At 38.8% G+C, this 72,089-nt stretch overlaps 1 protein-coding gene across 1 annotated transcript; it reads right to left on the reverse strand.

Annotated features, from left to right (window-relative positions):
• Positions 1-11,110: 11,110 nt before the first annotated feature.
• Positions 11,111-13,713, reverse strand: LOC308681480 (cytochrome c oxidase subunit 7A2-like, mitochondrial). Its single transcript, XM_081350416.1, has 3 exons — positions 13,482-13,713; positions 12,540-12,674; positions 11,111-11,810 (listed from the first exon to the last, which is right to left on the reverse strand). The coding sequence occupies exons 1-3, from the start codon at positions 13,551-13,553 to the stop codon at positions 11,667-11,669; spliced, it is 351 nt and encodes a 116-aa protein (XP_081206542.1). The 5' UTR covers positions 13,554-13,713; the 3' UTR covers positions 11,111-11,666.
• Between the last annotated feature and the right edge of the window lie 58,376 nt (positions 13,714-72,089).

The raw sequence follows: 72,089 nt of genomic DNA on the forward strand, positions 1-72,089 counted from the left end.
ATGAACCATCTCCGACCAACAGGAAGAGAGATATTTTGGTTTGAATGTGGATTTTCTGAAGAATTTTCTCTCCCTCTCTCTGTGTCTCTGTGTGTGTGAGGGGAGGGGGGGATTTGACTATTGCTTTTATATTGTTAATCAAGGTTTCAGGGGCTTTTGGGGTCCTTAACGTGCTCAAAAACTCTTGAAACTTTGCACACAGGTCAGAACCCACGGCCATCAGGGCCGGGCTGAAGCTGGTACCCGGGCGTGGCTGGGGGGCTCAACAGCGCCCCCTTGAACGGGGTTCTAAAACTTGATCCATATATCAAACACGCTCGCATGAATTAATATGAAACTCGGTACACATATAGATCTCATCGGGCCGAACAACTTTACCCCGGTCAAGTTTTACGCCAGCCCAACAGGAAGTCGGCTCTTATGGGTTGTTTGGAAAACGCTTGCTGTGGAATGTGAAATACTCCTCCTAGAAAATTCACCGTGTCCCCTTCAAACTCGGTGTGCATGTAGTCAAGACTTTGAGGATGCTAAATTGCGGACGGATTTTTGATATCTCGAACGGTTTGGCTGTGGCGAGGAATCGAATTTATGGCGAGAAAAGAGAAACACGGAAGTGGAATAACTTCTGCATACATTAACTGATCTTGATGAAACTTCAGCAGTGTGTTCGTGGTAAGAGGCCGATCAGATGGATGTAGCTATTGTGAGTCAAAGTTATAGCGCCACCAACTGGCAGCAGGAAGTGTGTCACTTTCTACATGCTTTTGACAAAAGTGGGGGGGTTAGTTTTAACTACAGTAAAGAAAAAAATAGTTTGTATATTGTTCTCATCAAGCCGGACAACTTTCTAATTTACATTCAATAGCTCTGGCCATCAGGAAGTCAGATATTTTGGTCTAAATGTGATTTTTTTTGCAAAATCAGCCTCTGAATTTTTAGCCACTCCTCTTAAACTATTTATTTTATTCGTACCAAACTTTTTCAACATGATGAAACTACATTAAATATGCTAAATTGTGAATGGATAATAAATATCTCAAACGGTTTTGCTATGGCGAGGGATTAAATAATGTCCAAAAAGGAAACACTAAAAATCTTCTAAAAATGTAATTATATACCATTTATTTCTATATAAAAGTATACAAATATCACAACTAAACCCATTTTATTCTGTTTTTGCAATTCAAGAAGAATGAAAAAGTTAAAACAGGCTATTTAGTGCTATTTGGTTCAACAAAAAAGCAAACATAGGGCTATACTGCCCTCTTGTGTCCAAAAGGACATCAAAATAGTATATAAAACTTTTTACCAGGTAGGCCAATATTGTATTTAAATATACATTTATTAGGTATGTGTCTGAGGATATTTTCCCACCGGTTAATCGACGTGTGACACGAGTGGGTGCTTTTAAATCGCTAATATAATAGTGAAAGAAAAATAATGATAATGTTGCACACACAAATCACACACATGTGGGAAAGAATGATGCTTTTAAACAACACTAAACCGCCATTAGGTGTCGCAAGGCATCCATCTTAATAAGCGAGTCATTGATTCATTCGTTCAAACGATTTGTTCGAATGAGTCGATCATGATTAAGACAGATGTTTATGGATTGATCATTCAATCTTTGAGTCAACCGATTCGTTAAAAATGCTGAATCGTTCAGTTATGAGAAAACACGTGATGCGTGATGGTTCTGCCGTGATCTTTAACTATTTTCGCTGCTGAAACAGAACAAAAACAGTCAACATTGCATCTAAAATGTAAGTGACTTAATTGTAACTGTTTATTAACCTGTTGTATGAAATCTAGGGGTGGGAGAAAAAATGTATTCTTAGATGCATCGCGATGCGGACGTGGACGATTCTGAATCGATTCACAAATGTCAAAAAATCGATTCTCTAAAAAAATATTTTTCTAATAACGTAATATTGACGGAAGGCAAAAGGCGGAACTCTAAGCGGACGTGCGTGCAGTCTGTGGCGCGCACATAACAGAGAATTTTCTTCTGCTCACCAAGGCTGCATTTATTTGATTAAAAATACAAACAAAAACGGTAATATTGTAAAATATTATTCCAATTTAAAACAGCTGCTTTCTATTTTAATATATTTTAAACTGTTATTTATTCCTGTGATCAAAGCTGAGTTTTCAGCATCATTACTCCAGTCGTCACTGTCGCATGATCCTTCAGAAATTATTCTAATATGATGATTGATACTCAAGAAACATTCATTATTATTTTAAATGTCGAAAACAGTTGTGTACAGTCTTTGATGAATAGAAAGTTCAAAAGAAAAGCATTTATCTGAAATCTAAAGCTTTTGTAACGTTAAACACTACCGCTCAAAAGTTTTGGGTTAGTAATAATTAAAATTTTATTTTTTGGGGAAATAAATAAAATAAATCAGTACTTTTATTTATGAAGGATAAGGTTAAACTGATCAACAGTTACAGTAAAGACATTTATAATGTTAAAAATATATATATTTGAAATATATGCTGTTCTTTTGAACTTTACATTCATCAAAGCATTTTGAAAAAAAAAATCTGTACACAACTGTTTTCAACATTGAAAATAATAATGAATATTTATTGAGCATCAATCATATTAGTATGATTTCTGAATGATCATGTGACACTGAAGACTGGAGTAATGATGCTGAAAACTCAGCTTTGATCACAGAAATGAATTACTATGTAAAACATTTAAAAATTGAAAACAGCTGTTTTAAATTGGAATAATATTTCACAATATTACTGTTTTTGTTTGTATTTTTAATCAATAAATGCAGCCTTGGTGAGCAGAAGAGACTTCTCCTAAAAACATTAAAAATCTTACTGACCCCAAACTTTTGAACAATAATATATATATATATATATATATATATATATATATATATATATATATATATATATATATATATATATATATATATGTATGCGTGTGTATGTATGTATGTATGTATGTATGTATATATATATATATATATATATATATATATATATAAATATAGCTGCGAGCAGCGATGAAGGGCCAAAGCCGGCGATACCGCCACCCCGGTGCCTTTAGGTAACTAAAGGCACCGGGGTTGCGGTGCCACCGGCTTGGGCCCGTAATCGCTGCTCGCAGCTATATTTATTCTTTTTTTCTATTTCTCAGGCACTTTTGGGGCCCTTAACATGCTCGAAAACTCTTCAAACTTTGCACACAGGTCAGAACCCACGGCCATCAGGGCCGCACTGAAGCTGGTACCCGGGCGTGGCAGGGGGGCTCGACAGCGCCCCCTAGAACACAATCTGAAATCTTGGACACATACAAGAACGTATTAGTATGAAACTCGGTACACATATAGATCTCATCAGGCCGAACAGCTTCCGCACTCTATGTTATTAGCTCCGCCCAACAGGAAGTCGGCTATTATGGGTTGTTTGAAAAACGTATGCTCTGGAATTTGAAATACTCCTCCTACAGAATTTATCCGATCGCCACCAAACTCGGTCAGCATGAAGTCAAGACATTGAGGATGAAAAATTGCCAGGGGATTTTTGATATCTCGAACGGTTTGCCCGTGGCGAGGAAACAAATTTATGGCGAATAATGGAAACAGGAAGTGTGTTATAACTTCTGCATACATTAACTGATCTTGATTAAACTTCCGCAGTGTGTTTGTTGTAAGAGGCCGATCACATGGATGTGACTATTGTGAGTCAAAGTTATAGCGCCACCAACTGGCAGCAGGAAGTGTGTCACTTTAAAAATGCTTTGAAATCACCCTCTTATTTTTACCCGATTTGCTTCAAACTTTATGTATATAATGTAGACACATGGCAGATGTAGACCTGTGAAAGGATTATTGATATCTTAGATACTGTTGCCGTGGCAACGCATCAAACTTTAATATTCTTTTCGGATGCTTTTGAGACTCTTAGCATGCATGAAATTGGATGAAACTCGACAGACACATCACATTTATTAGCCAGTAGACATGTGAAAAGTTTCAGAAACGGGCGTGGCAGGGGGGCTCGACAGCGCCCCCTGGAACGGGGTCTGAAATCTTGGTCCATATATTAAACACGCTTGCATGAATTAATATGAAACTCGGTACACATATAGATCTCATCAGGCCGAACAACTTCCGCACTCTAAGTTATTAGCTCCGCCCAACAGGAAGTCGGCTATTATGTGTTGTTTGAAAAACGCATGCTGTGGAATTTGATGTACTCCTCCTAGAGAATTCATCCAATCACCTCCAAACTCGGTCAGCGTGAAGTCAAGACATTGAGGATGCTAAATTGCGGACGGATTTTTGATATCTCGAACGGTTTGGCCGTGGCGAGGACACGAATTTATGGCGAAAAAAGAGAAACACGAAGTGGAATAACTTCTGCATACATTAACTGATCTTGATGAAACTTCAGCAGTGTGTTCGTGGTAAGAGGTCGATCAGATGGATGTAACTATTGTGAGTCAAAGTTATAGTGCCACCAACTGCCAGCAGGAAGTGTGTCACTTTCAACATGCTTTTGACAAAAGTGGGGGGGGTTAGTTTTAAATACAGTAAAAAAAAATAGTTTTTATATTGTTCTCATCAAGCCGGACAACTTTCTAATTTACATTCATTAGCTCCGGCCATCAGGAAGTCAGATATTTTGGTCTGAATGTGGATTTTTTTGCAAAATCATCCTCTGAATTTTTAGCCACTCCTCTTAAACTATTTATTTTATTCCCACCAAACTTTTTCAACATGATGAAAATACATTAAATATGCTAAATTGTGAACGGATAATAAATATCTCAAATGGTTTTGCTATGGCGAGGGATTAAAGTAATGTCCAAAAAGGAAACACTAAAAGCCTCAAATTTTCTAAAAATGTAATTATATACCATTTATTTCTATATAAAAGTATACAAATATCACAACTAAACCCATTTTATTCTGTTTTTGCAATTCAAGAAGAATGAAAAAGTTAAAAACAGGCTATTTAGTGCTATTTGGTTAAACAAAAAAACAAATATAGGGCTATACTGCCCTCTTGTGTCCAAAAGGACATCAAAATAGTATATAAAACTTTTTACCAGGTAGGCCAATATTGTATTTAAATATACATTTATTAGGTATGTGTCTGAGGATATTTTCCCACCGGTTAATCGACGTGTGACACGAGCGGGTGCTTTTAAATCGCTAATATAAAAGTGAAAGAAAAATACAGACGTCCACACTGACATTGATAATGTTGCACACACATGTTGGAAAGAATGATGCTTTTAAACAACACTAAACCGCCATTAGGTGTCGCCAGGCATCCATCTTAATAAGCGAGTCAGTGATTCATTCGTTCAAACGATTTGTTCGAATGAGTCGATCATGATTAAGACATGTTTATTGATCATTCAATCTTTGAGTCAACCGATTCGTTAAAAATGCTGAATCGTTCAGTTATGAGAAAACACGTGATGCGTGATGGTTCTGCTGTGATCTTTGTTTAACTATTTTCGCTGCTGAAACAGAACAAAAACAGTCAATATTGCATCTAAAATGTAAGTGACTTAACTGGAACTGTTTATTAACCTGTTGTATGAAATCAATGTCACAGTTTCAACTGTGATTTGTATTCAGGAAATGACACTCGTCAAGTGAGGTTGCTTCACTGTATCATATGTATTTTTTTTTTTTTTTTAAGAATTATGTTTGAGTTTAAAAACAACCAGAATGTTTCAGTCCAAAAACTAGATAAATCATGTCATGTCATGGATTGCTTAAATGTATTTTTATTTTTATTTTTTTCGTTTTGGCTTGTTTGTAGTTATTTTTTTATTCTTGTTCCGTTCTGAATATCGTTACATTTAAAGGATTTGTTGTGGAATATTTTGAGTGTATCATAAAATCAAAATAATTCTCTCGATTTAGTGATTCCCTAGTTATCTTTTTATCTTTTTGATGAAACTTCAGCAGTGTATTCGTTGTAAGAGGCCGAACACAAGGATGTGACTATTGTGAGTCAAAGTTATAGCGCCACCAACTGGCAACAGGAAGTGTGTCACTTTCAAAATGCTTTGAAATCACCCTCTTATTTTTACCCGATTTAATTAAAACTTTATGTGTATAATGTAGACACTCGGCAAATGTAGACCTGTGAAAGGATTATTGATATCTTAGATACTGTTGCAGTGGCAATGCATCAAACTTTAATATTCTTTTCGGATGCTTTTGAGAATCTTCAAATGCTTGAAAATGCATGAAACTCGACAGACACATCACATTTATTATCCAGTAGACATGTGCAAAGTTTCAGAAACGGGCATGGTGGAATGGCTCAGTAGCGCCACCTTTAGTCAAAAATGGGGGCTTAGTTTTTCCTAGAATCACAAAACTTGGTACGTATATTGTTCTCATCAAGCCGGACAACTTTCTAATTTACAGTTATTAGCTCAGACCAACAGGAAGTCAGATATTTTGGTTTGAATGTGGATTTTTTGGAGAATTTTCTCTCTCTCTCTGTATCTGTGTGTGTGTGTGTGGGGGGGGTTGTCTATTCCATTTTATCTTTGTTTTTCAAGGTTTCAGGGGCTTTTGGGGCCCTTAACATGCTCAAAAACTCTTGAAACTTTTCACACAGGTCAGAACCCAAAGTCATCAGGGCCGGCTGAAGCTTGTACCCGGGCGTGGCAGGGGGGCTCAACAGCGCCCCCTTGAACACGGTCTGAAAACTTGGTCCATATATCAAACACGCTTGCATGAATTAATATGAAACTCAGTACACATATAGATCTCATTTGGCCGAACAACTTCCGCACTCTAAGTTATTAGCTCCGCCCAACAGGAAGTCGGCTATTATGGGTTGTTTGAAAAACGCATGCTGTGGAATTTGATGTACTCATCCTAGAGAATTCATCCAATCGCCTCCAAACTCGGTCAGCATGAAGTCAAGACATTGAGGATGCTAAATTGTGGACGGATTTTTGATATCTCGAACGGTTCGGCCGTGACGAGGACACGAATTTATGGCGAGAAAAGAGAAACACAAAGTGTTATAACTTCTGCACACATTAACTGATCTTGATGAAACTTCAGCAGTGTGTTCGTGGTAAGAGGCCGATCAGATGGATGTAACTATTGTGAGTCAAAGTTATAGCGCCACCAACTTGCAGCAGGAAGTGTGTCACTTTCAAAATGCTTTTGACAAAAGTGGGGGGGTTAGTTTTACCTACAGTTTAAAAAATCAATACGTATATTGGTCTCATCGAGCCGGACAACTTTCTAATTTACAGTCATTAGCTCCGAGGTCAAGATCGAGGGAACGAGGGTCTGTCCATATAAACTTCCCTCGTCCACTTCACGAAGTGGAACGCACTTCAAAATGGCGGCAGGGATTCCCCCGAGGGGAAGTGCTTAGGGAAGTTCGCAAGTGCGTGTCTAAAAGTGGACTGGAACGCAGCATTGGAAGTCCGTATTCGAAGGACGGCTGCGTCATCGCGCCGCGACGAAGGCTACCCTGATTCAAAAGCGACGCCAAATGCGCCCTTCGTTTCCCCGTGAAAGCAAAGAGTATAGAGGCTTCTATACTCTTTGGTGAAAGGAACGAAAGGAAGGATACATAAATGGACACTTAGCGGCCTATCCTACCCTATTCTACCCCACAAGTCATTGCGCGCCGTTGACGACAGCATTTATTTATTTATTTTTAAAGGCGGCCGAGACTACAGATCGGTGGTGGACAGCAAATTCACATTTAAATGTAAGTATTATGTTTTCATTTACTCAAATAGCTATCGAAACCAGAGTTAAAGTTGAACTCCTTCGTCACCATTGCGTGGCTTCATTTGTCAGGTAGTTTTAGGCAAAACTTGTGGTAATAACGTTATTAGTTTAACGACCTATTTGTAATATTTGCACTAGTCTATCTCACTTGTGTATTATAAGAAATATCACTCACCCTATAAAGCCTAAAACAATAAGAAAAGCAGTAGATAAGGCAATGGGGTTTCACTTTTATGTGTTTTTGTAGTGCTGTCATGCAAGCTATGTGTTTTTAACCAAATTTGAGTATACAGAAATATTAAGTATATTTTGCATGTCTTGATGTGTCATATTTTGCAGTGATGCACTTAAGATTGCACCCCTGTGTTAAGTACCCTTTACTGCTTTTTTAGAACAATTCAGGAAAAAATGGGTCTGGGGAACGTAACTCCCATACAGGCACAAAATAATATATATATATATATATATATATATATATATATATATATATATATATATATATATATATATATATATATATATATATATATATATATATGTGTGTGTGTATGTATATGTGTATATATATATATATATATATATATATATATATATAAAGAAAATTAATACACACATCTTTGCTGAAATGTATTGTGCTATTGTTGTTAACAAGCCATAGTTAATTTGCTCTGCATTAGGATTGCACGTGTCCTGGGACAGGAGAGGGAGTGAGTGGGAAACCCACTGCTGAAACTTGCCCGGCCCTGGTTTGTCCTCATGGATGAGGTGTTGGGACAGAGGCATTGCACCACCCCCCTGTCCTCATTGCCTCAATCCCTGAGGACAGACCAGGGCCGAGTTCAGCAGTGTGTGACCATGAAGAGGAGGAGCCAGGGGCAGCACCAGCACCCGCAGCAGCACCACAAAGATGTGTGTGAGACAGAGAGGACGAGTTTTTGGACTTGATTAGAGAAGACATGAGACTGCAGAGGCCAGGAGAGCACAGGAGAGGATGGACAGCCTGTTTTCTCTTCTTGAAAGAATGATTGAGAAATATATATATATATATTCTTGTTTAACTTTTTTTCACTTATATTTTTTGAAAAAAAAAAAAAAAAATCTGTACTTTTATTTATTTTTAATGCAACTTTAAATGTGTAAATTAAAGAGAATTCATTGCTCTGGACATTGTTTATTTTTGTAATGACAGTCATAATTTCTCCATGAAACAAATTCTTCTATACCTTTTTTCCCCCAACTATTTACAACATACATTAAACATATCAAAATCAACATAAACATTTAAATTTACAGTACATAAAATAAGAAAAAATTATGTAGACTTTTATTCAGCTGAGTGGGAGACCCTGGTGTGCTGCTGGACCGGGATGGGCTCCACATTAGAGACCCTGGTAAGGCCTCCTGCTGGTGGGACATCATCTGGGATGGTCTCCAGCGTGTTTGACTGCATATTTTCACTGTCCACTAAGTTGTCTACCAACAGGTTTGCAGGGCTGACTCATGGAATAAATATTGAGATACTTTATTACACTAATGTACTTTTAATAACCACTAATACCGCATTGGGGAAAAACTAGTCATATATTTCAAACCTTAGTTAAGCAAAATTATCTTGCATACTCTAATGTACTTAAGGTATCAAGAGTAAAAGTAAAGGAATTCTGCAGGAAAAAACCCTTGTCAGGGTTTTTATGATGTTTTGCATTTATATTACTGCATATGTTGCATTTTACTTCTGAATATTTTCAAGGTTGATACATTTAAACTATATACTTTTGTGTAGTTTAATGTTAAACAATGCATCATGTTGTAAAATAACAATTTTGTAGTGTTGCTGTCCTGTGTGGGAAAATTACTTCGAGTATTAACAAAGTATGTAGTTCCTTACATACCACCACTGGTTATTTTGAAAATTAAAGTAACAAAATGTAGGCCTATTGTCACAATATTAACAAATTGTTGCTAACTACGGCTCCGTCCCATTTCAAAGGGCGCATCTGAAGCGCTCGGACCTGTCTAGCCTACGGAGGATTGTTCTTGTCGCCTAGCAACAGTGACTGACAGCTGCCGATGACGAGCGGGAGTAACATTCGCACTGGACTTTTTATATTCAACTGGGTTTTATATTCATTTAGGGTTGAAAACCTGTGTAAATATATTTACCATGGTCCATTTATGTGCATAATAAAAAGAATACACTAGCCTACAAAATCGCATCAAGGTAAGATATTTATGAACATTTGAATCTTCGGCTAAGCCGAAAGTACATGACCTGAAACATCCTTAATGGGTTTGCACTGTACTTTTGAGTTGCTTTAGGATTAACAAGAATAACAATGTGCTTTTTGTGATTCAAAAATTGTTAATGTTACATTAAAAAACAATGTTTAGAATTTAAGGGTGTCTGAAAGACATTGTTTAGTAAACTGTAGTGCATAAAGACAATTGCTGAATAATAAATAATGTTTAACCTGAATTCAATTGTTGCTTTTTGTCTTAACTTGATTTTTTAGTTCAGCTTACTTGAATTTTTTAAGGTAATCAGTTTCCTGATATTTTCCTAGTAATGTGAACTCTAATGAGAAGTTAACACAACTAATGATTTTGAGTCAACAGTACTTGAGTAGGCTATACTTGATTAACAAGTTGTTTATAAAAATGTTAAGTTGTGCCAACTAAAAATAAGGTAAGCTAGACCGATATTAGAATATTAATAAAAGCTGGATGACTCTGTTTGCTAAATGGCATGCAATTCATTTTAAAATGCGTATGGTGGAGAAAACGCTGTATTACTATTACTACAAATAAAACGCTTTCTGATGTTATCCACTTGACAAAATAGTGTCTCTGAAGCATGGTTCAAGCACATTACTCATGTTAAAACAAGAAAACATGAGACTCAAAAAATAAGTCTAACCATGTTTGAGCTATATAACAATGATTCGTTTTCTGTTGATAAAAGTATCCAAACAGTTGCTCATCTGTCTAATAAAACACATAATATATTAAAGCATCTTTGGTGTTTCTACGGAAGTAAATCTACAAAAACATAAATCAATAGGGAACATTATGTAGCACTGTTACTGTATATATGGCAATCAAGGTCAAGAATCAATAGAAACATTAATTCTCTAGTTGCCTGATCCAAAATCATCTAACATTATACCCCAAGGAACTATTCTAATAGGCCTATCAGTTAATTATAGGATTTGAAACACTTTCATGTATTTATTAAAACTAATAACACTTTCAATCCCATCAGACTTGTATCCTGTATGGTGAGACATATCTGAAGACCACAGGATGTTGTTGCCAATAATTGAATACCATAAACAAGTAAAATACAGACAACAGAGTTCCATTGTTTGTTTTTCCTTTTTACAAAATATATTTATTCTGCTAGGTACAAATTGCAAGGACTTCATTTTACAAGATTTTTTGACAAGCTGTAATAGTTCATTGTCATTAACTCAAAAGATATGAGGAGATGCAAATAGGTCAGTACATCAGTACATTATTTCAATTTACCCTGGTTAAAACAGATCATCAAGGTAAACTACTGTCTTGGAGGGACCAATCAGATGGCCATGAGAAGAAAATGATTGGCCGGATACATTACACAATAAATGTATATATCCAATGAAGTACAATCTCAAACTCAATGAATTCTTCAGACAGTTGGTTCAATTAGTTAGGAGGCTGCTTCTCAAAATGATCAAGATGTACTTGCAAAATCAGCGAAATAAAAACGCTGGAGTAAATAAGAGCAGTTTTACGGAAGTGAAATAGCATCATAAATAATTATGTGACTCTTTGAGAGCAAAATGACAAAAGTCCATGTCATCAGTCCAACCATAATAATTCTAATATTGAACTATGGGGGGGGGGGGGGGGGGGTTGTCACTGTGGTTTTCGGGGTTGGGCAGCAATATAGAGGGCCATTAAACAGTAGAGGGCACCACCAATTGTCAAGCCCATTGTGGTCCTATACAGCATTTTGTCCATGACTCCACGTTTCAGGTGAACCGGTGCTCCGTCAGTTTTCTGTAACAAGTCATATAGTTTAATACACACACACAAGTATTTTTGCTCGTTCAATTTAGAAATGCAATACTAAATACAATCAGTTTAAATTTGCACAATGGAAGTTAACTATTTGCAGTTAATTCAATTCTACAATAATAATTTTTGTTGGCAGAACAAGAACAAGTACAGAAACCCAAATCCAGACCCAGGTGTTGGAAAATGATTCACACTAGGGCTGGGTTGACAATAAGAAGGTATGTTGAAAGAAACATTAAAACTGAACTCAAACAGTGTTTCATCCAGATAAAGATGTCTATAACAGGACAATCGTGCTTGGACACAAGGCAACCGTTCCTAGTGATAGTACGCCCTAAATCACTGGGTAATGAAAAAAAATTAAATTAAAAAAATATTTGCACATGGACTCAACAAAAAGACCTATATTGGTATAAATACACTGTTACCACTATATACAATTACTGACAACATAATATATTTGTCATACTACCCATTACTTTATAACATTTCAAATATTTTAAAATATTTATTTTCACATTTTTAGATAATCAAGACTGATATTATTGTTAATTTAATATACAAAACATTACACAGATGATCAAAAGTGTAACAAAGTGAAAGTATTTCAGTAACAGATGCTGCACACATGGTTTTTGTAATGATCACTCCAAACAGTTTAACTCTAAACAGTTACAGACAGCAGAATGAAAATGTGAGTCAGTGTCATACCTGGAAAATCTTCTGGAGCTCAGGGACATTGTTTACTCCCATGTAGTGTGACAATGACCCAGTCTCTGAAACAACCTTGGTTGGTGAAGCAAAGACCATCTGAGGAGCTTGAGCAGGCACTGTGGGCTTAAGCCCCTTACAGAACAAAAACAATGACATGAGGTTTGTTTGTTTTTTAGGTCTGCAGCACATAAAACAATCTTTTGAACCTAGATAGACTAATTAACATCAAACATCCAACACAGAATCAATTAGTGCACCATCATGGCTACTCAATACTAATGGTGTTTTGTAACTTTACAGATGCTGTCACTATAAATTGTTGCAGCAAGTAAAGGAGATTCAGGATGGAAGATTCTTCAAAAGGTCTCCTTTTCTGTTACATGGAAAAATAACGAAAGACAGTATTTTATTTCGAAAGTATTTTCATTTTAGCAAACTATTTTTTGATGCAAGTAACAAGTTAAATAGACAAAGTGCATATCTAACCTTAGTTTAAAAAAAGAAAGCTTGCAAGTAGAAAGAAATGGATCTTTGAATTCTACAGCTGTCTTATGACATCAAGCAAATAGACCTTAACGACTACTGCTTAACTATTTCTAATTATTTAGTACAAGTACACTTAAGATCTGTTTATACTAAAACAGGTATGCACCCTCTCAACAGCTGGCTTTCAGAAACTCAAAGGAATCGTGTGACAAGGGACTACAACATTCTGCGAAGGCTACACTGCAGCTCCAGTGTCTGTCTTTAATTACTCGGATCCATTGACGTTAATGATAAACGTAGACAGCGTTACTTAAGAAGGCAACTTTGACAGAGGATCGAGAGAAGATGACTGAATCAGTACAATGAAGAGAGACTTGCGCAATGTGCAAGTCCTGTGAAGGTCACACCAGACTTCTCGCTTCTCATAAAACAACAGCGGAATGTTTGACTTACCTGTGGACTGTAAGCAGAATCGGCTGTGGCTCGCGTTAATTTCCCAGTGACTCCGCTGACTCTATAGTACATTTTTGTTGATAATAATGTGAGTCACCGCAGACAGGATCGTGTCCTACCACCTGCTCGCTATGCCCGACAGTGAATGGACCCAGGCGGAAATGACGACTTCTTCTTCTTTCTTGTTTTACAGCAGTTGGCATCAAGCTAGTTGGTGCATTACCGCCACCTTCTGTTCCGGAGTGAGGTTTAGATAACAGGTTTACAATCTATTATCCTTAACCTTTCTTCCCCGCTAAAACACGCATATTTACTCACTTACTCACTCTCTCACAGACACACACACACTCACTCACTCTCTCTCTCTCTCTCTCTCTCTCTCTCTCTCTCTCTCTCTCTCTCTCTCTCTCTCTCTCTCTCACACACACACACACACAAACACCAAAAAAATAACTAGCTGCTATATACTAGGTTACTACTAATATTATAATAAATCCCTCACCTTCAAATGCTATTGAAAACCCTGATTCTCTTAGAAAAGTCATTAGTACTCTGATGTGTGCCCCAGGGGCGATTCTAGGATTTTAATTTTAGGGGGGCTCAGCCCCCAATGAGGGTGTGATGTAAAAAAAAAAAAAAAGTTAGTTTATGGTCTAATGCTCATTATTAAGTAGTTTCATTCATTCATCCAGTAACATGCATATGGCACGGTTTTATAATCACTGAGGTACCGAATGTGAGGTAGTTAGGGGGGTTCGGGGGCATGCTCCCCCGAGAAAATTTTGATTTCTCTGATCTACATATGTGCATTTTAAGATGTTTTGAAGGCCAAAAAAATTGGATGACAATAGCTTTAAAACCATGTGCGGGCAGCTGTTTTTTTTCTCACCTCATCAGCATCACACTCTTTTTCTCTTTGTTTTTATCTTGCTCTGTCTTTTCCCCTCCTAAAGCTGAGCTTTGACTGATACAGGCTTTTCATTTTTGTCTGTCAGTGAAGAAAGTAAACATAGGGTCAACTGATAGGTTGATTTATGAATCATTTTCTCAGACAAAGCTACCAGGAAAGCTAGGTAACTAAGTCCATCTACAATGAAATATAAATTATTTATTTTATTTTTTAAGCTTTGTAATCAACAATACGGTTGGTTATTCATCAAGTCACCCCGTGAAAATCTATTTAATTTCAAATCATTTAACTAACCAGCTAAACGTGTATTAATGTAACTGTCTATTGGCAATATGATTAATCTGTTCTATATTTATTTCTATTTATTAAAAATAACAACATGAATTATCAATTTGCCACTTCTATAAATCAAGTGCTTAAAAGAAAACCACAAATCCCTTTACTCTACTCTTACTCTAATATATGTATACACTTCTACTGATTCATTATTATATTTATATTTTATTATATTATTATATATTATATTAATTATTATACATTATTATATTATATATATATATATATATATATATATATACATTATTATATTGTATATATATACAAAACTATATTTATTAATACAAAACAAAATAACTCCACATGATGTTTCTCTCTCAAGGCCATCTAGTGCTTTCAGACAATGATGTGTGTCTTTAATCATTTCTGTGCATGGCAGCATAATGTAATAACGAAATACAAAATAATATGTTTTAAAGTTTAAAAAGTAAATTAAAATAAATCATGATCGTTTTCTAAAGTATGTTTTCATGGGTGTTAATCGCTTCATTTTTGTTTTGTAGAAAAAAACAACTATCACACTGATAAGGGCTGAAGGTGAACGCAGCGAAACGTATTGGTATTGGATGAGAAACCGAACCGTCCCGTGTTGCTCCCAATGCTCCAGTAACATTACATTATGTAAACTGCAATGCATAAATGACAAAGAACTGCACCGATGCAGATGTAATATCATAGCAATCTATCAATAAATGCACTCACGACACACCTCGCTCTGCTCGGCGCACCTGCAGATTGAAAAATGCGCTAAATCCAAGCAGACTCAGATAAGGGGAGGAGCCAAAACTTGACGCAGCTTGCCGCCGTTTCAAATGAGTTTTTTTAAAGGGGACTGAAGCGATAAAAAATATATTAATCAAATATTTTTTAGGGGGGCTGGGCAGAAGTTTAGGGGGGCTGAAGCCCCCCTAAAAAGGGCCTAGTGACGCCCCTGGTGTGCCCTATCTTTCATGTTCAGTAACCTTTTAACGTGAACTTCTGCACCCTTCCTCAGTTTATTCCTCATTATATCTCCTACAAGTCATGATTCCTCTTCCTCCTTTCATGTTTACCATGAATTTTTCAACATCTCTCTGCCAATTACTTTCAAGTTTGTACAGAAATGTACATAGCAGCTCACGAAAGAAGAGCTTTAGGTTTTGAATAACAGAGTGATATATCCAAAAATATAATATTATGGCAAAGGTGTTTGCAATGCAAGACAAATGTTTGCATTTGAGATGTGTTTGTGATATTTTGAATACAGTGCTTCATTTTGCAAGAGATGGAAAGCATTTTGCATTGTGTGTGCAATTCTTCTTATCTGCCATCTCATTTCCCCTAATCCCTACATGCGCTGGAACACATACATTTTACCTGACTATCTTTATAAGGGGTGGTATAATGCCCTTTTCACATGTCCCCAGAGTGTGTATGTGAAGTTTTAGCTCAAAATACCCCACAGATATTTTTATATAGCATGATAAAGTTGTCACTTTCTGAGGGTGAGCAAAAATGCACCGTTTTTGTGTCAATCCCTTTAAATGCAAATGAGCTGCTGCTCCCGGCACAGGGGGCGGAGCTACAACAGCTTGCACTCACACAGACACTGACAATTTCAAAAACATTAAACAAGTTCAGGTAGTTAAAAAACTGTTTGCAAATCTCATGCACTCTTTTTGCACAACTCTAAACACATTCTTACACACTAAAACACATTTCACACTGTGATACACTTAAGTTTCAAAATGCTAAACAGAGGCAGGGAAAAGTTAAACACAACTACAACACAGTTGTCATCGTTTACACATAACGACTCAAAATTGTTCACACTTATTTCTAATGATGTGACCAAACCAATAATACAAGTCAGTTCAGAGTGCCAAAATTGACTCAAAATGTTGCACTGAATGTTGATACCAACAACGGATGGAAACAATATAAGAGTGATAAAAGGTGGTGAACAAGGAGGAAGAGGAGGACGGAAAAGAGCAAGATGTATAGAATGTTGTCAAGGCTGGATCTGGCTTTAGGGTTTTTCCCTTTGCCTGTAGAGACGACATTGTCTGTGATGTGGACAAAGTCCTCCGGCCGGACCAACATGAAGACATGATGCAGAAGCAGGATCAGTCTCTCTCACTGACCGTGATTTTGCAGTTGCACAACTCTTCTGATTGACTGTAACATGCTTCTCATTTAGAGTTTTTTTACAGTAACCTTTTTGGCTTTTACAGTTGGGTCACTGTATTTTCACAGAATGCAAGTGCTGAATATACAGACATTCAATCCTATACAATATTCAGTACAATACTATACTTGCAGTGCATTCGGTATACAATTTATTCACCTTACTACTGTAAGTTATCATTAATTTTACAATTACGTGAAAAAGTATAGTAGTTTACTTTGCTACAATATACTTTTTTCTGTAACTGCATGCTTTGGATTTTGTGTGGTTTTGAGAAAGTGGGTGATGGTTTTGAGAAATGTGTTTTAGCAATTCAGAAAAACTGTAATATGAACTTGCTATGCAACACAATACAGTACACTATCAAATCAGTACAGTAAAAAAAAAGTAAAAAATAATTCAGCATCTTTGGCCAAATTTCATTACAGTACAGCACTGTAGCAGTTTCTTGGTCTTCTGACAAAATACTTTCTCTACCTCCCTTAAGCAGTCCATGTAAAAATGTGGTACATGTAAAAATGGCTACAAATCACAAGTTTAAGGGTGTACAACATGTGCTATAGTTTATTGTACATAGAGTAGTGAAATGTCCCCTCATCTAAAGTACTGTTATTGTAATTAAACCTGTGCTCCTATTTATATTATCCTGAGATTCTGACTGGTGTGTCATCAGTTTTTCTACTTTATGTTTACTCAAGAATAAATGTGTGCTATTTGAGTTTACATTGTGACACAAGTTAATTATATTATATTATGTGTTTTATGAATGAGAACATGGTTAAACCTGTGTAAAATGAGGGGTTTCTGTGTATAGAGTTTTACAGAAAACATTAGGAAAATGAGAATGTGTGTGAAAACAGGTGAAAAGTGTTGTCAGAAATAAGCCAGTTTTCAGAACTGAATGAATGGTTTGGTAAATTGTGCCAAATGAATCAGTTATAGTGTGTTAGCAATCAAGGTCCTGATGGAGTTAGTCTAGGGTCCTGAAAGTACCTGTGGAACAGTTAAGTGAAGTTGTGACGTGGATGTTTAATGTGAGCTTGAATCTGGGGGAGGTGCCTGTTCTCTGGAATACGTCTTGTTTGGTGCCAGTGCCCAAAATTGGGTTCTGTAAGGAACTGAATGATTTCCAGACCAGTGGCACTGACCAGTGGCATCTGATGAAGGCATTAGAGAGGATAGTTCTTCCTTACCTTAGATCTGTGGCTGGAAGTGATGGAACCTTTGCAGTTTGCGTATCAGTCTCATGTGGGAGTGGAGGACACCATAATCTCCTACATAAGGCTTATTCACATCTGGAGAATTGATTTTGAGTACAGATGAAATGAAAGCTTTAGCGTAAGTTCTGCCAGGAAGACTCAATTGTAGCGTCACTTATTACCTTCTCATCTATCCAATCATGTTCTAATACTAGAAGTATAAAGGACCCGTACTCACATAACCAAAGTCAAAGGGGTATGGTAAAAATACAACATCCAAAAACACAGGACAGAATGTTTTAGTTCATTGTGTTTCAAAGTGTTATCATGTTAGGCCTGAAGTAAGAAGTAAGGTTAGATGTTAGAGACATGGTTAGTTTAAAGGTCCCATTCCATGGATTATTTTTATTATTTTATCATGTTTCCAGGGGTGCCCTTATAATGTTAGTATGTTTTTTAGATCAATAAAAAAAAAAAATAATAAAAGGCATATTTCCTAGCCTGATTTCATTCCCTGGTTTGAACACTCTGTTTGAAGGGGCGTGTCTGCTGTGAGACTTCAGTGTAAACGCCCTCTGCTGTGATTGGCTGAAATGCTTGCATATGAAATATCTGGCATTACATGTGGAACTATCTGTAAAACTTTTACTATTACAGCTATTATACGTTTTTACTATTACAGCTATCGGGATTAACGAATCGTGAGAAGTTTTTTAAGTATTAAGATCTATTTCAATCACATAAAAAATTGCAGTGATGATGAGCATTGAGCAGATGACAGCCTGTTGATCGCGTGAAAAAAGATCTTATCATTGCAACGCAGTTTCTGCACTCACTAATGATTTCACCAATGCAAACATGAGGCATATAAATAAAGTAAGAGCTTCATTGTGCAGTGTAACAGCGTCATTGATTTCATAACGAGTTTTGGCAAGTGTCCATATAAACTCGCGCTGTGTGATTGACAGCTTGGGCGATTGGAAAGGGATTGTTCTGTGATCGCTTTCTGTATATTAATCACAGTTTAAGTAAGATTATTTTCATCCTACTAAGAGAAACGATGTGAAGTTGATCGCTACTTCCATATTAAATCACTACTTGTACTTACCGCATGCTGGAATATAGTTGAAATTGTCCCCTTCGTCAGTATGAAACGCTGAGAGAAGCCTGCTTGATATTATCCCAGGTTAGAAAAACAGTCCGTGGCAGTCCGTGACAGAGCAAACTAACAACTTCAAATTAAACTTTTGCGGTATCGGATTATAGATAAACATCAACCGTCTGTTGACATTTCGCCATCAATACGCCTGTGTTCCTGTGGGCGGAGGTTAGTCTAAACACGGTTCTGGTGATGTCATTAATGAAGGAAGTAGAGGGGTGTAGTCCAATCCAGCCGAATTTTGTAGTCAACTTCTGTTAAATAAAATATCTCGCTTGGCATTGAACTTTGAGCTTTATAATTTTACAGATATTATTTATACTCTAACAACAACATTACACACTAACTAAAGTTTGAAACATGGGATCACGAAGAACGGGACCTTTAATATACAGTTTACTATTTTATCTATTAAAAATCTACCACAGTTTCCCCTCTCTGGTCGTAATCCACGACAAATTCCGGGATTTTTAATTCTTCTAATGAATTTTTCATACCTGCATGATTTACCTGCTCTTTACCAAATCATCCCATAGTACATTGCCTTTTAACTTTAGTAGACCTTGAGTCAAGTTTCATCATCTTTTGCTCAATTTCGAATCGCATTGATCTATTAGGCCTTTAACAGGCTGATAACTGCTGATAACTAACCATTTTTATTAACCTTATTTAGTTAGCTTTTAAAAGCAGGCGATTGTTTTACTTAGTCAGATCTATTTAAGGATCTGTGTAATAAAATCTAACCAAAAAAGTTATTCTAGTATTTTTCATTTTTATCCTTAACACAAATATCAATCGTTTTATTATTTTGTTTCAAACAATGTCATTATTTTAAAATTAACTCTGTTTCACCCAGCTCTTATAGCTGCTGACATGCCATTTAATCTTTAACTACCTAATCTTCCTTCTATTTTTCCAGAATTAACTGATGGATATAACATGTCATGTCCTGCCTCTATTTTTTGGCAATGCGGAATAGTTCATAATGGATCCATTGATCCAGATCATTAAATCTGTAACTTCATTGTGAATTAAGGATGCTTTTCAGAATTTTTCTTTACAGTTTAAATTTAACATGTTTGGGTCACATTGTTCTTGGTCTAGATTTTATCGTTGTGCCCCCTGCATAATTTGTTTTAATTCATGCTCTGGGCTTCATTACAGTTTTTCTGAATTGCTAAACCACTAAATCCCATTCTCTGAACCAAATTCCCAATAGCCTAAACCAAGTTGTCAATTAAATCACTCTTTCTGTAAAACATTAAACAAGTTCAGGCAGTTAAAACACTGTTTGCAAATCTCATGCACCCTTTTTGCAAAACTCTAAACACATTCTCGCTCACTAAAACACATTTCACACTGTGATGCACGTGTGTTTCAAAACTCTAAACACAGACAGGCAAAAGTTAAACACAACTACAACACTCTTGTCATCATTTACACACAACGACTCAAAATTGTTCACACTTTTTTTTACAGTTTTTTACGATTGTTTACACACTAAAATAAAAAATTCTACACAATTTGCAAAATTCTACTCCAATGAGCAAAACACCTCCACATATTTGCACAACATTACACACAATGTCTGCTTCACCCTTTTTGCAAAACATTACACACAGTGGTTTGTAAAACTCCACACACATTTTCACACCTTAGACACAGTTAAGGATTGTGAGGTTACTTCCTTGTCATTACAAAGCCCCGGATTGCCAATGACAACACTAATGAACGAATTGGATAAACACAACCACCAGGTGTGGAAGCACACATGTGCTAATTTGAAAACGCAGCACTCAGGTGTGCTATAAAAGGCAGCAGGTGAGTTCACCTGCCTTCAACAAAGATGGAAGGAGCTAGAAGAAAAAGAAGAAGAGTGAGAATGAGAGGGGGAGCTCAAAGAGGAGATGAAGGAGGTAGAGGAAGAGGCCCAGGTAGAGGAAGAGGAGAAGAAGGAGATAGAGGAAGAGGAGAAGAAGGAGATAGAGGAAGAGGCCTAGGTAGAGGAAGAGGAGAAGAAAGAGATAGAGGAAGAGGCCTAGGTAGAGGAAGAGAAGAAGAAGGAGATAGAGGAAGAGGAGAAGAAGGAGATAGAGGAAGGGGCCTAGGTAGAGGAAGAGGAGAAGGAGGTAGAGGAAGAGGAGAAGAAGGAGATAGAGGAAGAGGCCTAGGTAGAGGAAGAGGTAGGGAAGGACTTATGCCATTGAAGACATAGCCTGTGATGTGGATGAAATCTTATGGCCTGATCCAGCCAGACGGAGAGATGATGAATAGTTACAGTATTCTTGTTGCTTTTACAGTAGTTTTTCTTCAGAGTCAAAGTGTATGTACTTCATGCAGTAATTTTTATTTGTCTACAGATTTTATTTGTTTCATTGATTTCATTGTTGGTTGATTACTGTAACTGATTATGGTAAAAAATACTGTGTAAGTATTGAAATAAATACTTGAAATATTCAATCTGCAGCATCAGTGTTGTGCAGTGCTTGGTAAGTTTATAGTAGGCCTATTTGTGTACATTCTCCCTATATCTCAAACTAATCATGAAGAATGTTGTGGGTATGTGACTATTTTTTATTTTTTTTTGTCATCTAAATGATCCCTTACATAACAATGTCTGGCCAAAAATCTAGCACATGCTATTTCCTAAAATTATTTTTTTTACAAATGTGTTTTATATTTATCACAGCTGTGTGTAACTGGCTGCAATAGTGTCTGATCATTGAGGACTGTGTTGGTTAAATGAAAACTAATAGCATTTTCACAAATATGTGTATATGTTTTGACTGAAGTGTGTATGTTTTGACTGAAGTGTGTCATTTTGCAAACAATCTAGGAATTATGCAAATTGAGTGTGGTTTTTGGATAATTGTGATTCTGTTTTGAAAAAAAGAACCCGGTTTTCAAAATTGCGTGTAAACAATTGAAAAAAACTGTAATGATGTGACCAAACCAACTGTACATAATACAAGTCCGTTTAGAGTGCCAAAATTGACTCAAAATGTTGCACTGAATGTTGATACCTATATGGATTGAAAAGATATAAGAGAGGGAGGAGGAAGAGTGCGTGTAAGATGTGGTGAACAAGGAGGAAGAGGATGAGGATGAGGATGATGAAGAGCATGTGTGGAAAACACTGTCAAGGCTGGATCTGGCTTTAGGGTTTTTCTCTTTGCCTCCAGAGATGACAGTGTGTCTGTGATGTGGACAAACTCCTCCACCAGAACATGAAGACGCGATGCTGAAGCAGAATACATGTAAAATCTCTCACTGACCTTGATTTTGCAGTTGCACAACTCTTTTGAGTGACTGTAACATGCTTTTCATTTAGAGTTTTTACTGTAACCTTTTTGGCTTTTGCAGTTGGGTCACTGTATTTTTACAGCATGCAAGTGCTGAATATCCAGACATTCAATACTATACAATATTCAATACAATACTATACTTGCAGTGCATACAGTAATTTATTCACCTTACTAATGTTAGTAGTCATTACTATACTTTTTACGTAATTGCAAATTTTGTTTACTTTGTTACAATATACTTTTTGTCTGTAACTGCATGCTTTGGATTCTGTGTTCTCCATTTTTTGATGTAGTGTCTAATGAATGATCTAGTGTTTATAATATTGACTCTTGTGTGTATGATCTGAAAGCATTGTTTGATTTTGAGCACAGATAAAATGGTTTTGAGGCAATTGTTTCCCAGCTAGCACCGGACGTCAGTTCAACATCATTTTGACGTTGGACTCCAACGTTGGACAGACGTTTGATTTTAGTTGGATATGAAAATCGGGTTGACGTCAAAACCCAACGTCAGTCTGAAGTCAATATCCAACATCTGTCCAACGTTGGAAGTTGAGGTCAGTCTGACGTTCAACTAAAATGCAACGTCTTTCCTACGTTGGATATTGACGTCATTCTGACGTTTGGTTATGACGTCAACCCGATTTTCATATCCAACTGAAATGCAACGTCTTTCCTACGTTGGATATTGACGTCATTCTGACTTTTGGTTATGACGTCAACCCGATTTTCATATCCAACTAAAATGCAACGTCTTTCCTACGTTGGATATTGACGTCATTCTGACGTTTGGTTATGACGTCAACCCAATTTTCATTTTCAACCAAAATGCAACGCCTTTCCTACGTTGGATATTGACGTCAGACTGACGTTGGGTTATGACGTCAACCCGATTTTCATTTTCAACCAAAATGCAACGTCTGTCCAACGTTTGATTTAGACGTCAATCTAACGTTGGGTTATGATGTCAAGCCGACTATCATTTTCAACCAAAATGCAATGTCTGTCCAACATTGAAAGTAAACGTCAGTCTGACGTTGGATTATAACGTCAACTCAATGTTGGGTAAACCTCCCATGTTGGATGTTGCATTTTGGTTGAAAATGGAAATCAGTTTGACGTCAGAACCCAATGTTAAGCTAGACATCCAAACTCACATGTTGGGCCAGATATCATTCAAAACACAACGTCAGCTGTCAAATTCTAACTTAAATAAATATATGGTTATTTTGTTGGCATGACATTGAACTTTTAGCAAAGCCAGGTTTTCGTTGTAAAATAAAAATCAACATACAAAGAAACTTCATGTAACAACAAGATCGAACAGAGGTCAAGATTTCAAGGTCAAGACAACCCAAAAGTATTTATCTTAAGACAAGAGCAAACAGAAAAGTAACTTAAAAATCTTAGTGAAACTGGAATCCACAAATGTTGTTTATTAGATAAATGACAAAGAAATTAAATGGATTATAAAATAACCTTTTATTTTATTTTATTTTATTTTATTTACATTATTTTAACAGAAGGATTTCAACAATAACCATTTATATTTAACATTATCCTTATTCTAAAATCGTACAATTCTTTTTCCTGCCTCCTCCGCCCACCCTGTCTGGGGCATATTTTAAACATAAGGCAACAACCGCTCCAATGTTTGCCTCCGTCTCCTTTGAAGTCCTCTGGACACTCTCTGTAAGAAATATTAGAAAATTAAAATGTATGGGGAATATAGGATATGACGCACTACAGTAAGCATTAAAACAATAAATATTGCAAACAGTCTTAAAGCTAGGGTGGGAAATTTCACAGAGGCTAGCAATAGCAAGCTAGCTTTGAAAGCATACGATCCCACCCTCCCTTCAGAGTGTCTCCAAAGCCATGCCTCCTCTGCAAAGAGCCAGGAGGAGAGACAGAGTTGGTGGAGGAAAGTGCAACGCTTTTAGATTACCTCATGTCTTATTCACTGGTGAGACATAACAATAATAATGAATGTGAATAATGAAAAAAAGTAAAAAAAAAAAAAAAAAAAAAATTTTGCAATAATATAATGTCATAAGTTTTTTTTTTTAAATAAAACCTTTTTCACTTGTTGGTTCAAGAGGAACTGCTAATGTTTGGCATCTATTCTCACTTTCTCTGCACAATGAACATGCTGATGACGTTTGTTTTTGCAAACAAGTTGTGTAGAGGTATGCAAATGTATATATTGACAAACGGTAGGACATCCTATATATATATATATATCTACCAAGATAGGAACACACTTTCAACCAGTTTCTGGAAAAAAATTCTACCCTAGCTTTAAGGGCCTTACACATGTAACATTCTTGCATTCATGCTGTAACTCATCAAAAGAGAGAAATTTTAACTTTTGATGCTGTTCACAAATAGCGATCATACATTCTAAACAGAAAAATGTGAATGCACAGGCGCAAAGCCTAAGTGTTTTTGCAGAGTGTCTTAAGCTAAATGAACATCAGAAGGAAAGTAAAAACAGCAGTTAGAGTAGGGGTGGGGGATCTTACAAAAATTTCATATCACGATCTTATAAGAAACAATCACGATCCATGATCATAATAATGATAATCAATGATCATAATTCTTGATTCTGTAATTATAGGCTATTACCGAATTTTTCACATATAAAAGAAATTGCTTTAAAAAATGTGAATAAAGAGTGTAATTAAAGGACAAGTTCTGTTTTCAGATCGTTTCTGATGAAATAGAACGGTTAAGATTGAAATTTGGACACATGCTGCTGGCCCAAGAATTTTCGGTTTCTGTGGTAGCACACCCCCACCTCCACAATGGCTGCATAGGTGCACAGAACAATCCTTTCTAAAACGCATTAAACTTTAATTTACAAAGACGTGAAACTCACCGAGTTGTCAGGGGTGTTCAGTGATATGCTCACACAAAAATCGCTACAAAAGATGCTTTCCAACAGGTGTTTTACCATTTGTTGTAAAACTGTGGACCTATTTTTCCAAACGCCTCATACCCGTACATTCTTCCATTGAGAGCTTGACTAATAGACACTCCAGCGCAGTGGAGTAATACCGTACCTCACAGCACATCCAAAACAAGTCAATGGAGTTGGACAAAAACTACTATAAAACCTGTTGGAAAGCATCTTTTGCAGCGATTTTTGTGTGAGCATATCAGTGAACACCCCTGACCACTCGGTGAGTTTCACGTCTTTGTAAACGAAGGTTTAATGCGTATTAGGAAGGATTGTTCCAGTGCACCTATGCAGCCATTGTGGAGGTGGGGGTGTGCTACCACAGAAACCGAAAATTCTCGGGCCAGCAGTATGTGTCCAAATTTCAATCCTAACCATTCTATTTCATCAGAAACGATCTGAAAACAGGGCTTTAAGTGTAAAATACCGAACTTGTCCTTTAACTGGGCACTCAAGTAAGTTTGTGCGCACTAGGAATCATATTTTTTCAAATAAAGACATGGTGACACTCATTTTACATTTAGCACACAGTGTAAATGACATGAATATGACAGAGGGAAACTGAATATAGCCCCAGCATAGTTTGAAATCAAGGGTTTAAAGTTTGTCGATCATGTGTCCCCAGTGAAGCTGAACTAATTCACATGGACTGACCGTCTATGCACACTTCAGAATATCTGACAGCTGGATTCGACTAAGTCTGCAAGGATTGTGAAATTAAATGTTTTTTAAATATTCAAAGATTTGTTTAAATGATATAAATGTGTATATTTGCTGAATGCTCATGGTAAATGAGAAAGTATTAATAGTGTTTGCCTTTCTGTTACAAATAATATAAAAGCAAACACTATAATACTTTTTCGTATACAGTTTACTTTTTGTTTTATCCAACAACAGGTTCTATCCAGTAACGTTTATTTGTTTATTTAAAAGGATCCCCATTAGCTGACGCCGAGACGACAGCTTGTCTTCCTGGGGTCCAAGTATTAGACAAAACTGTTAAACAGAGACCATAAACTAATGAAGACGAAGAATAGGAGCGTTGTGTGCTCAGGGTTGCCCGTAAACATAAAAGTCAGCTTCACTGGGGACACATTATCGTCAAAATAAAAGTCCTGCTGTTATGAGGACAAGTTTGCGATCTCTAAGACTCGCTTGAAAAGTCGAACGTGGACGACTTCAAGATCGATCACGATATAAAATTGTCAGATTCCCCACCCCTACATTAGAGTTCTGAAAAATTAAACATATCAAACGGAAAGGTACTATGAGGTTACTGTTTTTTTTTTTTTTACCTGTGACAACATTGTAAAGATGGAGCTTGGTGAAGGCAAGCTTCCCCTTCCCACACTTCATATTGAAACTGGCCATTACGTCATTTGTCATCATCCTGTGGATACAAAAGAAAGAGCCTGGTAAAGTATTTAGGCAATCGAGAAAAACTGTAATATGCATTCTAGCTACAAATAGATTGTTTCACAGCAGCTTCACAATAGTAACAAATTTAAAACAAATTACTCTGCTCTAACAAGTCAATCTCAATTGTTGATTCTGTTCAGTTCAATAACTGTAATATTCATCAATTGTGCATACATACTGTATAAAGGTGCAGTTTGCATTGCTATAACGTTATTATATTATACAATGACTTTTTAGTTCAGATTTATTTCTGTCAAATAAGTGTTGTATATATAATCTGTCAAATATATTGTTTGTTAAGGTTTCATTTCTCTCCGTCATGTCTATGTGCAATATGTTTTTGTCATCCATCCATTAAAGAAAATCCAGATAAAACTTCTTAGTATTATTTATTTTGTTCGTTTACATCTCAACGCGCTGGTATAACATCAGCGCCCGAGGGAGCAGCAACACGTACTAAGTACTCAGTACTAAGTTTCACATTCAACAACTTGAGTCAAAATAAAAGTCCCGTTTGTTCACACATGCGCACAATGAACTCTTGCACATTTTTGGCATATGATACAATACAACAGTTGGTATAATCTAAAAAATAAATAAAATAACAGCAAGCTACATAACAAAATATAAATTATATGTTTAATGAGAACATATAACTCAACACCCCCACTTGTTCTCATCACCTTAAGCCATGCACAATGTCATCACAAATATTTAGTTCCCAAACAGAAAACCTTTGAACTTTAGAATTTTAATTTTTGAAACAGATTTTGTCAAAATGTCTGCTACCATGTCTTCTGTTGGGCAGTACACAATATGTATTCTTCCCTTACTGACAGCATCACGGATAAAGTTATATTTCACATCAATGTGTTTAGTTCTAGATCTATTCACTGGATTTTTACTCAGTGCAATGGCCCCCTGATTATCACCATACATCGTGGTGCAAGTGTAAACACTACTGTCCATGCCATTTAGCAGTTGAGTTAGGTACATGCTTTCCTGAGTAGTGTTTGCTAGACCAATGTATTCAGCTTCGCAGGTCGACAGTGCCACTGTCGGCTGTTTCTTAGACTTCCATGAGATAGCAGGGCCTTGTTCTGTTAGGCTGAAACAGTATCCTGAAATGCTACGCCTATCTTCTACAGAAGATGCCCAATCAGAATCACTGAATGCTATTAGACTTAAAGTCTTGTCTGTTTTCTTGAAACACAGCTCGTAGTCAGCTGTACCTTTTAGGTATCTCAGGACATGTTTAGCAGCTACTAAGTCATGTGTTTTAGGCTTTGCAAGGGTTTGTGACAGTTTACTGACTATCCAGCTAATGTCTGGTCTGGTGCAGGTCATTGCATAGATCAAGCTTCCAACAAGTTCACGGTATTCTTTGGGGTTCTCAATCTCATTGTTGTTTCCTTCCTCATTCCTATTACACTCCACTTTTAACTCACTTGGGGTAGCTTTTGGTTTACAGTTTGACATTCCAAACCTTTCAAGCATTTTGAGGATGTACCTTTTCTGATTCATTTTAATTTCTCCCTCTTTTTGCTCAAACTGAATCCCCAAAAAATAAGATATTTTCCCTAGATCCTTCATGTTAAATTTGGACTCCATTATTTCTTTAAAACTGTTGAGCTGATCCTCACTGCTTGCTGCAATTATCAAATCATCTACCCAGATGATCACTATGATCGTCTCATTTTCAATCTGCTTTCTATACACACAGTGATCAGACTGATTTCTCTCAAAGTTGTTTTGTTCCAAATGATCATTTAAAAGTTCGTACCAGTTTCTTCCAGACTGTTTTAGACCATACAGAGATTTTTTCAACTTGCATACTAACTTGTCTCCTATGTCAGATGTCTCTTCAAAACCCTCTGGTTGATCTAAGTATATGTCTTCCTCTATTGGAGCATGCAAGTATGCTGTTTTGACGTCCATCTGATGAACTAAGAAATTGTTCTGAGCAGCTATCTGCATTAATGCCCGTACTGAGGTGAGATTTGCTGTAGGAGCAAATGTCTCATGGTAGTCTATGCCTTCAGTTTGGTTGTATCCCTTTGCAACATACCTAGCCTTGAAGATTTTTCCTGTTTCTGCATTTTCTTTAAGGGCATATACCCATCTTCCCCCCACTGTCTTTCTGCCCTCTGGTAGAGTTGTCAATTCAAATGTGTCATTTTCTTTAAGTGAGTCCATCTCTTCCTTCATAGCATGTTCCCATCCGGGAGCCTCAGGTGACATAAGGGCCTCTCTATAGGTTTGGGGGACCCCACACACTGCCCTGTAACAATAATCAACACTCACATTGGTTACGTCATCTTTGGAGTATGTCAGATAATCTTGTAAATACTTTGGGGCTCTCTTTTCTCTTTTTGAGTGGTAATGTTTTTGACTAGCCGTGGCTGTTGGACCTGTACTGTTTTTGTTGTCTTCTATGTCTACTTTTTCTATAGTTCCATCATGTTCTGACACCTCTGTATTGTCTGTATCAATACTCTCCATGTTTCCATTTAGGACCCTGTTCTCTGTGCTTTCCTCACTTTGTGGGGCATCACCACTGTTCTTACTATCCTGTGTCCTGTCTCTGTATTGTATTTCTAAGAAATCTTCATCGGTTTGTGTCTGCTGTTCAGCACTGCTCTTCCTAATGAATTTCACCAATCTATGTTTTGACACCTTTTCTGTCTGTGGATTGTATATCAGATAAGCTGGGCTATTTTTACTATACCCCACAAATATTCCCTTCTCACATCTAGGATCCAGTTTCTTATGATTGTGTTTGTTTGCATAGCATTCTGATCCAAAAATCCACATTTTAGAAAGGTCTGGCTTTCTTCCTGTCAACATGAAGTATGGAGTATTCTTAATTCTGTCATTATAGCATCTGTTTCGGATGTGAGTTGCAGTTTGGACAGCATAAGGCCACAGAACCTTTGGTAATCCCTTCTCTATTAGCAGACACCTTCCCATTTCAAAGATGGTTCGCCATTGTCTCTCAGCTGTACCATTTTGATGAGGGGAGTACGGGGATGATGTATCATGTCTTATACCATTTTCTCGTAAAAGTGACTGAAATGCATTGCTTGTGTATTCTGTGCCATTGTCTGATCTTATGCATTTGACTCTACCGTATGGTGCACTGTCTGCAAGGAACTTCTCTGTCGCTAGAGTAGTGTCACTCTTGTTCTTAAGGAAGTAAACAGATACTGCCCCTGAAAAATCATCTGTGAATGAAATTGCATACTTATATCCATCTTGAGAAGTTGGTTCAATGGGACCTGCTAAGTCAGTATGTACCAACTCTAGGGCCTCACCAGCTTTTGTGTCAGTTTTCCTATTTCTGCTGTTGATGAACTTTCCCTCAGTACAAACATTACAGTCTAATTTGGTATTACCCGTGATTTTCATACCCTCAACCACTTCAGGTAATTTCAACACATCACTAACATTACAATGTCCCATGATCTCATGCCATGTTTTAACATCACAAGTTAGACTCATTTTGTCCCTGGACATCATATCTGTAACTGATGCATCAACACATTGTTTGTTGTTTTACCGTTTTCAGATAGTACAGCCTTTCATGCTCTTATATGCGGAACACAGCTCCATCCTTGCTTATCAGTTCATTCTGTCCTTCCTGGAAGATCACCTTGGCCCCGTCTGTTGTAGCAGCTTGAACGGAGATGATGCTCTGTGGGTATGATGGTATGAACAAGGCCTTCTTTAGAGTGATCCTGACGCATTTCCCTTCCACGTCCAGCAGTAACACCTCTGCGTCGCCCCGCTTTAATGCCACGTTGTTCATCCTGGCTCCATCCGCCAGCTCCATGTAGTGTGACTTTGGGTCGAAACTCTCGTCAAATTTTGTGAAATTGTTCTTGTCTGTTAAGATGTGGGATGTTGCTCCACAGTCTACCATTAGTCCGTTTTTCGTAATATTATCTGGAAGAAATGTCTGGCTTACTTTGAACACAAATGTTTGTTCTTTCTCACGCTCCTCTTGTTTTTCCGCAGCCTGTTTTGCTTCATCTTTGTGTCCGTCCTTTCTCCGGCGGCATGTCTCATCACTGTGTGTTGAACTTCTATGGTAGCTGCACCACTTAGGTACGCCTTTTTGGCGGCAATCGCGCGCAATATGACCGCGGTTTCCACATCCGTAGCAGGTCACGGATGCTATGTGCACTTTCATCACATTGTCAGATTTGGGTTTATCATCAAATTTTTCTGTCTCTTCGTAGCTTCTTAGTTTGCTTTTGAACTGGGAAAAAGTCAATTCTTCACTACTCTGTGTAGTATGGATAGCAAAAGGTTTGTAGGAATCTGGCAGGCCCTTTAGGATCATAGCTATTATCAGTCCGTCACTTATTACTTCTTTTGCGTTTCTTAGGGAAGTCACCGCTTTCTCAGCTCGGATAATGTAGTCTGTTATCGTCTCGTCAGATTCCTTCTTTAACGAAGTTAGTTCAGTGTATAGGGCGATAATTCGAGGCTTACCCTGACTGGCGTAGTGATTTCGAAGTATTTGCAGAGCTTTCCTGCCGTCATCAGTCGCCTCCCGCATCACCAGTGACAGGCTTTTATCATCGAGAAACTGGATTAAAGGAGAACTCGGCAACTCTAGCAAACTCTAGTCACTTCTTCGCTGATTTTCCCTTTTGTTGTCGCATGTTTTCCCCACGAGCTCCCCCTACAGCTGTGGGGGGGCGTATATTTCACAACACGGTCGTAAAAAACTCACTTGCGGCGGCCTCCTCCCCCTCTCTACCGCTGCTCATGTGCGTTTGTTTTGATCGGAGCAAGCCAACTGTATCGTGTGGAGCTATGTCTACCGAGGTGGGTAATCTGGTAATACATCATACATGCGTGTGTGTTTATGTTGAATTGCCATAAAGCGATTCGTGTTTCGCGCTCGTTCTCGTTCTCGCTTATCACGAGACTTCCAATTTCTATTTTGCCGGGACGGTAGTCCCCAAGTTGCAAGGTTGGTTTTCCGCCTGGGAACGCTGGGGGGAGTGGGGAAAGTCACCAATATCACCAGAACAGGTTGTTTAACCATCCAAATGATTTCTAGACAGTTTTATTAAGTTAAAAAAGTTACCAAGTTCTCCTTTAATTCAGCGTAGCACTCCTCATTTGTTTCCTTGTCTATATCCCCGGTAGACAGTATTGTTTCTTTTAAACCCATTATTCTCAGATGGCCAAGAAATTTTACTTCCCATAGTTCGTAGTTGTTTTCGTCTCCGTCGAAAACTAACCTCTGCCATCTTCCTCCTGTAGCATTGGCGCGCCTGGGCCCATAACCTGTTAAGGTTTCATTTCTCTCCGTCATGTCTATGTGCAATATGTTTTTGTCATCCATCCATTAAAGAAAATCCAGATAAAACTTCTTAGTATTATTTATTTTGTTCGTTTACATCTCAACGCACTGGTATAACATCAGCGCCCGAGGGAGCAGCAACACGTACTAAGTACTCAGTACTAAGTTTCACATTCAACAACTTGAGTCAAAATAAAAGTCCCGTTTGTTCACACATGCGCACAATGAACTCTTGCACATTTTTGGCATATGATACAATACAACAGTTGGTATAATCTAAAAAATAAATAAAATAACAGCAAGCTACATAACAAAATATAAATTATATGTTTAATGAGAACATATAACTCAACATTGTTATTACAGTTTTTCTGAATTATTAAAACACTAAACTCCATTCTCTGAACCAAATTTTAAATTGTCTAAACCAATTGGTCGAATAAATCACTCTTTCTGTTAAACATTAAACAAGTTCAGGCAGTTAAAACCAACCCAGTCTCACGACAGTTTGTGATATGGTCAAAACTGCGGAGGACCAAACCTGCAGAAATTAAAAATGAATAAATACTGTACATAAATAAATATGCAAAGAAATGTAAAAAAAAGAATAATAATAAATGACTATTTATACTTGTATTTCCCTATTTATGTATAATTATATATTTTTCCACATTTATTTATTTTTTCATTTATTTATTTATGCATTTATTTATTTCCACTTTCATTTATTTTCACATTTATGAATGTAAATATGTATTTATGTATTTATAAATAAATAAATGTAGACATAAATACATATATACATAAATAAATGTGAAAATAAATTTATAAAAAAAATATTTATTTACAAATTTATCTATTTATTAATTTATTTCTACATTTATTTATTTTCACATTTATTTATGTATATGTGTATTTATGTCTACATTTATTTATTTATAAATGTATTTATTTATACATTTATTTATTTATACATTTATTTATTTATTCATTTATTGCTCTGTATGCTCATAGACATAATATACATAGACGCCCTATTGGCCACTTTGGAACGTTGCTGCGATACGTCAACGCGTCCGCCATTTTGTGGAGGGCAAGACTGCGCTGTAATCAAATGCAAGTAAACTGGTGAGCTGCGGTTTTTCTGTATAAAAACCAAAAAAAATTACATTTATCAACCGATTTCGGTGGTTTGTATGTGGTGTACAAAAAAGTTCCATCTGTAGTTAGTTAAACTCTCGATAGTTAGACTTATATTTTATTTTATTTTTTTAATAAGGAATGGCCAAAGCTCTGGCTTGTCATGTATTTAGCTTTTCATTCTTGGATAAGAATTGTGAACACCCCCATGAACACCCCCATACTGAGATATAATTTAATTTTCACATTAAATTAAATAAAGTTTTCTTATTGTGGGAAAAGCATATTCTGTCATTGACCCGATTTTAGCAATAACAAAGATAACTGATGGATCCTTTATGGTAATATGATATGGTACAACTACAGTGCAATGCAAATAGTAAATATAAGATAAAGTGAGAGGTAGGCTAATAGTAAATAGTTTAGTCAATAAAATAAACAAACAGTATACAGTAAATAAAATAGTAATGAAAAGTATAATTATATAATATCATAAGTACTAATATAATAATAATAATAATATATTGATAATAGCATATAGTTTATGTATACTATAATAATAGCAGTAGGCTAGAATATGAAATATCAATTACAGAATATAGACAATAAAAAATAATAGGTTAAATAGTTACTATGAATAGTAAAATAATTTAACAGCATAACTATAATAGATTGATAATTGCAAGTGGTATATTATTATAATAACAATAATAAATAATGTAAATTTATACATTTTAAAATATTATTACATAGGCTATATAAAATAAAATGACGCAACCCTGTCTCTTTTTGTTAAATTTCAGTTTTTAAAAGGTATAAGAAGCTATACAAATCAAGAAATAAAGTAAACGATCCAGTCAAACATACAGCAAGCTACACTGTTATAATAGCCTAAATATATTAAGTTATGAAACTTCACTTTGCCCTCAGCCAAAACAATCTGCCAAGGAACAAATTATAGATTAATGAAACCAAAGATCGCCCGTTAGATAAACACAAGACGAATTATTCTCACTAGACTGACAGCGACGAACGTCAGAACTCAGAAGCGGTGTACGACAGGCACTATAGCCGAGGCAAGGCTGTTCTCGGCGAGGTACATGAGCGCTGAGCGCCCGCGGGGATCGCTGGATCTCACAACTCCGAAACCGTCAGATAACATTTTTAAAAAGGCGCTATCTTTATAAATAAACCACAGATTTGAGCTTTAAACAACTATTGTCGACTGAAAAACTCTTAACACTACATTTCGTGACACAATAACAGTAGTATTTTTAAATTTCGTGGCCTTTCTCCTCTGAAAATAAAAATAGTAAATGAAATGCAACCAGAAACAAATTTTCAGTTTTGCTTGAGAAAGGTAATTCCCTGAGACCTGTTTTCAATTGTGTGGCGATTTGTAAAGCCCCAAGCAGCACAAGAAATAGGCATTTTTTTCAATTCTCGTTATTAGAGGTATGGGAAAGTTGCCCTCCGCAGTATGGCGGCGCCGTTGACGTACGATCCAGCGGCCAATAGGGCGTCTATGTATATTATGTCTATGTGTATGCTAATGAGGGGGACGTGTTTTACCTCAGACATAGCAATCGAGCTCAGAGTTGTAGTGCTGAAGCTTTGAGGCCACTACTCCTTGTGGTGTGACCAAACTATACGCAAGAGGTTTGTGGACGTGACTTTACAGGTCACGCGGGAAATAAATGACTTAGAGATGGGCAATATGGTCAAAATCATATTTCACGGTGTATGCCCTTTAATGTCACCCTAACTGTATGTATAGGTTTACCAGGCCTACTCTTTATTCCGGACATGGTCGTAAAATAAATAACGGATTTTTATGTTTTTTTGATGTTCAGCAATCGATTTAAATAGTACATTGGGTTTAATTTGTCGTTTAATTAGGTCTGATATATGTTGCTGTTGGTGGTGAGAATTCTCACGTGAATAAATAGATAGATCCGATTATAGTTAGCGTGCTTTTAAATGGTCTAGTGGCAGAACTTCTGCCAAGCGTGTCAGAGGTTCTGGGTTCTAAAACACACTCGTATATGTTTTTTTTTTTCTCTCATCAAAACCGATTATGTTTATCGTTTTTTAGTTTATGTCAAAAAACGAAAAATTAGATTTTGGCTCGATTTTTCATTTTTCGTTTGTGGTTTACAAATCGGTTTATGGGTTCGATATTTCATTTGCACACGTGGGCGGCGCTGAAACGCCCCTTTCGTCTGATTGGTCAAACCGCTCCGCCTTCAGTAAGCTACAAGCTTTTCTTTCTGTCAAGCAGAATAAGAGTCAGTAAGAGTGCGGCACTGACAAATGCACTTTAATAAAATTATGCCTGAAACCAACACTCACTCATTTCAATATTTTAAGCAGAAATATGTTGCTGGTCACATAATTCGTGCTGCTGCTACTTGCAAGCGACCCCATTAATGTGAGCCATAGTATATGACAGATTATTTTAGCATGATGTATTTCCCATTGATAAATACAGTGCAAATAGTTCCGTTTCTTTGGATAAAAGGGAAGTGGAAATAAAAATCAATAATAGGCTGAACAGTATACCATGATAATATGTCCGTAACAGTTAGGCTACCACTCTCGTCTTTTATTTACATTAAAAGGCAGGTAGGCGTGTGTGACATATTATGTAGGATATAAATAATTTTGAAAATTTAATACATTTTAATACATTTTGTAAAAGAAATAGACAGAAAAGAGAGAAGCTAGAATCAGTGAACGTACATTAATACTGACAAAATTACCAGGTTTGGGATGAATTAAAATCATGTCGGTTGAAGAGCACGGTATACCTTTAAAATGTTATTAGTTTTATTATAAAACGAATACAATTTTATTACATACTGAATTGGTCGATGTTTCTCTGAGTTTCTTTATTATGTTGGCTTAAGAAAGCCAGCATATATTTAAACATTATTATTATTATTTATTATTATTATTATTATGAGAAATTGACTCCGCCTAGAACTTTAATGCTTCACCAAATTCAGCTCAGACCTTCAGACTGGTCTGACTCGCTTATCTTTTCTAACTGGTCAGACTTACTTTCCCATAAAATCCATTGACTTGCGTTATCTGAGCAATGAAGGCCGTACTATTTAATGCTGTCCACTAGAGGGGGCGACAGGATAATAAGTGTTTTCTACGCTTTCCCTTTTTGCATCAGTTTAAATGACAAATAAATAAATTTCATTCATAAATAGGCCATATCTGTGTATTTACTCTTCTAGTTTATTTTAAATATTGTTTTTTGACACTGGTTTTTGCAGTTAATGTTTGTCCATCTGGAACTTTTATTTGTCATGAGCTCTATATTTTAAGATGTAGCCTACTAGAAAAAATATATGATTCAACAACACAAACTGTTTTTACTCGGCAAATTTGTTTTCCTTTCACTTCTTGCATTGCATTGCACACCAGAACTAATTAATTACCATGCTCATTAAAGAAATAACATATGTGTTGTTGCAGTGCATTGTATAAACGATTTAACGTTGTGAAATGAAGAATAACATATAGGCTATGCACTTCTTGCATTGCATTGCACACACCAGAACTAACTCAATCCCATGTTCATTAAAGAGATAACATGTTTGTTGTTGCATTGCATTGCACAAACTATCTAACGTTGTGCATTGAATATCATAAGCTATGCACTTTTTGCATTGCATTGCATTGCATTGCACACCAGAACTAACTTCTTCCCATGTTCAGTAAAGAGATAACGAATGTTATTGCATTGCACTGCACAAACGATCTAAGCTTGTGCATTGAAGAATAACACAGGCTATGCATTTCTTGCATTGCATTGCATTGCACAAACGATCTAACGTTGTGCATTGAAGAATAACAAATAGGCAATGAAATTCTTGCATTGCATTGCATTTGCACACCTGAACTAACTCAATCCCTTGTTCATTAAAAGATATAACAGGTGTGTCGTTGCATTGCATTGCACAAACGATCTAACGTTGTGCATTGAAGAATAACATTGGCTATGAACTTCTTGCATTGCAATGCATTGCACATACATACATTCTATACATACTCATAGACTCCTTCTGATGCTTCATAAGCCATTTAGAAGTCCATATGTGACCAGTTAAACTTATTTCTGGTCAATTTAAAAGGTTTTAAATATATATAATCTTATATAATATATAATATTTAAGCTATATTATTTTATAGACTAAATCTGATGTTAAAGTAGCCACACAGAGGTCCCGTTTTTTTACCTTCTAAACATATTTCGGGCCAAAGAGTACTCAAACTTGAACTTTCTATAAGTATTTGTTGACTCCTTCTGATGTTACGTCAGCCATAGAGTTAGTAAGTAAGTAAGTAAGTAAAATTTATTTATACAGCACCTTTCACAGACACAATGGGCTCTATTTTAACAATCTGAAACGCAAGTGTCAAAGCGCAAAGCGCAAGTAACTTTGTGGGCGGGTCTTGGCGCTGTTGTTATTTTCCCGGCGGGATAAATGACTCTTGCGCCAGGCGCAAATCTAAAATGGGTTGGTCTGAAGTAGCTTCGTTATTCATAGGTGTGGTTTGGGCGTAACGTGAAATAAACCAATCAGAGCGTCATCTCACATTCCCTTTAAGAGCAGACGCGCTTTTTCTAAAGCGGATTCCTATTGTAACGGCGGATTTGCCAGGCGCGCGCCAGGAGCGGTTCACAGCCGAGCAACGCTCTCGTCAGGGACGTTGGGGATGGAGAAACCCACCCAAATTAACTTCGGTTAAAAAGGCGTATGATAATTTGGGTAAATGTGTAAGCTAGATGTATGCTTTTATAATAAATTGTCTATCTATCTATCTATCGTAATAATGTATGATTTGCAAAAATGAAAACTGCTGCTTCTGTGTAGATGAGAGAATCAAATTGTATGCGCGTTGTGCACATGCTACATTGATTATGGCCAAGCATGCACCCTTAAAATAGCATATGAATAACATGCGCAACGCGCCACTGACTTTAAACTATTTTTTCCTGGTTATAGTGGCGCAATTGTTTTCTAAACCTGCAAAATAGCATGAAGGAACGTTTGCGCCGGAACACGCCTCCTTTTTTGCGCTGAACCGCCCAGGGAGCGCAAGTTCATTCCCTAGTTTAGCGACGTGCTTCTGTGGAGGGAAAAGCGCGCTTTGCGCGCGTGTAAAATAGGAATGATATATGCGTCGGTGTACAAAGTCAATTGCGCTGGGTGCAAGATAGGGCCCAATGGGTCACAAGGCGCTGTACAATAGACAATAAAACATAATAAAACACTTTGAAATCAATTGAAACAGATAAAATTAACAACATCTACAACATAGATCACCCAAAAGCTAACTTAAACAAGTGAGTCTTCACTTGTCTCGTGGGGTTCGTGGCGTAGCTAGCAGATTTTGATTATTAGATCTGAGGGACCGGAGAGGTGTATGAAAATGAATTAAATCCGCAAGATAAGAAGGGGCCTGGCCATATAAGGCTCGATATGTTATGGTGAGAATTTTGAATTGGATCCTGTAAGTTACAGGAAGCCAATGAAGGGAACAGAGTATTGGGGTGATGTGGGTGCGCCTATTTGATCGGGTAAGTAACCTAGCAGCTGAATTTTGAATGGATTGTAGTCGATGAAGAACAGATTTATTGAGTGAAGAAAAAAGTGAGTTACAGTAATCAATACGGGATGAAATAAAAGCATGAATGAGCATCTCCAGTTCCGACTGAGAGACCACAGACCTCAATTTACTAATATTACGTAAATGAAAAAAACATGATTTGGTCAAGGATTTAATGTGGGTTTCAAAAGATAAGGATTTATCAAATATAATCCCAAGGTTCCTTAAACTAGGCCGCACAGCAGATGCCAAAGGTCCAATGTCCTGTATAATCAGAGGTATAGCATTGTCTGGTGCTACAATTAAAACCTCAGTATTATCTGGATTCAGCTGCAAAAAACTTTCGGCCATCCAGCTGTTTATGACATCTATACAATCTAAAAGCCTCGAAAGTTTGGATGACTCATTTCGCCGGAAGGTAAAGTGAAGCTGAATGTCATCTGCGTAAAAATGATAGGAAATATTAAAATCTTGTATGATCTGACCCAGAGGAAACAAGTATAAAATAAACAATATTGGGCCCAACACAGAACCCTGTGGAACACCACAAAGCAGGGGTGACGAGGCAGATTTAAAATCACCAATAGATACGTCAAAACTTCTATCTGTAAGATATGAGCTAAACCAATCTAGGGCCACTCCTGACACGCCGACCCACTCGCGCAATATCATAATCATAATATTGTGATCCACAGTATCAAAGGCAGAACTCAGATCCAAAAGTACCAACACTGAACATAGGCCTGCATCCGATGCCACTTGAAGGTCGTTATTAACTCTCACTAAAGCGGTCTCAGTCGAGTGTCTCTTCCTAAATCCTGACTGAAATTTATCATACAATTCCAAGTTCTCTAATACAGCAGTAAGTTGATTAGCAACAACTTTCTCTAGAATTTTAGACAGCAATGGCAACTTTGAAATTGGCCGATAGTTCTTCAAAACTGCTGGATCTAAATTAGGCTTTTTTTATTATAGGATGAATAGTGGCATGTTTAAAATAAGACGGAACACAGCCTGAGGCCAGTGAACAATTGATAATATCTACTATACTAGTACCAATTGCAGGGAGTGCTTTTAAGAATAATGAAGATGGTATAGCCTAATATCTTGTGGACAGGAGGATATATTCATTTTATTAATCAAATTTAGCAAATCTGGAAGAGTGATTGGTTTAAAAGACTCAATGGTAATCGGCCTAGCTGAACGAATATCATCGACAATAAAGTGTGGTCCATGCAGAATATTTGATCTAATAGACTGCACCTTATCAATAAAAAAGGACATCAGTCTATCACAATCATTTTGAGGATCAATTGTTGTCACAGCTGCTGGGGGTGATACAATATTATGTATGGTATCAAATAATATCTTAGGGTTACGCTTAGAGGAGGAGATTAGATTAGAAAAATAGGCAGCCCTGCATTTCGCAACTAAATCGTTAAAATCCTGCATAAGTTCCTTAAGATACAGGCGGTGCACTTCAAGCCCGGTTGATTTCCACAGGCGTTCGATGGTACGGCACCTCCTCCTGAAACAACGCACATCTTCCGTCATCCAAGGCGTGGTGTTACAGATGGGTTTAATTTTTATCTTTAAAGGGGCCACTTCGTCCAAGACGGAAGAGCGGACATTATTAAAAGATTGCATTAAGAGCTCAACATATTTTTTACAACCCATCAAATTAAAATCACAGTCAAATCGAGAGCTAAATTGCTCAACAGTTGTTTGCGTAATAATGCGTGATTTTATCAGACGATTCTGACAAGGCGGGTCTGCAATAGTAGAAAGATTAAAAAAGATGCACTTATGGTCACTAATCGACATATCTTCACAACATAATGCATCGACATCCAAACCTAAAGTAAAAACCAGGTCTAATGTATGACCACCAGTATGTGTGGGTCCATGAACATGCTGCTTTAGATTATGTGAATCCGTAATACTAAGAAACTCTTTTGCAGCATGATTATCAGCAACTTCAGTGTGAAAATTAAAATCCCCAACCATTAATAATTTTTCAAAATTAATAACGGATGACATGAAGTCCGTAAACTCTGTTAAGAACTGCCCAGCAGGACAAGGCGGACGATAAATGAGGATGCAGTAGAACGGCTTTATCCGACCAACTCTCGTGATTTGAAGTTCAAAAGAGGAAAAAGTTTCCACGCTCACCAGTTGACAGTGGTAGCTATCTCTCCATACCATGGCGAGACCTCCACCGCGGCCAGAAAGACGAGGGGATCCAATATACGAGCAGCCAACAGGACACAGCTCATTTTTGAATAAATTCCGCGTTGCGTTGCCAAGTTTCTGTAAGTAATAGAAAGTCCAGATTTTGCCTTACAATCAGATCATTCAAAATATGCGCCTTATTCGTGACAGAACGGGCATTTAACAAGCACACATTCACAGAAGAAATGACTGAGTCTTCAGAAATGGCAGATGATGTGCACTCGATAGTCCTAAGCGCAGACAGTCCACGACGGGCCTGGCCAAGGTGGGGGGGGGGGTGTCTCTTCAGCAATCCACCGGACGCATCTGGAAACACTGGCCACAAATAGGATGCTCTTTCGGGGATCCAAGGCCAGGCAAAGCCCGGTTGGTAGAAAAGTAAAGGATTATAATCCACAAGCAGGCAGTCCGTCCGGTTGACAGCAAGGGAGTATTTCCATAAGCAGCGATTCTTAACCTGAAAACCTGCTCTGGTCCCTCGCCTCCTCCGTTTCCCACGCTTCTTGGGCAGGTACGCTGACTTTCTTCTCCCGTCGCAGTGCAGCGTGAGATTGTGACCAGGTATGTACAAACGAACACAGGGTGGTAATGGAGGTGGATCATCGATACCCATAAAACCGGTCATTTCAACTCTAATTCGCATTAGCAATTGCCGATCGTAAACCAAGGTTGCTGATACTTTTGTGGACAGGAATAGTGGCATTAAAAGGCATATTAAAATAAGTATCTGGGACGCGGCAAAGCCAAACACAGGCGCCATCGTCACTTCCCAAGAAGTTAGTCCATATTTGACCCAAGGAACATATTTCTGGAAACGAGTTTCAGTCTTGAACTTTGCATTCTCACTCCTAGTCCCCTTCTGATGGCTCATAAGCCACATAGAATTACATATTTGATCTATTGAACTTATTTTTGGTCAAATGGTCCTCAAAGGGTTTCTTAATTCAGCCATATCTCTTTATGGAGGTTCCTATTTGAACTTTTGAACACATATTTAAGAGTCTTTGAACATTAACTTTCTCTGCTTATTGACTTCTCTTAATAATACATTAGCCATACAAAAGTCCATATTTGATCTACTGAACATATTTATGGTCAACGAGTCCCTGATCTTGACCTTTCTATACATGCTCATTGACTGCTTCCGATGTTTCATCAGTTTCATCATATGTCCATACTTGACCCACTGAATATATTTCTGACCATAGAGTCCTCGATCTTGAACTTTAAACATACTCATAGACTGCTTCCGATGTATCTTCTATCCGATCTGCTGTCCGATGAATTTGAACAGTAGCTCAAATTTTATATTTTGAACATATTTCTAGACATGAGACCTTAAACTTTAAATTTCTAGACTTAATTTCTCTTACAATCCTTCTGATGTTTCATCAGCCATACAATACTTCAAATTTGACCTATTGAACATTTCTATACCCATAGTGTCCTCGATCTTGATCGTTCTATCTCATAGGCTCATCAGACCTCTGACTCATAGGCTTGTTCTGATGATTCATCATTGAGACAGAAGTCCATTATTGACCTACTGAACATATTTCTGGCAAAAGAATCATCAAAGTTTAACTTACTGTTCCTTCTAAACTATTTTTGATTTTACATCCACCATATAGTAGTCCATATTTGACCAAGAGAACATATTTCTAGCCAAAGAGTCATCAAAGGGTATGTTTATATGCGTTCTCATAGACTACTTTTGATGTTTCATCAACCATATTGTTAGTCCAAATTTGACCCAATGAACATATATCTGGTCAAAGAGACCTGGAACTTTAATTATCTATACATAATTACTATCTCCTTCTGATTTTTCATCAGGCAGGCTGGAACATATTTCAACATATTTCTGGCTTGAAAAGTCCTTGATCTTTCTATACATACTCATAGATGCTTTCAGATAGTACTTCAGCCAAAAAAATATCCATAATTGACTACTAAACTCATTTCTGGGCAATGGGTTTATGAACTTGATTTCTCTCTACATATAAATTGACTCCTTCTGATGTTACAAGAGCAATACAGTATTGTATTGTATCAATATGACCTATTTCTGACCAAAGAGTCTATGAAAATTTTTCTATACATACTCATTTACTCCTGATTTTACAAGAACAATATAGTATTTCAAAATTGGACCAATTGAACATTTTTCTGCCCGAAGAGTCCATAAACTTGAACTTTCTATACATAATCATTTACTTCTTCTGATGTTTCTTCAGCCATACAGAAGTCCAGATTTGACGTTGAACATATTTCTGACCGAAGAGTCCTTGATCTTGAACTTTCTATTCATAATTATAGACTCTTTCAGACAGTACATCGGATAGACAATTGTCCATATTAATTATTGAACATATTTCTGGCCAACAAGTCCATGAACTTGAACATACTGTACATGCTCACTGACTCCTTTTAGTGTTTCATCAGCCAGAGAGTAGTCCATAATTGACCTGCTGAAAATATTTCTGGTAAGAGTCCTCGATTTTGAACTTTCTATACATGTTCATTGACTACTTATGATGATTCATCAGACAGACAATTGTCCATAATTGACCCACTGAACATATTCCTACCCGAAGAGTCTTTGAACTTGAACTTTCTATTCACAATCGTTGACTTCTGATGTTTCATCAGCCAGACAGCAGTCCATATTTGACCTACTGAACATATTTCTAGCAAAAAAGTCCCAATCTTGAACTTTTTTAACATAATCCTAGACTCTTTCTGGTGTTTCATCAGCCATGCAGTAGTTCTGATTTGATGACATGAACATATTTCTGACCGAAGAGTCCTCGATCTTGAACTTTCTATTCATACTTATAGACTCTTTCAGATAGTACATCGGTCAGACAATTGTAGATATTGACTATTGAACACATTTCTGGCCAACGAGTCTGTGAACTTTCTATACATGCTCATTGACTCCTTCCGATGTTTCATCAAGCAGACAATAGTCAATAATTGACCTCCTGAACATATTTCTAGTAAAAGAGTCCTCGATCTTGAACTTTCTATACATTCTCAGTGACGCCTTATTTAGTTTCTTCAGCCATACATTAGTTTAGATTTGACATATTGAACATATTTTCTGACAGAAGAGTCCTTGATCTTGAACTTTCTATTCATACTTATAGACTATTTATAGACGCTTTCAGATAGTAAATCGGCCAGACAATTGTGCATATTGACTCCTAGTTTTTCATCAGCCAGACAGCAGTCCATATTTGACCTGCTGAAAATATTTCTGGTAAAAGAGTCCTCGATCTTGAACACTCCATACATGCTCATTGATTCTACAGCCATACAGTAGTTCAGATTTGACATATTGAGCATATTTCTGACTGAAGAGTCCTTGATCTTGAACTTTCTATTCATACTTACAGACTCTTTCAGATAATACATCGGCCAAACAATTGTCCATACTGTCTGATGAACACATTTCTGGCCAACGAGTCTATGAACTTGAACTTTCTATACATGCTCATTGACTTTTTCAAGAGTTTCATCATCCAGACAGTAGTCCATAATTGACACGCTGAAAATATTTCTGTTAAAAGAGTCCTCGGTCTTGAGCTTTCTATACATGCTAATTTACTTATGATGATTCATCAGCCAGACATTGTCCATAATTGACCTACTGAACATATTTCTGCCCAAAGACTCTATAAACTTGATCTTTTTAAATAAAAATGTTTAATCAGCTTACCATAAATGACCTACTGAACATTTTTTTTGGCAAAAGAGTCCTTGATCGTGAACTTTCTAAACACACTCAGACTCTTTCTTGATGTTTCTTCAGCCATACAGTATTTCAGATTTGAAATATTGAGCATATTTCTGACCGAAGAGTAATTGATCTTGAACTTTCTATTCATGCTTATTGACTCCTGATGTTTCATCAGCCAGAGAGACAGAATTGACCTACTGAACATATTATTGGCCAAAGAGTCCTCAATCTTGATCTTTCTATACATATTTATAGATTCCTTCTGATGCTTCATATAAAAGTCCAAATCTGACTTATTGAACATTTCATGGGTCCTCAAAAGGTTTTAAACTATATAAACTTATAGACTCCTTCTGATGTTAAATCAGCCAGGCATCAGCCTGTTAAAGAGATGTATTATCAGAAGAAGTCTATGAGTATTTAGTAAGTTAACTTGAGAGGAACTTTTTGCCAAAAATATTTACAATTCGCCAGATATGGACATCTATATAGCTTATGAAGAATCAGAAAGAGTATGTATAGAAAGCCCAAGATCGAGGACTCTTTGGCCGGAAATATGTTCTTTGGGTCAATAATGGACTTCTGTATAGCTTGACGTGACAATAAAGAGTCAACGAGTATATATAGAGAGGTCAAGTAGACTCTCTGAAAAAAAAAACAATTCAGTATGTCATCAATCTGAATGTATAGTGATAATTAAGGACTCTTTAAGGAATTTAAGGACTCTTTTCGGTAGGTCAAGTATGGACTTCTGTATGGCTGATTTAGCATCAGAAGGAGTCTCTGAGTTTATGATAGACAAAATCCTTTTGAGAACTCTTTAGTCCATTACTTTTTTCAATCGGTCAAATATGGACTACTGTCTGCCTGATTTAACATTACGAGAAGTCAGTCTATATGTATAGTGAGTTAATGGTCACGGACTCTGGCCAGAAATATGTTCAATGGGTGAAAATTGACTACTGGCTGATTAATATAACATCACAAGAAGTCAGTCTGTAGTTTAGCAAGATAATGTTCAAGAACTCTTTGGCCAGAAATATGTTCAGTAGGTCAAAACTTGAGACCTTGAGTAGCTGAGTAGACCTCTGAATAGCTGATTTATCATCAGAAAGAGTCTATAACTTTATATAGTTTAAAAACTTTTGAGCATAAATAAGTTCAAAAGGTCAGAAATGGACATCTATATGTCTTATGTAGCATTAGATGGAGTCTATGAGTATGTATAGAAAGTCCAAGATCGAGGACTGTTTAGTAGCTACTCTTTAGTAGCTGATATAACATCACGAGAAGTCTGTATAGTATGAGAAATTTGTATAGTATGGTTAAAGTTCAAGGTCTCTGTCCAGAAATAGGTTCAAAAGGTCAAATTTGGACTTCTGTATGGCTTATTTAACATCAGAAGGTATCTATATTTTTATAATAGTCAAAATCCTTTAGAGAACTCTTTGGTCATTTTTTTTTTCAAACGGTCAAATATGGACTACGGTCTGCCTGATTTAACATTACGAGAAGTCAGTCTATATGTATAGTGAGTTAATGTTCATGGACTCTTGGCCAGAAATATTTTCAGCGGGTGAAAATTGACTGCTGGCTGGGTAATATAACATCACATGAAGCCAATCTGTAGTATAGCAAGATAATGTTCAAGAACTCTTTGGCCAGAAATATGTTCAGTAGGTCAAAAGGGGACCTCTGTATAGCTGATTTATCATCAGAAGGAGTATATAACTTTATATAGTTTGAAAAATGTTGTAGACCAGAAATAAGTTTAAAAGGTCAGAAATGGACATCTATATGGCTTATGTAGCATTAGAAGGAGTCTATGAGTATGTATAGAAAGTCCAAGATCGAGGACTCTTTAGTAGCTACTCTTTAGTATCTGATATAGCATCACGAGAAGTCTGTATAGTATGAGAAATTTGTATAGTATGGTTAAAGTTCAAGGTCTCTGTCCAGAAATAGGTTCAAAAGGTCAAATTTGGACTTCTGTATGGCTTATTTAACATCAGAAGGAATCTATATTTTTATAACAGTCAAAATCCTTTTGAGAACTTTTTGGTCATTTTTTTTTTCAAACGGTCAAATTGTCACAGTGTCTGGTTTATGTTCTTTGGGTCACCACTAGATGTCCTCCTTCCTCACGGTGTCCAGCACACTCTTGAACTACATTCCCCATGATCCTTGTCTTTTCATTGCACTTAGCTGTCCCTTATCACTGATCATTGCACTCAGCCTGTTTCCCATTATCATTGTCATTTCCCTGTGTATAAATACCCTGCCTGTTTAGTGTTTGTTATGGAGTCCTTGTTGTATGTATCACGCCACTTCAGAGGTCTGTTCTTGTCTGTTTGTATTGTTCTTGTTGGATTGCTACTTTGGTTTTGACCCCTGCCTGGACTGTTATGAGATTGGATTACCCTAATAAATAATACTTACTGCATTTGGATCCTATCCTTGTTTTCTACTTGTGGATCGTGACAGAAGGACTCCGTCACACCAAGGATCCAGCGGTATGTTTGCCCGTGTTTCTTCCCCAGCCATCGAGCGGGAGAGAGGAATTGGTTTTGAGGGATCCCGCCTAGTCATTTTCCGTGGGACCCGGGGAGGTCGCAGAGCAGTGAGTGGTCGAGAGGAAAGCCAACATCACTCTCCGCCATGGCCCCCTTTTGACCCTGGACTCGTGAGGGATGGATCGGAGCCGCCGTCTCGCCATCGCGGACGGAGAAGGGGGAGAAGGCGCACATCTGACGATCCAGAAACTGTTCACGTCACGTCTGTCGATCCAGAGACTGTTCACGTCACGTCTGCCGAGCCTGTGTCTTCGGACAAGATGGCCGCCGCTGAGCCTGTGTCTTCGGAGAGGATTTTCACCGCCGAGCTGGTGGTGTCTGTTCCTGGGCTGGTAGTGTCTGTTCCTGAGCCGGAGCCAGTGTCTGTTCCTGAGCCGGAGCCAGTGTCTGTTCCTGAGCCGGAGCCAGTGTCTGTTCCTGAGCCGGAGCCAGTGTCTGTTCCTGAGCCGGAGCCAGTGTCTGTTCCTGAGCCGGTGGTGTCTGTTCCTGTTCCTGTGTCTGTTCCTGAGCCTGAGCCGGCTGTTCCTGAGCCCTCAGTGACCGCGACACTGGCCATTATGGCCACAGCCATGTGGTGTGAGTGGGCTACGCACACACTTGGGCCGGTGGTGCCAGTTCCAGTGCCTGAGCCGGTGGTGCCAGTTCCAGTGCCTGAGCCGGTGGTGCCAGTTCCAGTGCCTGAGCCGGTGGTGCCAGTTCCAGTGCCTGAGCCGGTGGTGCCAGTTCCAGTGCCTGAGCCGGTGGTGCCAGTTCCAGTGCCTGAGCCGGTGGTGCCAGTTCCAGTGCCTGAGTCGGTGGTGCCAGTTCCAGTGCCTGAGCCGTTGGTGTCAGTTACGCCGCCCGAGGGGTCGTCTCCGCCCTGGCCGCCCGAGGGGTCGTCTCCGCCCTGGCCGCCCGAGGGGTCGTCTCCGCCCTGGCCGCCCGAGGGGTCGTCTCCGCCCTGGCCGCCCGAGGGGTCGTCTCCTCTGTCCAGGCCCCTCGATGAACTGTCGTCTCCGCCCTGGTCGGCCGTTGGACTGTCTGTGTCACCCTGGCCCCCTTTGAGTCTGTTACCCCCTGTTTCTGTTTCCCTTCATGGACCTGGCCCCCCGTCCCTCCCCCTGATCCTCCACCGTGCCACCTCCCTCCTGAACTCTTGTTTTGTTCCGTGTCCTGTCTTGGAGTGTCTGGGAGCCACTCCGTAGAGGGGGGGTTATGTCACAGTGTCTGGTTTATGTTCTTTGGGTCACCACTAGATGTCCTCCTTCCTCACGGTGTCCAGCACACTCTTGAACTACATTCCCCATGATCCTTGTCTTTTCATTGCACTCAGCTGTCCCTTATCACTGATCATTGCACTCAGCCTGTTTCCCATTATCATTGTAATTTCCCTGTGTATAAATACCCTGCCTGTTTAGTGTTTGTTATGGAGTCCTTGTTGTATGTATCACGCCACTTCAGAGTTCTGTTCTTGTCTGTTTGTATTGTTCTTGTTGGATTGCTACTTTGGTTTTGACCCCTGCCTGGACTGTTATGAGATTGGATTACCCTAATAAATAATACTTACTGCATTTGGATCCTATCCTTGTTTTCTACTTGTGGATTGTGACACAAATATGGACTACGGTCTGCCTGATTTAACATTACGAGAAGTCAGTCTATATGTATAGTGAGTTAATGTTCACAGACTCTTGGCCAGAAATATTTTCAGTGGGTGAAAATTGACTGCTGGCTGGGTAATATAACATCACATGAAGCCAATCTGTTGTATAGCAAGAAAATGTTCAAGAACTCTTTGGCCAGAAATATGTTCAGTAGGTCAAAAGGGGACCTCTGGTATAGCTGATTTATCATCAGAAGGTGTATATAACTTTATATAGTTTGAGAAATTTTGTAGGCACTTTGACCAGAAATAAGTTCAAAAGGTCAGAAATGGACATCTATATGGCTTATGATGCATCAGAAGGAGTCTATGAGTATGTATAGAAAGTCCAAGATCGAGGACTCTTTAGTAGCTACTCTTTAGTAGCTGATATAACATCACAAGAAGTCTGTATAGTATGAGAAATTTGTATAGTATGGTTAAAGTTCAAGGTCTCTGTCCAGAAATAGGTTCAAAAGGTCAAATATGGACTTCTGTATGGCTTATTTAACATCAGAAGGAATCTATATTTTTATAATAGTCAAAATCCTTTTGAGAACTTTTTGGTCATTTTTTTTTTTCAAACGGTCAAATATGGACTACGGTCTGCCTGATTTAACATTACGAGAAGTCAGTCTATATGTATAGTGAGTTAATGTTCACGGACTCTTGGCCAGAAATATTTTCAGTGGGTGAAAATTGACTGCTGGCTGGGTAATATAACATCACATGAAGCCAATCTGTAGTATAGCAAGATAATGTTCAAGAACTCTTTGGCCAGAAATATGTTCAGTAGGTCAAAAGGGGACCTCTGTATAGCTGATTTATCATCAGAAGGAGTATATAACTTTATATAGTTTGAAAAATGTTGTAGACACTTTGACCAGAAATAAGTTCAAAAGGTCAGAAATGGACATCTATATGGCTTATGTAGCATTAGAAGGAGTCTATGAGTATGTATAGAAAGTCCAAGATCGAGGACTCTTTAGTAGCTACTCTTTAGTATCTGATATAACATCACGAGAAGTCTGTATAGTATGAGAAATTTGTATAGTACGGTTAAAGTTCAAGGTCTCTGTCCAGAAATAGGTTCAAAAGGTCAAATTTGGACTTCTGTATGGCTTATTTAACATCAGAAGCAGTCTATATTTTGTAACGGAAAGCAGATGATCAGGTCTGCCTTTGTGTTGATCAATCAAATCTAATCAACAAACAAAAGGTACTGATTAACCCCTCAAAACAAAACAACAGTGTTAGCAGATGCTCGGTCAGGTCCCCTGAGTTAATCTCATCAACTCAAGAAGATATTCACCCTGAAAAGGAAGGACAAAGTTCACCACGCGGTTCCACGTGTGCACGACTCTGCATACACACACACAAAACACAGACTCCTTATCATGCCCGACCACTTGTGGTCAAAATTACCTTTTTAAAATGTTTAAAATGTATTTCTTGCTGTGCTTATGATACTTATACCCGAAATACGATATCTATAAGCTTTATTGATATGTAATCAGTTTAATATGCATGTAATCACGAGAAATCCTGTTTCTTTGTGTTGTTGACTAACAGAATTGTCATTCGCGGTATTGTTTTGTTCAGAAGAACACAACGGTGTTGAATATTTAGCACAGAATATTAGAGGATGCATTATTTGATTAATACCAGTTTTATAAATGTTTATGAACGAAGTTTATTCCGCCAGCATTAGTTAGAAGAGGCGTGTACCTTTCCAAATGAAAGGACATGACCACAATACGTCCTCCCAGGCGATTGGGTCACGCACGCAAGGGGGCGTGACTTGAGCTCCTTCAAAACACAGCGGGCTCTCTCACCTCTCTCTCTCTCACCTCGCTCTCATCCTTCCTCCTCTTCTACCGGCGCGACGCTTCCCCGAGGAACATCCCGGAAGGCCTCGGACAAACACATGTTCGAGTCGTAGCAGCCGTTCCTTTGCAACTAAGTTATATTTGCCTCTTCCTTCACGGAAGATGAAGACGAACTTTCTCGGTAACGTTACATTTCAGTGAGCCTTTTCAAGCTTCCCGCGACACCGGAAGACGCAGTCGAAACAGGACCTCGTCCGCGCTTTCAGCATCAACCAAACAGAGAACAGACGTGCAAGTATATTTATCTGATAAAAGCTGCTTTTCTGGGGTCCGTCGTTTAGGTTTCTGTATGTAACAATTACTAGCTTTTCCCTTCTCTCTATTTCTCTCTTTCTTTCTTTCATTTCATTTTATTCTTATCACGTATGTTATTATTGTTTAAATGTTTGTTTGTGTTTATTGTTTGCATTTTTACGTACGTTTCTATTCGTAGCTCATATAATCTTTAGTCACATTTATTAAAAACCATTTATACTTTTCACTGTCTCTGTGTTTGAAAACCCACCATTCTAAAGTCAATGAAACAAAAGATCCAGCTACAAGCTCGATATTAGACTACATTCAGTAGTTTTAATTAATAAACTCATAAAGTTTACTGTTCGTGGCCAGAACCTAAACTTTCTTGGAGTTTGTAAAGAGATAACCCTTCTTAACTGTGATAATCTCACCGTTACTCGCTGGACGAATAACGATTAGATCAGTTACAGAACCAGTTAATCTCTATAATTGATAAAATAAATGTATATGCGACTTATGAATTATGAACATGAGTCATAATTATTAATATTTCCAAAATTCCCTATATTATTGAGCTAATTCAAATTTACCCAAAGTCGTATTCGCTACAATTTTTATAATAGTCAAAATCCTTTTGAGAACTCTTTGGTCATTTTTTTTTTCGTACGGTCAAATATGGACTACGGTCTGCCTGATTTAACATTACGAGAAGTCAGTCTATATGTATAGTGAGTTAATGTTCACGGACTCTTGGCCAGAAATATTTTCAGTGGGTGAAAATTGACTGCTGGCTGGGTAATATAACATCACATGAAGCCAATCTGTAGTATAGCAAGAAAATGTTCAAGAACACTTTTTGCCAGAAATATGTTCAGTAGGTCAAAAGGGGACCTCTGGTATAGCTGATTTATCATCAGAAGGTGTATATAACTTTATATAGTTTGAAAAAAATTTTAGGCACTTAGACCAGAAATAAGTTCAAAAGGTCAGAAATGGACATCTATATGGCTTATGAAGCATCAGAAGGAGTCTATGAGTATGTATAGAAAGTCCAAGATCGAGGACTCTTTAGTAGCTACTCTTTAGTAGCTGATATAACATCACGAAAAGTCTGTATAGTATGATAAATTTGTATAGTATGGTTAAAGTTCAACGTCTCTGTCCAGAAATAGGTTCAAAAGGTCAAATTTGGACTTCTGTATGGCTTATTTAACATCAGAAGCAGTGTATATTTTTATAATAGTCAAAATCCTTTTAAGAACTTTTTGGTCTTTTTTTTTCTTCAAACGGTCAAATAGGGACTACGGTCTGCCTGATTTAACATTACGAGAAGTCAGTCTATATGTATAGTGAGTTAATGTTCACGGACTATTGGCCAGAAATATTTTCAGTGGTTGAAAATTGACTGCTGGCTGGGTAATATAACATCACATGAAGCCAATCTGTAGTATAGCAAGATAAAGTTCAAGAACTCTTTGGCCAGAAAAATGTTCAGTAGGTCAAAAGGGGACCTCTGTATAGCTGATTTATCATCAGAAGCTGTATATAACTTTATATAGTTTGAAAAATTTTGTAGACACTTTGACCAGAAATAAGTTCAAAAGGTCAGAAATGGACATCTATATGGCTTATGTAGCATTAGAAGGAGTCTATGAGTATGTATAGAAAGTCCAAGATCGAGGACTCTTTAGTAGCTACTCTTTAGTATCTGATATAGCATCACGAGAAGTCTGTATAGTATGAGAAAGTTGTATAGTATGGTTAAAGTTCAAGGTCTCTGTCCAGAAATAGGTTCAAAAGGTCAAATTTGGACTTCTGTATGGCTTATTTAACATCAGAAGCAGTCTATATTTTTATAATAGTCAAAATCCTTTTGAGAACTTTTTGGTCTTTTTTTTTCAAACGGTCAAATAGGGACTACGGTCTGCCTGATTTAACATTACGAGAAGTCAGTCTATATGTATAGTGAGTTAATGTTCACGGACTCTGTGCAGAAATATTTTCAGTGGGTGAAAATTGACTGCTGGCTGGGTAATATAACATCACATGAAGCCAATCTGTAGTATAGCAAGATAAATGTTCAAGAACTCTTTGGCCAGAAATATGTTCAGTAGGTCAAAAGGGGACCTCTGTATAGCTGATTTATCATCAGACGCTGTATATAACTTTATATAGTTTGAAAAATTTTGTAGACACTTTGACCAGAAATAAGTTCAAAAGGTCAGAAATGGACATCTATATGGCTTATGAAGCATCAGAAGGAGTCTATGAGTATGTATAGAAAGTCCATGATTGAAGACTCTTTAGTAGCTAACTCTTTAGTAGCTGATATAACATCACGAGAAGTCTGTATAGTATGAGAAATTTGTATAGTATGGTTAAAGTTCAAGGTCTCTGTCCAGAAATAGGTTCAAAAGGTCAAATATGGACTACGGTCTGCCTGATTTAACATTACGAGAAGTCAGTCTATATGTATAGTGAGTTAATGTTCACGGACTCTTGGCCAGAAATATTTTCAGTGGGTGAAAATTGACTGCTGGCTGGGTAATATAACATCACATGAAGCCAATCTGTAGTATAGCAAGAAAATGTTCAAGAACTCTTTGGCCAGAAATATGTTCAGTAGGTCAAAAGGGGACCTCTGTATAGCTGATTTATCATCAGAAGGAGTATATAACTTTATATAGTTTGAAAAATGTTGTAGATCAGAAATAAGTTCAAAAGGTCAGAAATGGACATCTATATGGCTTATGTAGCATTAGAAGGAGTCTATGAGTATGTATAGAAAGTCCAAGATCGAGTACTCTTTAGTAGCTGATATAACATCACAAGAAGTCTGTATAGTATGAGAAATTTGTATAGTATGGTTAAAGTTCAAGGTCTCTGTCCAGAAATAGGTTCAAAAGGTCAAATATGGACTTCTGTATGGCTTATTTAACATCAGAAGCAGTCTATATTTTTATAATAGTCAAAATCCTTTTGAGAACTCTTTGGCCATTTTTTTTTGTTCAAACGGTCAAATATGGACTACGGTCTGCCTGATTTAACATTACGAGAAGTCAGTCTATATGTATACTGAGTTAATGTTCACGGACTCTTGGCCAGAAATATTTTCAGTGGGTGAAAATTGACTGCTGGCTGGGTAATATAACATCACATGAAGCCAATCTGTAGTATAGCAAGATAATGTTCAAGAACTCTTTGGCCAGAAATATGTTCAGTAGGTCAAAAGGGGACCTCTGTATAGCTGATTTATCATCAGAAGGTGTATATAACTTTATATAGTTTGAAAAATGTTGTAGACACTTTGACCAGAAATAAGTTCAAAAGGTCAGAAATGGACATCTATATGGCTTATGTAGCATTAGAAGGAGTCTATGAGTATGTATAGAAAGTCCAAGATCGAGGACTCTTTAGTAGCTACTCTTTAGTAGCTGATATAACATCACGAGAAGTCTGTATAGTATGAGAAATTTGTATAGTATGGTTAAAGTTCAAGGTCTCTGTCCAGAAATAGGTTCAAAAAGTCAAATATGGACTTCTGTATGGCTTATTTAACATCAGAAGGAATCTATATTTTTATAATAGTCAAAATCCTTTTGAGAACTCTTTGGTCATTTTTTTTTTTCAAACGGTCTAACATGGACTACGGTCTGCCTTATTTAACCTTACGAGAAGTCAGTCTATATGTATAGTGAGTTAAAGTTCACGGACTCTTGGCCAGAAATATTTTCAGTGGGTGAAAATTGACTGCTGGCTGGGTAATATAACATTCACATGAAGCCAATCTGTAGTATAGTAAGAAAATGTTCAAGAACTCTTTGGCCAGAAACATGTTCAGTAGGTCAAAAGGGGACCTCTGGTATAGCTGATTTATCATCAGAAGGTGTATATAACTTTATATAGTTTGAAAAATGTTGTAGGCACTTTGACCAGAAATAAGTTCAAAAGGTCAGAAATGGACATCTATATGGCTTTTTAAGCATCAGAAGGAGTCTATGAGTATGTATAGAAAGTCCAAGATCAAGGACTCTTTAGTAGCTAACTCTTTAGTAGCTGATATAACATCACGAGAAGTCTGTATAGTATGAGAAATTTGTTTAGTATGGTTAAAGTTCAAGGTCTCTGTCCAGAAATAGGTTCAAAAAGTAAAATATGGACTTCTGTATGGCTTATTTAACATCAGAAGGAATCTATATTTTTATAACAGTCAAAATCCTTTTGAGAACTTTTTGGTCATTTTTTTTTTTCAAACGGTCAAATATGAACTACGGTCTGCCTGATTTAACATTACGAGAAGTCAGTCTATATGTATTCACATTTTTTTTTTTCAAATGGTCAAATATGGACTACGGTCTGCCTGATTTAACATTACGAGAAATCAGTCTATATGTATAGTGAGTTAATGTTCACGGACTCTTGGCCAGAAATATTTTCAGTGGGTGAAAATTGACTGCTGGCTGGGTAATATAACATTCACATGAAGCCAATCTGTAGTATAGCAAGAAAATGTTCAAGAACTCTTTGGCCAGAAACATGTTCAGTAGGTCAAAAGGGGACCTCTGGTATAGCTGATTTATCATCAGAAGGTGTATATAACTTTATATAGTTTGAAAAATGTTGTAGGCACTTTGACCAGAAATAAGTTCAAAAGGTCAGAAATGGACATCTATATGGCTTTTTAAGCATCAGAAGGAGTCTATGAGTATGTATAGAAAGTCCAAGATCGAGGACTCTTTAGTAGCTAACTCTTTAGTAGCTGATATAACATCACGAGAAGTCTGTATAGTATGAGAAATTTGTTTAGTATGGTTAAAGTTCAAGGTCTCTGTCCAGAAATAGGTTCAAAAGGTCAAGTATGGACTATGGTCTGCCTGATTTAACATTACGAGAAGTCAGTCTATATGTATAGTGAGTTAATGTTCACGGACTCTTGGCCAGAAATATTTTCAGTGGGTGAAAATTGACTGCTGGCTGGGTAATATAACATCACATGAAGCCAATCTGTAGTATAGCAAGAAAATGTTCAAGAACTCTTTGGCCAGAAATATGTTCAGTAGGTCAAAAGGGGACCTCTGTATAGCTGATTTATCATCAGAAGGAGTATATAACTTTATATAGTTTGAAAAATGTTGTAGATCAGAAATAAGTTCAAAAGGTCAGAAATGGACATCTATATGGCTTATGTAGCATTAGAAGGAGTCTATGAGTATGTATAGAAAGTGCAAGATCGAGGACTCTTTAGTAGCTACTCTTTAGTATCTGATATAGCATCACGAGAAGTCTGTATAGTATGAGAAATTTGTATAGTATGGTTAAAGTTCAAGGTCTCTGTCCAGAAATAGGTTCAAAAGGTCAAATTTGGACTTCTGTATGGCTTATTTAACATCAGAAGCAGTCTATATTTTTATAATAGTCAAAATCCTTTTGAGAACTTTTTGGTCATTTTTTTTTTCAAACGGTCAAATATGGACTACGGTCTACCTGATTTAACATTACGAGAAGTCAGTCTATATGTATAGTGAGTTAACCCTTTAGGCGCCAAGGTTTTTTTTGAAAAAATGCTGGATTTTGACGTCAAAATTTCAAAAGCTTGTGGCTTGAAAGGGCTTAAAGATAGAGGTCTACTCTAAATTAGAAAAATGTTTGGGATGACTGAAAGTTTATGTGGGGTGTAAATATACTCATCTAATTTGCATATTATGACGTCATCAGGGGCGGCCCTCTTGAATTTCATAATATTCAGGACATAGTAGATATTGAACTTATGTTTGAACTTATTTGCATGTTTTATTTAAATTTTTTTATCCTCATTCCAAATGTTGAGAAAAGAGGAAACCAACAATAACAGGTGAAAGTACTAAATTATTACTATACTATATAGTAGTAAAACGCATGTGAACAGTAGCCTACTTTTTGATCAGTTCATCAGTAATATTCAGGAAATAGTAGATATTGAATTGATGTTGGAATTTATTTACATGCTTTTTTTTTTTTTTTTTATCCTCATTCCAAATGATCGGAAAAGAGGAAACCATCAATAACAGGAGAAAGTACTAAATTATTACTATATTACAATACTTTGCCGGGAGAAGCGCGCGCGGCACCATTGCACGGCAAAGATGTACCGGGAGAGGCACGGGGGACACCATTGCGCGGCAAAGATGTACCGGGAGAAGCGCGCGCGGCAAAGATGTACCGCGAGAAGCGCGCGCGGCACCATTGCGCGGCAAAGATGTACCAGGAGAAGCGCGCGCGGCACCATTGTGCAGCAAAGTTTTCCCGGGAGAGGCGCGGGCGACACCATTGCGCGGCAAAGATGTACAGGGACAAGCGCGATCATTAGACGGCCGATCGTCATTTCCAAAAGGCAAATATTCCCCTTCAGAGTCAGAATCAGCGAATAACATTTGCAACACATCCTCACGGTACAAGTTTTTATTAGCCATTTTGACAATTTTCTCTCACTAATCTCACAATCTACTCAGACGCTCTGAACTGAACTGCTTCCGCATCAATGACACGATCGCTCACTTGCTCTGCTGTTCCCTTTCGAAAGCTACAATCGATGCTGCGCTGCTCAGCGCATTGGGAACATATTTTATCGTGACCAGCTGTGAATAGTGTGTATAACACGTCGATGGAATTGACCCGGAGGTAATATAGCCTCGGTCGGTGACGTCATCGGCGCGCCCCCGCGACACGAGGCTATAAGTAGATGAGCCACAGGTGCATCGTCAGGTCTTTTGTCTTCAGACCATTACTGTGCAGTGTGTGCGTTGAAACTCTCTCTACCTTCGTTCTGATACAGATCTGTTGCTAGGAGTTAGTTTACTACAGGCAGTGTGCAGAATTTTCATCTCTCTCATTTCAAAAATCTTTTTCTCTCTCGCTACATCATAGAGTTTAAAAAGTAAAAAAAGAAGTGAAATGAGTCAACAAAGCAATAAGCGCTGTGTTCCTCCATGCTCCCGCCCCATGTCTAAGCTGGATACACACGATTATTGCTTTGTTTGTTTGGGGGAAGAGCACGCGGTACTGGCGATAGAGAAGGGCGGGTGCGAGCATTGTGATCAGCTCACAGTTAACCCTCTGAGGTCTGAGCTGTTTTCTGGGCCCTGGAGGTGTTCTGACATGCTCTGACATTTGTGGTTATTTCTGTTACTTGTGACATTTTCATGGCTAAAGTCTAATTACACTGTATTCAGCACAAACTCTGCTACAATAATATATCAGCAGAATGTATGTAAAAGTTTGTAGTTTTGAGATAATGACATTTATGCGTGGTTTGTGAAAATACAAAAATAAATTCTCACTGAAATAAGGTCATGAAACCCATACTGATTATTTCTTCACAAGACTTTTGAAAATTGTATCACGTAGCCTAGAATATTTGCTCTAAAACTATGTGAGAATCACCCTGACTGCTCATTCAGAGAAGACAATATATTGATTAAAAAATTTTACGACGTGTTTTGTGTTAGAAAGCAATATGCGAAGAGGCGGATCACCTCATTAATATGAAAGCTTTCCACACCTGAGAAAGACAAAGAACCTCCCTAATGGCCCTATTAGGAGCTTATCAGGGCCCATCATTCTGACCACCCTTGCACAAAGAATGAGGAGATTTAAAAAAGAATGGCTTTTAAAATTGTTTGGATTTATTTACAACACAACATAATCCAAAGATACACAACAAAAAAGCACTTATTGAAGAAAGAGACCTTTGTGCCATTCCTAAAAACATTGTACATACCTTTCATTTTCTAAGGTGTTTGATTTTCACTTTACCATGTTCATGTACAGAGACATGTACTGTGAATGTTGAAGTCAGCAGGACTCAGTGTCATCTGGGCCCTGAAAAAAAAAAAAAAAAAGTGAACATACTGATATCAAGAGAAAGGCCTGCACGATTTTGGGAATACATTTTAGATTTTTCTTGTTAAAATTGCTTTTTAAAATTCACAAAATACACACTCACACAAATGTTTCCAACAATATATAATGAACACCAGGTTTGTTGTGCCTTGTAGGTATAGGCTATGCGCAGTGCTGCATAAAATAATAACAATATAGCAGCCTATATATATTTTCAAAAAGATTTCAGTAACAACTAAGCTAGAGAAAAATATATTGATTATCATGTTACTTCAAATGTTTCCATTCGTTATGATGATATGAAATGAGATAATAGTAAAAACATGAAGCCGTTTGGAGCGTTTTGCTTTTCCAAAATATGATACATTAAAACGCGATCGCGATCAAAAATATGATACATTAAAACGCGATCGCGATCAAAAATATGATACATTAAAACGCGATTGCGATCAGATATAAAACATTATGGTTAGGCCTACCATATACAGTACATAGCCTATCTACGTTTGAGCAGATATCCACAAACACAGTAACAGTAAACACGGGTCTAAATATTATAATATTCACCATATATCTAGCAACAGTTCAACTGCAATGTGAAATTTATGCAACAATAGCAAACTAATATGTAAGAATTACTTACCTTATCTTTCTTGTCTTCAAATATCGTTCTTCTTCTTCTTCTGATGTAAATCCAATGTAAGCTCAGGCACGTCTTTCAAACTCGACGAAAAGTGAAGTGAAGTGTTTTGTTGTTGAGGTAATGAGGGCGATCGCGTTCCATGTGGAGATTTGCATGTGAATATCTTTTGCGCGAGTGGGCGTGGCCGAATTAAAAATAATTAGGAAGCGTTTGAGAAGCTGGAAATCTTGTTGGTTTTATACAAATTACTTAAACAGAGAATATTTGTTTTCGTTTTGAATCCGATCATTTAAAAGTACACACTTAAATGTTTATAAAGGTGTATGGCTCATAAATGTGTGACAAGTATTCGCTGAGTTTTGTTTCAGTTTATAGACGTGCTCAAGAAAAAAAAGTTCACCGCGACGGAGAGGCAGAACGCACACACTGTTTATTTTCTTTATTTTACAAAAGCACAATGTTTTGATTTGATTGGAAGTGGACACATACAAAAGTAGAAATACCACAGATTCTTTTTTTATATTTATTTTTTCTGTATGACCATAAATGACGGAGAAATTTAAGTTTATAGTGCTACAATGTGGAGAAAATCCAGCAAAACGCGCCGGCGCGTTTGTCGACCTCAGAGGGTTAAGATGCTCCGCTCCCGTCTGAACTATTTCCAGTCCGCACCCGCATTACCAACGTGGGGCTCTCGTATGGATCTGCATGACGAGCAAGAGACGGGTCCGTCCCTTTCGCTTGCTGCGTCACCAGATCCTAACATCCCTTCCCGTGATCTCGAAGCGCGCTCCGGTGCTTCTTCGGTTCACGAGGGGGATGATATATCTCTTGGTTCGTCAGATCATAACGAGCAGCCAGCCTCTGAACATTCCTCCCGTGAAAAAAGATCTGTCGAGGAATTGCTAGAGGTGGTGACTCGCGCGGTGGCCAGGTTACAGCTTGACTGGCCACGCGACCAAGAGACCCCCAAACCCAGTAAACTTGAGGATAGGTTTCTGTCCGGTGGCAGGGGGGAGAGAACATTACATCAGTCTCTCCCCTTTTTCGAGGACCTCCATGACGAGCTGTCTAAGTCATGGAGTAAACCATATACTTCTCGCGTTTTTGTGCCCTCGACGTCGACTTTTTCGACTATCGTGGGTGCGAAAGCGCGAGGGTATACGGAGATGCCTCGGGTTGAAGAGACGCTCGCGGGCTATCTCTCACCCGAATCGGCATCTTCGATAAAGAAACCTACCCTCCCCACTAAACCCTGTCGTATAACATCATCATTAGTGGGGAAAGCTTATCAAGCTGCAGGTCAGGCTGGTGCTGCGCTGCACACTATGGCAGTGTTACAGGCGTACCAGGCTGACCTGTTGAAGGATTTGAGTGTGGGCAGTACGATCGACGAGGAAGCGTTCACGGAGCTTCGTCGTGCCACAGATCTGTCTCTCCGTGCGACCAAGCAGACGGTCCGTGCCATCGGCCGTTCTATGTCTGCTTTAGTCAGCACGGAGAGGCATCTGTGGCTTAATCTGACAGGGATTAAGGAAAAAGATCATTTGTTTCTTATTGACTCTCCCGTATCTCCATCTGGGCTGTTTGGTGACGCGGTTAACACCGTTGTCACACGCTTTAAGGAAGTCAAGAAACACGAGGAAGCGTTTGTGCAGTTTTTTCCTCGCCGCACTCAAGGGGAGGGGCCGTCTGCCACCCAGCCCCGCCCCGGTCCTTCAAAAGTCAGGGAGGTAAAAAAGCAGAGCGTGGCGAGCCGCGCTCCCCCTCAGAGAGACTGGAGGCAGACTCGCCAGGCTCAGCAACCTCCCAAGCCAGACCTCAGGACTATCATCAATAGAAAGAGGAAGTCCTGATGGTCTGGCGCCCAATCTAGTGGGGGTAGTCCCCCGCGGGATGGGGCGCGTTCAAAATCTATTCGTCCCTTCCCGCTACCCTCACAAAACCTCTCCATCCCCGCCACCTCTCGTGCTTCGGGGGGCAGCGGTTTCCAGCGAAATATTAGATGTTCCGTTGTTTCCGGCTGTCATTCCGGACACGGAACATCTAATATCCCCTCAAAAGGAAGTATTAAAATTAATACCACTCTCAGAAAGTCTGGCAGCGTGGGAACTTCTGCCGGGCGTTTCTGCGTGGGTATTAAGCACAGTACAGTTAGGATACAGAATCCAATTTATTCGTCGTCCTCTGCGTTTCAACGGCGTGATTTTCACCACTGTGAAACCGGAGCAGATGCATGTACTGTCGCAAGAGCTGCAAACACTTCTGAGCAAAGAGGCCATAGAACGTGTTCCTCTTCCAGAGAGGGAGTCAGGTTATTACAGCAGATACTTCCTGGTACCCAAAAAGGATGGGGGGTTGCGTCCAATCTTAGATCTTCGAGGCTTAAACCGCACAGTCAAAGCACTCAAGTTCAAGATGTTAACCGTCAAGACGGTCGTGTCGCAAATACAACATCACGATTGGTTCGTCACGATCGATCTGAAGGACGCATATTTTCACATAGAAATATTGCCACAACACAGGAAATTCCTGAGGTTCGCTTTCGGGGGCGAAGCGTACCAATTTCGGGTTCTTCCATTCGGTCTAGCACTGTCACCCCGCACATACACAAAATGCATGGATGCAGCACTGGCTCCATTACGACTCCAGGGCATTCGCATTTTGAATTACATAGACGATTGGTTAATACTAGCACAATCACGAGAGATGGCGCTCCAACACAGAGACATCGTGTTAGCTCATCTAGTTTCTCTAGGGCTGAAACTCAACACCAAGAAAAGTGTTCTTTCTCCTGCTCAGAGAACGAATTATCTCGGGATCGTTTGGGATTCGGTTACGATGCGGGCACAAATGTCTCCCGCTCGAATCGAGACCATTTGGCAGACCATGACCAAAGTCAAGCTAGGCCAAGATCGTACTGTTCGACAGTATCAAAGAATGTTAGGTCTCATGGCATCAGCCTCCACGGTGATTCCTCTGGGGCTGTTGCACATGAGACCGTTTCAGTTGTGGCTAAAAGCCAGAGGTTTTCATCCAAGAGCCAATCCTCAAAGGCTAATAAAAGTGACGCGCCGCGGGCTTCGTACACTATCTCTGTGGCTCAGACCCCGGTTCCTCGCCTTGGGTCCCACTTTAGGGGCGCCGTGTCGTCGCAAACTGCTAACGACAGACGCCTCCCTGACAGGCTGGGGTGCGGTCTTGGATGGCCGTCCAGCTCAAGGGGAATGGGAGGGTCATCAGCTCGATTGGCACATCAATTGCCTCGAGCTGATGGCCATATTTCTGGCTCTGAAATATTTTCTCCATCAATTGAGGGGCTGTCATGTCCTAGTGCGGGTGGACAACACAGCAGCAGTCTCGTATATAAATCACCAGGGAGGTCTGCGCTCACGCAACCTGAACAGAATAGCGAGGCAGATTTTTCTCTGGGCCCAGGGCAAGTTCCTGTCACTCAGGGCAGTATACATCCCAGGGCATTTGAATGTGGGAGCAGATCTATTGTCCAGACAGACACTACCGACGGGGGAGTGGAAGCTCCACCCAGAAGTAGTGAAACAGATTTGGACCAAATTTTACCAAGCGGAGGTGGACCTCTTCGCCTCACAACAGACAGCGCAATGTCCCCTCTACTTCTCTCTGAGTCACCCAGCCCCCCTGGGTCTGGATGCGATGGCGCACACATGGCCCAAAATGCGCCTGTATGCGTTTCCTCCAGTTTCTCTGCTCCCGGGAGTGTTAGCCAGAGTTCGCCAACAAGGGTCTTGCCTCTTGCTGATAGCGCCACGTTGGCCGAACAGAGTGTGGTTCTCGGAGATAATAGCTCTCCTCGACGGCTCGCCGTGGGCGATTCCGGAGAGGAGGGACCTTCTGTCTCAGGCGGAGGGCACGATATTCCATCCCAGGCCCGACCTGTGGAATCTTTATGTTTGGCCCCTGATGGGAACCAATTAAGAGACACTGGGCTTTCATCGGATGTTATTGAGACCATTCTGAGTGCTAGGGCTTCCTCTACTAGAAGAAGTTATGCTATTAAGTGGGGTGTTTTTGAAAGGTGGTGCGTTGAACACAATGTAGATCCAGTTAACTGCCAGATTGCTTCAGTGCTGGACTTCATGCAAGAGAAATTATCAACAGGCACATGTCCTGCCACTCTTAAGGTTTATGTGGCCGCTCTTTCGGCTTGCCACGCCTTAGTTGACGGGGCGCCACTTGGGAGACACCCTCTGCTCTCACGCTTCCTTCGGGGAGCCAGGCGACTGAGGCCTCCAGTAAGAACCAAGGTCCCTTCATGGGATTTAGCTATAGTTCTTGAGGGTCTGGTTGACACCCCCTTTGAACCAATAGAATCAGCGTCTGATAAACTTCTGACTCTAAAAATGGTTTTTCTGATGGCAATAACTTCCTTGAAGAGAATTGGGGATATGCAGGCTCTGTCTATCTCGCCATCCTGCTTAGACTTTGCCCCAGGTATGGTGAAAGTGATTTTGCATCCACATCCTGATTACCTGCCTAAGGTTCCGTTTTCGGCTGTACATCCTGTCACTCTTGAGGCTTTCTGCTCCCCGCCGTTCTCAACGCCGGAGCAGGAGAGATCTCATAGGCTGTGTCCAGTCCGTGCTCTTCAGGCTTACGTCCACCGCACTAGCCAGTGGCGTAAGTCGGAGCAATTGTTCGTCTGTTATGGGGGCAGCAACAGAGGAGGAGCTGCTACCAAGCAGACTATGTCTCATTGGGTCAGGGATGCTATCGCTCTTGCTTATGAGGCGCGTGGGCAAACTTCGCCTATAGGTCTTAGAGCTCACTCCACCAGGGGGGTCGCCTCTTCTAGTGCTCTGGCAAGGGGGGCCCCTTTGCAACATGTTTGTGATGCGGCAGGTTGGTTCTCTCCGCACACATTCATAAGATTTTATAGTTTGGATGTTCATTCCACTCCGGGCTCTCATGTCCTTGAGTCAACATCGCAAGCTGATGTCTAGGCCTTCTTACGTTCTTGTGAAACACACCTGCACAACCGTGGGAGTCCAGACATGTTCAAGCACGGCGGCGTGGGTATTCTCGTTCCCAATGCGCTGAGCAGCGCAGCATCGATTGTAGCTTTCGAAAGGGAACGTCTCCGGTTACTTATTGTAACCTTGTTCCCTGAGAAAGCGGAACGAGATGCTGCGCTATTTTGCCGTGCTGAAGATGTCCCGGGACTGCTCTTCAGACAAAATATCCTGACGATGCACCTGTGGCTCATCTACTTATAGCCTCGTGTCGCGGGGGCGCGCCGATGACGTCACCGACCGAGGCTATATTACCTCCGGGTCAATTCCATCGACGTGTTATACACACTATTCACAGCTGGTCACGATAAAATATGTTCCCAATGCGCTGAGCAGCGCAGCATCTCGTTCCGCTTTCTCAGGGAACAAGGTTACAATAAGTAACCGGAGACGTTTTCTCCATTACTTTGAATAGGAATGACGTCATTTTGGTCTTGAATCAAAGTATTACATGTCTGCCATCTAGTGGTAGGGAATACAAATGAGATATTACACCATATTAGGATCTACAGCCTGTTTTAAAAAGTATGACGTCTTGTCGCAATTTTGCGACTTTGGCGCTTACTCTGGGCAGAAATATTTTCAGTGGGTGAAAATTGACTGCTGGCTGGGTAATATAACATCACATGAAGCCAATCTGTAGTATAGCAAGATAAATGTTCAAGAACTCTTTGGCCAGAAATATGTTCAGTAGGTCAAAAGGGGACCTCTGTATAGCTGATTTATCATCAGAAGGAGTATATAACTTTATATAGTTTGAAAAATGTTGTAGACACTTTGACCAGAAATAAGTTCAAAAGGTCAGAAATGGACATCTATATGGCTTATGAAGCATCAGAAGGAGTCTATGAGTATGTATAGAAAGTCCAAGATCGAGGACTCTTTAGTAGCTAACTCTTTAGTAGCTGATATAACATCACGAGAAGTCTGTATAGTATGAGAAATTTGTATAGTATGGTTAAAGTTCAAGGTCTCTGTCCAGAAATAGGTTCAAAAGGTCAAATATGGACTTCTGTATGGCTTATTTAACATCAGAAGGAATCGTCTCCGGTTACTTAACTGTAACCTTGTTCCCTGAGAAAGCGGAACGAGATGCTGCGCTGCTCAGCGCATTGGGAACATATTTTATCGTGACCAGCTGTGAATATTGTGTATAACACGTCAATGAAATTGACCCGGAGGTAATATAGCCTCGGTCGGTGACGTCATCGGCGCGCCCCCGCGACACGAGGCTATAAGTAGATGAGCCACAGGTGCATCGTCAGGATATTTTGTCTGAAGAGCAGTCCTGGGACATCTTCAGCACGGCAAAGTAGCGCAGCATCTCGTTCCGCTTTCTCAGGGAACAAGGTTACAGTTAAGTAACCGGAGACGTTCCCTTTCGAAAGCTACAATCGATGCTGCGCTGCTCAGCGCATTGGGAACGAGAATACCCACGCCGCCGTGCTTGAACATGTCTGGACTCCCACGGTTGTGCAGGTGTGTTTCACAAGAACGTTAGAAGGTCTAGACATTAGCTTGCGATGTCGACTCAAGGACATGAGAGCCCGGAGTGGCATGAACATCCAAACTATAAAATCTTATGAATGTGTGCGGAGAGGACCAGCCTGCCGCATCACAAATAAACTGCAAGGGGCACCTCTTGCCAAGGCAGCAGAGGAGGCGACCCCTCTGGTGGAGTGAGCCCTTAAAGCCATTGGCGAAGCTTGACCGCGCGCCTCATAGACAAGAGCAATAGCATCCCTGACCCAATGTGACATGGTCCACTTAGTGGCGGCAGTCATCAGTTGCGGCCCCCATAACAGACGAAAAGTCGCTCTGACTTACGCTACTAGCTAGTGCGGTGGACGTAGGCCTGAAGATCACGGACTGGACATAGTCTATGAGATCTCTCCTGTTCCGGCGTCGTGAACGGCGGAGAGCAGAAGGCCTCAAGCGTGACAGGATGTATAGCCGAAAAAGGCACCTTAGACAGGTAATCAGGATGAGGATGCAAAATCACTTTCACCATTCCTGGGGCAAAGTCTAAGCAGGGTGGCAAAATCGACAGAGCCTGCATATCCCCAATTCTTTCAAAGAAGTTATTGCCATAAGAAAAAAACATCTTTAGAGTCAGAAGTTTTCAGATGCTGATTCTAGAGTTTCAAAAGGTGTCTCAACCAGACCCTTCTAGGACTACTGCTATGTCCCATGATGGGATATTGGTTTTTACGGGAGGCCTCAGTCGTCTGGCCCCACGAATGAAACAAGCGAGCAGAGGATGTCTCCCGAGTGGCACCCCGTAAACCAAGGCATGGCAAGCCAAAAGAGCGGCCAAATAAACCTTGAGAGTGGCGGGGCATGTGCCTGTTGTTAATTTTCCCTGCAGAAAATCCAGAACTGAAGCAATCTGGCAGTTGACCGGATCTGCATTATGTACAACACCTTTCAAAGACACTCCATTTGTTGGCATAACTCTTTCTAGTGGAGGAATCCCTAGCACTTAGAATGGTCTCAATAACGCCAGGCGAAAGCCCAGTGTCCCTCAGTTGGTACCCATCAGGGGCCAAACATGAAGGTTCCAGAGGTTGGGCCTGGGATGGAATATCGCGGCCTCCGTCTGAAACAGAAAGTCCCTCCTCTCCGGAATCGTCCATAGCGAGCCGTTGAGGAGAGATATTATCTCGGAGAACCAAACTCTGGCTAGAACTCCTGGGAGCAGAGAAACTGGAGGAAACGCATACAGGCACATTCTGGGCCATGTGTGCGCCATCGCATCCAGACCCAGGGGCTGGGTGATTCAGAGAGAAGTAGAGGGGACATTGCGCTTTCTGATAAGAGGCGAAGAGGTCCAACACCACTTCGTAAAATCTGGTCCAAATCTGTTTGACTACTTCTGGGTGGAGTTTCCATTCCCCTATCGGTAGTTTCTGTCTGAACAGTAAATCCGCTCCCACATTCAGGTGCCCTGAAATGTAAACTGCCCTGAGTGACAGGAACTTTTCCTGGGCCCAGAGAAAGATCTGCCTCGCTATTCTGATCAGATTGCGTGAGCACAAACCTCCCTGGTAATTTATGTAAGAGACTGCGCTGTGCTGCACTAGGACATGACGGTCTCTCAACTGAGGGAGAAAGTATTTCAGGGCCAGAAATACAGTCATCATCTTGAGGCAGTTGATGTGCCAATTGCCACTTAAGACCGCTCCCCAGCCCATCAGGGAGGCGTCTGCCGTTAGCCTTCTGCGACAGCAAGACACACCTAAAGTGGGACCCAAAGCAAGGAACCAGGGTCTGAACCACATAGAAAGGGAACGAAGCCGCAGCGCGTAACCCTTACCATAAACATGGATTTTAGAAAGTGCACAAAGCGTTCAGCGCGTGACTCACCATAAACATGGATTTTAGAAAGGACACGAAGCACTCAGCGAGTGTTTCTTGCCTTTATTTGCCCTTGGGGATTGAAATCCCCTATTATGAGCCACAACTGACATGGTCTCATGCGCAAAAGGCCCAGAGAAATCATTGTGGACGCAGCTGCCATGAGACCTATGTAATGTCCTGACCTAGCTAGATGTTGCTTAGGGTGGTAAAATTGGTCCTGACACAAGCGGGAGACAATTATGCCCGATGGTGACAGAGTCTATTTAACCCCAAACATGTTACCCTCAGGGTGGGAGAGAGAACGCCCTTGGCGTTGACCTCAGCCCTCTAGAGATAACATGGCTAAGTCAAATGGAAGGACCCAAAATTGGTAAGCTTTGCCCCCAAAAGCAAACTTGGGAACCTCCTGTGTTGTGGCAATATTCTATATGAAAATATACGTCCCTCAGATCGATCATGACGAACCAAACGTGATGTTGAATTTATGACACAATCGTTTTTACAGTTAACATCTTGAACTTGAGTGCTTTAACTGTACGGTTTAAGCCTCAAAGATCGAAGATTGGACGCAACCCCCCATCCTTCTTGGGGACCAGGAAGTATCTGCTGTAATAGCCTGACTCTCTCTCTGGAAGAGGAACATATTCTATGGCCTCTTTGCTCAGAAGAGTTTGCAGCTCTTGTGACAGTACATGCGCCAGTTCCGGTCTCACGGAAGTGAATACCACGCCGTTGAAACGCGGAGGACGATTAATAAATTGGATTCTATCCTATTTGTACTGTACTTAATACCCAAGTAGAAAAAACCTGGCAGAAGTTTCCATGCTGCCAGACTCTCTGAGAGTGGTATCAACTTAACACTTCCTTTTGAGGGGATATTAGATGTTCTGTGTCCTGGATGACAGCAGAAAAGCAACAGAACATCTAACATTTCGCTGGAAACCGCTGCTCCCCGAATCACCAGAGGTGGCGAGGAAGTACAGTAGTTTCGTGAGGGTGTCAGGTAGGAGCTGTTTGACTTACATGTCTTGTCCCGTAGGGGCACACCCCCACAGACCTGGGACAAAACAACCCTCAGGATTTTGTCTTAGGTCTATTATACAGCTGCTGAGTACAACGAGCCGGTCCCCAGTTTTCACGAGGGGGAGCGCAACTCGTTACACTCTGCTTTTGAACCCTCCTAAAATGATGATGAGCAAAAAGAAGAGAAGAAAAGGTCTCTTCAGACTGGCCCATCATCGTATAACCACACACCCCCGCACCCATGATAGTCTTAATACGTCAAGGGCACAAAGATGCACAAAGAATAAGGTTTTCCCATGACCAAGTTAACGTCATGGAGATCCTCAAGGAGGGCAGTCTAGCTGTAATCCGACCATCACACAAGTCATCACCTCGAGAACCTCTCAAACGTTTTAACATAACGAGAGATGTGTTCGGAGGCAGCTTTAATTCCTCAGAATTAAATGTGGCCAGAGAACAGCCAGACAATATTATATAATACATACATATATATATATATATATAATTATATTATATAAATATTATATATATAAATATAAATATCACAGTAGCTTTCGAAAGGGAACTATATTTTTATAATAGTCAAAATCCTTTTGAGAACTCTTTGGCCATTTTTTTTGTTCAAACGGTCAAATATGGACTACAGTCTGCCTGATTTAACATTACGAGAAGTCAGTCTATATGTATAGTGAGTTAATGTTCACGGACTCTTGGCCAGAAAAATTTTCAGTGGGTGAAAATTGACTGCTGGCTGGATAATATAACATTCACATGAAGCCAATCTGTAGTATAGCAAGATAATGTTCAAGAACTCTTTGGCCAGAAATATGTTCAGTAGGTCAAAAGGGGACCTCTGTATAGCTGATTTATCATCAGAAGGAGTATATAACTTTATATAGTTTGAAAAATGTTGTAGACACTTTGACCAGAAATAAGTTCAAAAGGTCAGAAATGGACATCTATATGGCTTATGAAGCATCAGAAGGAGTCTATGAGTATGTATAGAAAGTCCAAGATCGAGGACTCTTTAGTAGCTACTCTTTAGTAGCTGATATAACATCACGAGAAGTCTGTATAGTATAAGAAATTTGTATAGTATGGTTAAAGTTCAAGGTCTCTGTCCAGAAATAGGTTCAAAAGGTCAAATATGGACTTCTGTATGGCTTATTTAACATCAGAAGGAATCTATATTTTTATAATAGTCAAAATCCTTTTGAGAACTCTTTGGTCATTTTTTTTTTTCAAACGGTCAAATATGGACTACGGTCTGCCTGATTTAACATTACGAGAAGTCAGTCTATATGTATTCACATTTTTTTTTTTTTTTCAAATGGTCAAATATGGACTACAGTCTGCCTGATTTAACATTACGATAAGTCAGTCTATATGTATAGTGAGTTAATGTTCATGGACTCTTGGCCAGAAATATTTTCAGTGGGTGAAAATTGACTGCTGGCTGGGTAATATAACATTCACATGAAGCCAATCTGTAGTATAGCAAGAAAATGTTCAAGAACTCTTTGGCCAGAAATATGTTCAGTAGGTCAAAAGGGGACCTCTGGTATAGCTGATTTGACATCAGAAGGAGTATATAGTTTGAAAAATGTTGTAGACACTTTGACCAGAAATAAGTTCAAAAGATCAGAAATGGACATCTATATGGCTTATATGAAGCATCAGAAGGAGTCTATGAGTATGTATAGAAAGTCCAAGATCGAGGACTCTTTAGTAGCTACTCTTTAGTAGCTGATATAACATCACAAGAAGTCTGTATAGTATGAGAAATTTGTATAGTATGGTTAAAGTTCAAGGTCTCTGTCCAGAAATAGGTTCAAAAGGTCAAATATGGACTTCTGTATGGCTTATTTAACATCAGAAGGAATCTATATTTTTATAATAGTCAAAATCCATTTGAGAACTCTTTGGTCATTTTTTTTTTCAAACGGTCAAATATGGACTACGGTCTGCCTGATTTAACATTACGAGAAGTCAGTCTATATGTATAGTGAGTTAATGTTCACGGATTCTGGTGCAGAAATATTTTCAGTGGGTGAAAATTGACTGCTGGCTGGGTAATATAACATCACATAAAGCCAATCGGTAGTGTAGCAAGATAATGTTCAAGAACTCTTTGGCCAGAAATATGTTCAGTAGGTCAAAAGGGGACCTCTGTATAGCTGATTTATCATCAGAAGGAGTATATAACTTTATATAGTTTGAAAAATGTTGTAGACACTTTGACCAGAAATAAGTTCAAAAGGTCAGAAATGGACATCTATATGGCTTATGAAGCATCAGAAGGAGTCTATGAGTATGTATAGAAAGTCCAAGATCGAGGACTCTTTAGTAGCTAACTCTTTAGTAGCTGATATAACATCACGAGAAGTCTGTATAGTATGAGAAATTTGTATAGTATGGTTAAAGTTCAAGGTCCCTGTCCAGAAATAGGTTCAAAAGGTCAAATATGGACTTCTGTATGGCTTATTTAACATCAGAAGGAATCTATATTTTTATAATAGTCAAAATCCTTTTGAGAACTCTTTGGCCATTTTTTTTGTTCAAACGGTCAAATATGGACTACAGTCTGCCTGATTTAACATTACGAGAAGTCAGTCTATATGTATAGTGAGTTAATGTTCACGGACTCTTGGCCAGAAAAATTTTCAGTGGGTGAAAATTGACTGCTGGCTGGATAATATAACATTCACATGAAGCCAATCTGTAGTATAGCAAGATAATGTTCAAGAACTCTTTGGCCAGAAATATGTTCAGTAGGTCAAAAGGGGACCTCTGTATAGCTGATTTATCATCAGA

The sequence above is a fragment of the Scardinius erythrophthalmus genome (genome assembly GCF_964197995.2).
Source record: "Scardinius erythrophthalmus genome assembly, chromosome: 21".
Taxonomy (NCBI): Eukaryota; Metazoa; Chordata; class Actinopteri; order Cypriniformes; family Leuciscidae; genus Scardinius; species Scardinius erythrophthalmus.

Bases quoted from the DNA above. Each gene is read 5' to 3' on its own strand.
- LOC308681480 (XM_081350416.1), bottom strand. From the start codon at position 13,553: ATGTACTATAGAGTCAGCGGAGTCACTGGGAAATTAACGCGAGCCACA. The intron at 12,675-13,481 runs GTAAGTCAAACA...TTGTTCTGTAAG, and splicing joins ATTCTGCTTACAGTCCACAG to GGGCTTAAGCCCACAGTGCC. The intron at 11,811-12,539 runs GTATGACACTGA...GACTTGTTACAG, and splicing joins AGCTCCAGAAGATTTTCCAG to AAAACTGACGGAGCACCGGT.